Raw genomic sequence first — 72,089 nt, forward strand, 5'->3', positions numbered from 1 at the left:
ATATTGAATGTGAAAGGAACATATATACATTTCTTTACACAGTTTGGTAAAAGCTTTATAAATAAGCCAGGAGGAAAAGTTAAAAGACACGTTTAAATTATTTGGGGGCCTATTTTAGTGCATTCTTTTTGTGGTGGGACAAGAAATGTAAACAGGTATCATTCAGTTTTCTTTTTCTCTTCTCTTTCTAGATTGCCAAAATGCTTTGGAATTTTTAACTAACTTTAAGAAAAGTCTAAAATAGATTTAAGACTCTAAAACAGAAGCTGCAGCAAGGGTGATTCAGTGCCAATGCATCAACAAAAAAGACAGCTAGAGCTAGTGGAAGGAAATCTTCCTGTTTTTGTGTTTCCCACGGAGCTAATATTTTATGCAGATGACCAGTCAACGCATAAGCAAGTGTTGACTCTATATAATCCCTATGAGTTTGCCTTAAAGTTCAAAGGTGAGTCTTCTAGGTCTATTTGATGGATTTTAACTAGTCCCTACTAAATTTTTACTTGTAGAAACTAATTTCTTAAAAAGCACTAATGGTCATTGTGAATTTTTCTTTCAGTTTTGTGTACTACTCCAAATAAGTATGTTGTCGTTGATGCTGCAGGTGCAGTAAAGCCTCAGTGTTGTGTGGATATGTAAGTCTCAATCACTTCCTGGTAAAACATGTTTTAGTGTGTTAATATTTGTGTTTAACTGTTTAACTTGAAAAATGTTTTTTCTTAAAGCTGTTCCCACATAGGCACTTGTTATACTTTTATTTTTGCTGAAAGTTTTAGTCTATCAAAATTCTCGAGGGGTGCAGGTAGTAAAGCATGAAGGGGATCAAATATATGGTGCAGATTTGACTTTGGGCGGTGGGCACACAATACAATATACAGATGATGTATCATAGTTATACACTTGAAGCCTGTATAATTTTCATTGTCACCCCAATAAATGTAATGAAAAACAAAAAATCTTGTTAAGAAGTATCTAAGAGATTCTAAACAGGTCAACCAAATAATACTTCATTATATTGGAACCGATGTGTGTGTTACTGTTTCCATGAACATTTCCTCATTGTTGTGCTTTTAGTCATAATGGACATTTATGAAGGTAAAGTTCTAACTTATTCCTTTCAATTTCTCTAGCTATAATAAAAAATTAGCCTTCTTTGAAACATATTGCTATTATAGTGACATTTGGGAAACTAATACTATACTCTCAGAAAGAAGGTAATATAAGTTCATCTGAAATGATTCAGCTTAATAAGCTTAGAAGTTAATCTATACAAACAGGAAGCAAGTAAAAGGTTATCTGAGCTCTTCCAGACAATTTTTTCTTAAAGTGTCAGATAAATGATTATTTTTTCAAGCTGTTTAAATTTAATTTTCACTTTAGAACTGATGGGAACGAGATGGATCCATTGACCTGCCCTTAATTTAAACCACCAAGTAAACTATATTTGTTTAAATTTTCTGTGAGAATGAGAGCAGAAGTGCTTTCTTCTGTTTTTTTTATTATTTATTTTTTAAACAGTATTTTATTTATTTATTTTTAGAGAGAGGGGGAAGGGAAGGAGAAAGAGTGGGAGAGAAACATCAATGTGTGGTTGCCTCTCATGTGTCCCCTATTGGGGACCTGGCCTGCAACCCAGGCATGTGCCCTGACTGGGAATCGAACCGGTGACCCTTTGCTTCACAGGCCTGTGCTCAATCCACTGAGCTACACCAGCCAGGGCTAAATTATTTCATTGTTGTTCAATTACAATTGTCTTTATTTTCTCCCCACCCCTCCCACCACCCTCTCCAAACCCACCTCCCTCCCTTGCTTCCACCCTCCCCCTTGGTTTTGCCCATGCATACTTTGTAGTAGTTCCTGAAAACCCTTCTCCCCTCTGTCCCTTCCCACCTTTCCTCTGGCTTTTGTTAGATTGTTCTTATTTTCTTTTGAATAGACTTAAGGCCTTAAAATGATGTCTCTTTAAGGATGTGTTTTTGCACATTTCTTTCTTTTTTAAAAAATTATTTTTATTGTTCAAGTACAGTTTTCTGCCCTCCCCCCCCATGCCAGCGCAACCCCCCAGCCCTTCCCATGTTTTTGCACATTTCTTTTGATATTCATTCAATACAAAATAAGTGAGGACTATTCTAAAGAAATGTAGTCTCTAGTCAAATAAATGTGTTTGTTACCTTAGACCTAATTGTTCTGTTTTCTCTATTAAGAATTAAGTAAAATATATGGAATTGCAGATAAGGCATAAAAATGAAAGCGCTTCATACTCTTTTCTCCTCAGAGAGATCTAGATCTGTATTGCTAGCTTTTGATTGGATTGCTCAGAATTGATTACTTATGCAAATGCTTATTTTCACCTTCATTCATGGATTTCGGTTTTAAGTCTAGGGCGAGGTTTGTTACTTGAAAAATAAGAGGCAATAGAGATATATAAGACTTTTGTGGGGGAAGAAACAATTTCATATATTTTATTTAGTAACTGTTCCTGCACACAGATATCCAGAAAAAAACGTCATTGCCAAAGGAATTTTCTTTACCTGTCATTCTTTTACTTGACACTTTTATTCTATGTTTTGGAGTGTGTACTTTTACTAAATATTTCAAAATTACCCATTTCTTTTTGGGTCTTACTGTAATTTTTATCTTCATTAGCAAATTTCTATATTTGAGTATTTGGCTATAGTCAGTTTATATTGTTTTACTGTATAAAATCTCTTGCTGAATTCTGTTTGACAGCCCCACAGAAACCTAAACGGCATTTGTTATTTTTGAATGTTTTCAGTGTGATTCGTCATAGAGATATTCGATCCTGTCACTATGGTGTAATAGACAAATTTCGTCTCCAAGTTTCTGAGCAAAGCCAGAGGAAGGCTTTAGGAAGGAAAGAGGTTGTGGCTACTCTTCTCCCTTCTGCAAAAGAGCAACAAAAGGAAGAAGAGGAAAAAAGGATAAAGGAACCATTGGGTGAAAGTTTATTTTTTGAGCAGTCATTTCAACCAGGTAATTTTGGCTTGTTTTTAAAGCCCCTTTGAGGTCTTACATTTCTAACTTTAATTGGGGAACTAAGAATAATTACTAGATAAATAATCTGTCACTTTAAACCTCATCAACTACTTCAGAACAGAACCTAGAGATCAGGTACCTAAAATCGAGCCTGAGACCTAGAGCTGGACTTTCAGAGAGGACTAGAGATGATGTAAGGAGAGGGCAAATGTTGCCATAACCTTGAACCTATAAAACCTGACAATGTTCTTCATCATGTTAGCACAATTTGGCGATTATATACTTTTGTTTCTGTGACTTTCCTATATCCTTTCTCATTTAATTAGTTCAAAGAAGGAAAGAGAGATTGTGTTTGGCAATAGGCCAAGCTTGGTGAACTGCTCATAATTATTTTGAAAAAAATCTCATTAAAGTTGAAGTTAATTAAACTAAGTAGATTATAATATCCCCTGTGGGCTATTAATTGAATACTTCTCCATTTCTCATTTCCTTCCTGCTTAGATATTCAGAAATGTTATGATATATTCTTTTAACACTGACACTATCCTCATCTTCAACTCTTTGGATATTTTCCCCCTCCCTCTTAACTTCTCATTATCTCTCTCCAACCCTATTATAAAAGGAGGAAGATAAATTTTCCATAAGAAAATATGTAAACCTTTTTTGATAGTGATATATGAATGTGATAGTAACTGTCCTTGACATTGCCACATGAAGTCTACTTATTATATATCAGTTTGTTCATCTTAGCATGTTTATTTCAATAACACAGGGAGTGATGCCTCTTTGATTTACTATAGTCAAGGCTTCTCAGTCCATGTAGAAAGAGCTCAGATTTTCTAGTGATACCAAAACTAGGGACCAGGTAGCAGCTAGTAGATTGTTTTCTTCTTAGCAACTATTATTGACTGACAGGACCAGCTTTTCATCTTTTGAAGCTGAAAGAGACCCTCTGTCAGATGTCACTTTGACTTCAGATCAATAGTAAGTGACATATAAATATTTATGAAATGCAAGATTCCCCCTTTAAAATGCCTTCTCTAGAACAAGAAAGGCCATGTAATGAATATTTGGGTTTTTTAATGTTAAATTCATTGGAGCTCATTTTTCTATTTAACAGACCAGTTTAATAGTCAAGAATAATAAGAGTTAAAAGTTTAGTTGTATTTTCATATATATATATATATATATATATATATATATATATATATATACACACACATATATATATATACTATTTTATTTATTTATTTAGAAGGGAAGGGAAAGAGAAAGACAGGGAGAGACCATCAATGTGTGGTTGTCTCTCAGTTGTCCCCAACTGGGGACCTGGCCTGCAACCCAGGCATGTGCCCGGACTGGGAATCAAACCAGCAACCCTTCGGTTCACAGGCCTGTGCTCAATCCATTGAACTACATCAGCCAGGGCTTTTTCTTTTTCTTTTTTTTTAATGTATTAGAATTTAGTTGGAAAATTATCCTGAAAGGCTAAATAATTACAGTATGTATTAACTGAGCATTTTATTCTTATTTTTATAATGACACTTTGGTATCTGAAGTATATTAAAATACTCCTCTAATTGTAAAATTGGAGTAGGTAGATGAATGAAGATAGGTGATACTGAAATAACACTTGGTGAACTCTGTTTTGGAAAAAAAAATTCTCTAAGCCATCCATGTCAGGAAGCTCAATGAAAATAGGCCCCTTATTTGTCTTGTTCACCATTATGTTCTCTGCACAGAGTACAGTCATCCATCCCTTGGTATCCAAGGGTTATTGGCTCCAGCCCCAAATACTAAAATCTGAAGATGCCCATTTTTCAGCCCTTTTATCCATGGGCTCCACATCCTCCAACTGCAAATCAATGGTTTGTTGAATCTGCAGATATGGAACCCGTGAATATGAAGGGCTGACTGTAGTTACATGGAAAATGTGTATATGGTCTACACTGGGAAGTCTGGACTTCTTATTTTATAGGGTCTCTTAGGTTTGTTTTCTTTGTCTTACAAGGTTTCCGCTGTTATGGACACTCTAGAACAAGGGCAATAACGACAGTAAAGTCCCATATATAGTCTTGGCCAACATGTCCTGTTTGTGGGTTGTTAACCCAATGTTTCTAATCTGGAATTGAGTCAAGTTTTCTTCTTTGATAAAGTGTAATTGTGACTAATCTAGTCTGTGTTGACAAACGATATTTTTAACTTCTCCTATTTATTATTTTAAAACAGTCATGTGCCACTTAATGACTGGAATACATTCTGAGAAATGTGTCATTAGATAATTTTGTTGTTCATACATCACAGAGTACAATTACACAAACCTAGATAATAGAGTCTACTATATACCTAGGCCATATGGTATAGTCTATTGCTCCTAGGCTACAAATCTGTACAGTGTGTTACTGCACAAAACAACACAAGATTAAATAAAGCACAAGAGAAAATGATGCAATCAAGTGATGTGGAAAACATGAGACCTGTTATGGTCTCATTTCAAATCATGTTATGAGGCAGCTGTTGCCTGCATAACACAGCATACTTTTTATAGCAAACTCTATAAGTAGGAAGAGTATAGTGTAAAATAATAATAACTCTATATAGTATAGCAAATACAGAAGCCACTAACATAGTTATTATCATTATCATGTACTATATACTGTATACAAGTGTATGTGCTATACTTTTATTTGACTAATAGCTCAGTAAGTTTCTTTACACCAGATTTACCACAAAAATGTGAGAAATGTGTTGTGCTATGACACTAGGATGGCTAAAATATAATTAGGCAATAGAGTTTTTCAGCTCCATTATAATCTTATGGGACTACAGTTATATATGTCATCTGTAGTTGACCAAAACATAATTATTCTGCATAGGACTATAGTGAATTACTTATCTGTGTTTTCCAGTGTGCATTCTAAGGTTTTTCATTAAGGTTCTCTAAGCTAAAATGTTGAAATAAATTGAGATTATATTTTTGGGGAGACTTTGAAGTGGTATTGTTTTTTTTATGTCTTTAGCTTGAAAGGTGTTTATTAGACATATTACAGGTACAAAAATGTGAGTCTCTTTGAGCTGCTAAAAAATGGTCATAGGCTGTACTCATTAAAGATTTAGATTTTTAAATGTATTGAAGCAGTAAAAATGAGAATTTTTTTCTCAAGTGTATTGTATAAAAACATATAGCAATAAATTTCTTAAAGAATATAGCCTCTATAATCCCATACACTTAACATATTTGGCCCTGGCTGGGTAGCTCAGTTGGGTAGAGCATACACAAAGGTTGTGGGTTCCATCCACGGTCAGGGCACATACAAGAATCAACCAATGAATGCATAAATAAGTGGAATCTCTCTCTCTCTCCCCCTTCCTATTCTCTCTAAAAATCAATAAAATAAAAATTTAACCAAAAATCACCTTGGACAAAAAATCCGCTGATATAAATGTCCCGTGTTACTTTCCAGGCCTTGTCTATGCACATAAATATAATTTTGTATATATATGTTTTTCATTTAATAGTAATGTAAGAGAAACTTCCAAAGCATACTTTTATAAAACACCACAGCCCAAGTTATTTAAACAATGTTTTAAAAAGATGTTGCTTAATCTTAGTGGGTTTGTCTTAATTATGTTACTAATGAACTATGTCATTGCAATGTTTGAATCAGTGCTCTCTGGCTTAAGGAAGTTAGGCTCTTATTGTTTATAATAATAAAAGATTGAAGATGACCTAAAAGACTATCAATTAGGTATTGATTAAATTTTGAATATTTTTGAGATGGGATGACAGGCAGGCATTTACAAGGATTTGATAGAATGATAGGTGGTTATATATTGACATGGAAGGAGGTTCAAATATATTCCTAAGGATTCAAATATACTCCTAAGTGAGAGAAAAAAACAGGTTTAGAACAGTAGGTATAATATAATCTCATATATATGAAAATTTATTTTACATGTGTACATGGTCATTAATAAAATCTGAAAGGTTTTATGCCAAGCAGTGAATAGTGTTATTTTCAGGAAGATGGGATTACATAGGAACCTTTATGATTTCTATATCTCTCTATCAGATTTTACAACAATCAGAAAAAAAGCTATTTCTGTTTTGAAAAAGTTTAAGCATTTATGTAAATGCTTTTGGAATTTCTCTAAATACTAAGGATTCCTTGAAATTATCTTTAGACAAAATCAGAATCCTGGTGACGTGGACAGTAGTATATGTGAAAAAACTTTTGTCAAAGTTGTTTTTAGAAGCAAGTTCAGGGATTTTTGTCTTTTCACAGAAAATAGAACTGTCTCCTCAGGACCTAGTTTACTAACTGTCTTCCTGGGAGTGGTGTGCATTGCAGCTCTAATGCTTCCTACACTGGGGGATGTGGAATCGCTGGTGCCTCTTTACCTCCACTTAAGTGTGAATCAAAAATTAGTGGCTGCTTACATCTTAGGTAAGTCTTTTAAAGATGCATTTAGGGGCATATATCCAGGCAATTTTTGTGGCTTGCAGGTGGTAGTGATGGTCTTTATGTGTATGAGGTGATTGTGGTGGTAGTGGTTTTTATTTTTAGAAAAACATTAAAAGATTGCTTTAAAAGCATGTGGAGGTAAAGTGCATTGTAAGGTTTAATTCTTAGCTCACATTTAGTTCTTTTCAATTTATTTAACTAGTACCTAATACTTTATTTATTCGATTATTTTCTTTTTGATGACTTACAATGGTATAAAATGTGTAAAATGCATATATTCCATAATACAACATTTCTACTTATAAGACTTGATTCTAGGGAAACACTTAGACAAAGTGTACACATGATAAAGATGAACAATATTGTTTATTGCCTTGTTTAATATTGTGAACCTTTGTCTTCAAACCAGTTTCCCTTTTTCCTCTTCACTCATTCTTTCAGTCATCCTGACTTGAAAACTTATAATTAGTACAACTGAATATCTATTCAGTACCTACCTAATGTGTCAAGGATTGGGGTTCTGGTGATGAATGACTCTTTCTTCATAGTCTCTCACAACTTCTAAGATGCCATCTCTTTTTAGTATTTTCTTTCGGTATTCCTTGGTGTGCTAATTTCAAAATTGTTTTCTATTAATAAATTGTCTCCCTACCTTCTGTCTCTGTCTCTTCTCTTCCTATTCCTGCCCTCTTGCATTATTTTTCTCCTCAAACTATCTATGATATTGCTGTTAGACTTTTTTCCATTATGTTTTGGTTTCACCACCACCACTCCCTACTCAAAAACCTTCAGTGCTTCCCTGCAGTCCATAGAATAAAGTATAATCCTGTAGTTTTGCATTTAAGGCTGTCTGTACTCTTTTTGAAACCTCTATGAGCTACTGTTGTCTAGCTATTGCCTTACATAAATCCTTGATTAGAGACATTAGATTATTTGTTGATCCCCAAAAAGCTCATCTAGAGTCCCAGTGTTACCTTCATGCCCTTGCCTTTGCCCTCCCCTCACCTGAATGTCTACCCATCTCATTGTTCTATATCGTTCAGGCTTATTTCAGCTTTAACTTTTGGGGTATCTTTTCTGAATTCCCCATCGCTACATAATTATTATCCTTCTCTGTGCTTCATCACACACTTTTTTAAACCACTCATATAAGACTGAGCATATTATTAAATTTTTATGATTTTAGGTCTGGAGTTTCTTCAAAAGAGACAAGCCAAGCAAGAATACTCTGCTTCTGTCTATTTATGGCCTTAGGACCCTGGGATGCAAATAGGCCCACAGTGTTTTTGTTGATGAAGTCAACTGGCTTTACTGATACTTTAAAATGGCATGTCTGCTATTATTATAGCTGATGAAACTGGATAAGATGGGAGGTATATTTGATGGTTAAAAAATTAGCTATGTTAAGGCACTAATGATTTAATTAAGTCTGTCCAGTAACTTCCCTTTGCTGTCAATTGGATTTCATCTGTATAATATCAACTGAGTTTGAATTGACTTCAAGTTATTGATAGAGTACCTGCTTATGTACTGTATTTTGTTTGCTCATTGCTTATTGAATGGAACATTTTATAAAATGCGTATCTTTAATTCTCCATTTTTTTTTCTTTCAGGTCTTATCACAATGGCTATACTTAGAACATGAGCAAGGAATTCAGTTGACTTCTGAAGTAAATTTATCTTGAAAATATGAATGCGGACTGCCTTTTATCTCTTTCACTCCATTAATATGGTACAAACTATTGAATGATTTACAGTGATTATAAATGTATAATATATATTTTAAATTACTCTATAATTTTATTCAAAGGACTCCAGGACATTATATTACAGACAACAGGATGCTTCTGAGTGACTAGAATATTCTTTTAAGAAATTCTTTTTATAAGCCAGGGTAGCAATACTTATATCAGACAAAATGAATTTCAAAACAAAGGCCATAAAAAGAGACAGAGAAGGACACTTCATAATACTGAAGGGTAGAATCCATCAAGAGTATATAACCATTTTAAACATATATGCACCCAACATAGGGGCACCCAAACATATAAGGAAAATTTTGGAGGGCTTCAAGTAAGGTATAGACAGCAACACACTCATCATAGGGGATTTTAACACTCCACAGTCAACAATGGACAGATCTTCTAAACAAAATATCAACAAGGATAATGTGGCACTGAACGATAAACTAGATCAAATGGACTTAACTGATATATACAAAGAAGCAAAGAAGCTTCTGTGCTTCTACCCCAAAGAAGCAAAATGTGCATTCTTTTCAAATACACATGGAATAATATTTTCAAAGACCACATGATAGGACACAAAACAAGCTTCAACAAATTCAAGAAAAATTAAAACCATATTAAGCATTTTCTCAGATCACAATGGCTTGAAACTAGAAACCAACCTCAAGGAAGAAACTCAGTCAAATCCATGGAGACTGATTAGCATGCTATTAAACAACGAATGGGTTAACAGATCAAGAAAGAAGTCAAAAAGTTTCTGGAAACAAATGAAAATGAACACACAACAGCCTAGAACCTATGGAACACAGTGGAGGCAGTTCTGAGAGGGAAGTTTATAGCAATAGAGGCCTACCTAAAGAAAATAGAAAAATCTCAAACAGCCTAACCCTACATCTACAAGAACTAGAGGAACAACAACAAACAAAGCCCAGAGTGAGCAGAAGGAAAGAAACAACCAAGATCAGAGCAGAATTAAATGACATAGAGACTAAAAGAACAATTCAAAGGATCAATAAATCCAGGAGCTGGTTCTTTGAAAAGATCAACCAAATCAACAAGTATCTAACCAGACTCAAGAAAAAAAGAGTAATCAAATAAATAAAATCAGAAATGAAAGAGGACAGGTTACAGCTAATACCACAAAAATACAAAGGAATGTAAAACTCATGATACACAAAAGACTTGGAAAGGACAGTTTCACAGAAGAATTTTACTAAGTATTTAAGGAAGAGCTAACTCCTATCCTTCTCAAATTATTCCAAGAAATCCAAAAAGAGGAGAGATTCCCAAACTCTTTTTTAAAATTTTTTTCTAGATTTTATTTATTTAGAGGGGAAAGGAAAGAGAGAGAGAGAGAAATATCAATGTATGGTTGCCTCTCGTGAGTCCCCTGCCAGGAACTGGCCCACAACCCAGGCATGTGCCCTGACTGGGAATCGAACCATGATCGTGTGGTTCACAGGCCCATGCTCAATCCACTGAGCTACACCAGCCAGGGCCCAAACTCTTTATATGGAGCTAGTATCACCCTAGTCCAGATAAAGATACAACAAAGAAAGAAAACTACAGGCCAATATCGCTGATGAACGTAGATGCTAAAATCCTCAGCAAAATATTGGCAAACCACAACCAGCAATACATTAGAAAGATCATACACCGTGATCAAGTGGGATTCATCCCAGGGATGCAAGGATGGTACACTATTTACAAACCAGTAAATGTAGTACATCATATAAACAAAATAAAAGACAACACGTGATCTTATCAATAGATGCTGAAAAAGCACTTGACAAAGTACAGAACCCTTTTATGATAAAAACACTTAGCAAAGTGGGAGTAGAGGGAGCATAAGAAACCTACAGCCAACATCATACACAACAGGCAAAAACTAAAGGCTATTCCCTAAGATCAGGAACAAGAAAAGGGTGTCTGCTGTCACCACATTTATTCAACATGGTATTGGAAGTTCTAGCCACAATGATCAGACAAAAAAAAAAAGAAATAAAAGGTGTCTGAACTGGAAAGAAGGAAGTAAAACTGTCATTGATTGCAGATGACATGATAGTGTACATAGAAAACCCTATAGAATCCACTAAAACATTGCTCAACCCAGCAAGTAAATTTGGCAAAGCGGTGGAATACAAAGTCAATATTCAGAAATCAAAGGCATTTTGTACACCAACAATGAAATATCAGAAACAGAAATTAGGAAAAAAATCTCATTTACTGTAGCAACAAGTAAAGTGAAATACCTAGTAATAAACTTAACCAAGGAGGTAAAAGATCTGTACTCAGAAAACTACAGAACACTGAAGAATGAAATGAAGGAAAACACAAATGGGCAAAGAAACTGAACACTTCTCCAAGGAGGACATACAGAGGACCCATAGACATGAAAGAATGCTCAATATCACCAGCCATCAGAGAGATGTAAATTAAAACCACAGTGAGATACCGCTTCACACTGCTCAGAATAACCATCATAAACAAGTCAACAAACAAGTGTTGGAGAGGATGTGGAGAAAAGGGAACCCTAGTACATTATTGGTAGGACTGAAAACTGGTGCAGCCACTGTGGGAAACAGTATGGATTTCCTCAGAAAACTAAACTAAAAATGGGACTGCCTTTTGACTCTGATTCCCCTGCTGGGTTATATTCTGAGAATCCTGAAACACCAACTCAAAAGAACCTATGCACCCCAATGTGCTTAGCAGCGTTATTTACATTAGCTAAGTGCCCATCAGTAAATGAGTGGATCAAAAAAAGCTGTGGTACATTCACAAAATGGGATACTATGCAGCAGAAAGAAAAAAGGAACTCCTCCCCTCTGAGACAGCATAGATGGATCTGGAGAACATTATGCTAAGTGATGTAAGCCAGGCAGTGAAAGACAAATACCATATGATCTCACCTATAAGTAGAACCTAATCAACAAAACAAGTGAGGAAAATAGAACCAAAGACATGGAAATAAAGAACAAAGTGACAGTGACCAGAAAGGAGAAGGGAGGGGATAATGGGGGAAAGAAGTAAAGGGGCAAGTCAAAGAACATCTATGAAGGAACCATGGACAAGGACAATGGGGTGAGGATTCACTGGGGGTTAGGGGTGGGCAGGGATGGGGAGAGCCACGGGAATAAAAGTGAGACAACTATGATTGAACAACAATAAAAAATCTTTTTATATTTAAACCCATTGTGCAAAAGACTTCAATTTAAATGTTTGATATATTTCATCTTTTTTTCTAATTTACATTAAATATACTTTAATTGTTAGTATAATAAACTTAACCAAGGTTAAGTTTATTTTACTCATGTGTACTTCAAAGTTAAAGGCCTAAAACAGCAAACTGACCATCCTAAGTAAAATTGCATTTATTTCCTAGCTATGAACATCAATGTCACTATGTAAATTACACTGTGGCCTTTATCATTATAAACAGTTGCCATGGTGTTTCTAAAATGAGTTTCACAGTTAATGTGTGGAGGCTTTTTAAAACAGAAATACTGAGGAATAATGGCTATCCTAGGACTCACAGAAGACAGGGCATATTTAATTCATCTTCTGAATTACAGAATAGATTGTGGTCTAGACACCAAGCATGTGTGGTTATTTTAAACCTCATAAAAGTAATATGATCTCTCTATTTGGCCTAAGAACTCTAAAGGAAGGTAGACATTTGTTTAGTTAGTTGGTTCACCCTGGCTTTACCTCTGAATAATGCTTTTCATAGGAGAAATAAAATCTCTTTTCTCCCTAGCCTTTTGCCTAAGTGTAAATGTCCAGCCCAGATTGGGAATTATCAGTTGCTGGGTGGTTTATATGGAGATAATTTTTCACCCTTAAACCCTAAGCCAGCTATAGAAATTCTTTGTCTATTTTATATCAGTCAGTGAGACATTTTTTAAGTTTATATTTATTATTAAAACAACTTTATGGAAAAAGTCCCTGAAGCACAACTATTTACATTTCTTTATAGCCTCTTCTGATCTCTTTACATATATATGCAGTTTTAACTGTTATTGTCATACTTAGGATTTTTATCAGCAAGCACAATGCATTAAGAGTGTCTTGAAATTCATTTTTGAGATCTTTTTAAATAATGAAATTATGCACTGCTACTGTGGTATTCTCAAGAAGTATATGTAAACACAAAATGTATGCCTGAGGTTGCTTTTTGCTGGAAACAGTACTTTGCTTCTAAACTAAAAGCTTTTACATATACTTTTTCATAGAAAATCCTTATTGGTTTAACAATTTGGGGAGCATAAATCATTAAATGGATCATGTCTGTACATTGTGTAATGATTGGAAAGTACATAAATGTTGATGTAATCTATTTTGAACTTTGTAAAAAAACCTGTTTGGAGGCTATCCTTGTTTCTCTGTTCATCTCAAGTCCTGTGTGTGTGTGTGCACGTGCAAGTGCACTCCCATGTGCATATGTATGTGATAACATTGTAAAACAATTACTTTAAAAAATAAAAGAAAATGGAAACTCAAGTTTCACATTGATTTACACATTTTGGGGGGTTACTCTGAGGAACTCAGAGTTTTAGCTCTCCTAATTTCTAAAGCTGTCTCTAATTCCTCTGGGTTAAATAGGAAAAATAAGTGAAATATGTGACCTTAAATATCTTAACTTTCTTAGCCCTGGCTGGTATAGCTCAGTGGAATGAGCGCAGGCCTGAGAACCAAAGGATCGCGGTTTGATTCCCAGTCAGGGAACATGCCTGGGTTGCAGGCCAGTTCCCGGCAGGGGACACACAAGAGGCAATCATACATTGATATTTCTCTCCCTCTCTCCTTCCCTTCCCCTCTAAAGATAAATAAATAAAATATTTAAAAAAATATCTTAACTTTCTTAATTCACCAAGGCATATAATTTAAAAAATATTTAATAGTTAATTCATATGCTTTAGAAGTAAAAAACTATAAAAAGGTATATAGTGAAAAATTACTCCTCTCCATGCCTGTCTACACAGTTCCTTCTCCAGTCAGCCCCTTCAAGTGACCACTTTGATTAGTTAAATATGTTTTATTTCTTTATCCAATTACATATATACTGGTATCCCCTGCTTTTAGAAAGTTTGCTTTATACCACTTCTCTTTTACAAAAGTCTTATGCAGTACCTGTTTCCCTTAACTGAAAGAAATCTGAAGAGGATTTTCACTTTCATGAAAATAGGCAAAAAACAAAAATAGTGTTCAGTGTTTGTTTTGCAGGGCACACCCTGAGCAGCAAGAGTAGACCCACCAAGCTCCTTCCCTGGGAATTACACTCAAAGTGCATCAGCATCAAGACACCATAGATCTTGCATCTGTTAGCAAGATGTGTCCTAAGGTAATTGTTTCTTTGCTTGACACCATTTCAGCATACCAAAGTGTTTTTTTAAGAGTCATGTTTTAAAAAGACTTTATTTTTTAGCGACAGGGGAAGAGAAGTGTAGGGAAGGGGAAATAGAAGGAGAGAAACATCAATCAGTTGCCTCTCAGAATGCACCCTGGTGGGGGCTGAACCTCAACCCAGGCATGTATCCTCACTGGGAATCGAACCAGGGAACTTTTGCTTTGCAGGACGACAGCAAACCAACTGAGCCATACTGGTCAGGGTAAAATAGGTTTAATAGGGATGCAATTCCTTAAAAGTATAAAAATAAGAATAGTTTTGAATAGTTGGGGAAACATTTTTATGCTTCTATATAAAAGTGGTACCCGTTATATACAATATTGTACATAGGTTTTCTTGTTCTTGTTTGCTGAACACTGTATCAGTAATTGAACTTTCTTTATCATTAATTGAAGAGTATCTTCATTCTTTTTATTACAGCTGCATAGTATTTTTGTGTATGGTGTGCAGTATAATGAATTTCACCAGTTCATTCCTGACCAGTTCTATCAGCAATGCATGGGTGCCTGTTCTTTCATAGCCTCACCAGCCATGTGTTTTCCAATCTGATAGATGAGAAATGGTATCTCAGTATTCCTTTAATTTTTATTAACTTATAAGTGAGGTTGAGTATATCTTTTCATAGGGCTATTTATTTGCATCCTTCACCCCTCAACCCCTGCTTTCTGGGGGGTGGGTGAGTTTTTTCTTATTGACTTGTAGGAGCTGTTTGCAATGTGAGTTGCAAATATTTCCTTTCACTTAGCATAATGCTCTCCGGTTCCATCCATGCTAAGTGAAATAAGCCAGGCGGTGAAAAACAAATTCCATATGATCTCACCTTTAATGAAAACCTGATCAACAAAATGAACAAGCAAGCAAAATATAACCAAAGACACTGAAATTGAGAACAGGTTGACAGTGACCAGAGGGGAGAGGGGAGGGGATTATAGGGGAAAAAGGTAAAGGGTTTGCAGAAACCATTATACAGGACCTATGGACAATAACAGGAATGGGGGAGGTGGAAACAGGGGAGGGAGGTGGGGAGGACAGGCATGGTGGGGAGGGGTAGGAGGGAAAGGCAGAAAACTGTATTTAAACAACAATAAAAATGTTCAAAATACAAAAAATAGCATTTCCTTTCAGTTTATAATTTTTCTCTTGCCTTGGATTATGGTGTCTTTAGCATGCGAAATTTTTCTGGGATAGTTGAATTTATTAATTTTTTATTACTTCTGTGTTTTGAATCATAGGTAGAAAACCCTACCCCACCCCAAGGTTATAAATCATGGATATATATACATATAGTGGTATATATACATATACCACTTAGAAGAGTTAATAAAACAATAGCAAAAAATTTTAAAAACCTAGACTTAAACTTTAAAAAGTCTCCAAACCTTTAAACTAAAAGACACTCCTGGTAAACACAAACATAGTCTCATTTTAAACAGGTTTTATATTTTATTTTGTATTATACTTCATTGATTTTGCTATTGTAGTTGTCCCAATATTTTCCCCTTTGTCCTGATCTGCCCAGCATCCCCCACTCTCTCAAGCAATACCCACACTTAGTTCATGTCCATGGGTCATTCGTGTAAGTTCTTTGGCTACTCCATTTCCTGTATGGTTCTTAACATCCCCATGGATAGTCTGTAACTACCTATTTGTACTTGTTAATCCCCTAATCTTGTCACCCATTCCTCTACATGCCTCTCCCATCAGGCAACCATATTCATAATTCTCCGCATTCTCCATATTCATAATTCTATCTCTGTTCTTCTTTGTTAGTTCGTTTTTTAGATTCCACTGTTGACAGGTATGTATTTATTGCCATTTTATTCATAGTTTTGATTTTCCTTTCTCTTTAACATTTCATATAATAACAGTTTGGTGATAATGAATTCCTTCAGTTATTTCTTGTCTGGGAAGCTCTTTATCTGCCCTTTGATTCTAAATAATAGCTTTTCTGGGTACAGCAATCCTGGCTGTAGGTCCCTGCTTTTCATGACTTTCAATGTTTCTTGCCAATCCCTTCTAGTCTGCAAAGTTTCTTTTGAGAAATCATCTGATAGTCTTATGGGAACTCCCCTACAGATAACTAACCTACTTTCTCTTGCTGCATTTAAGATTCTCTCTTTATCTTTAACCTTGGGCATTTTAATTATGATGTGTCTTGGAGTTGGCCTCTTTGGGTTCATCCTGTTTAGGATTCCCTGTGCTTCCTGGACTTGCATATCTATTCCTTCACCAGATTAGAAAAGTTTTCTTTTATTATTTTTTCAAATAGATTTCCAGTTTCTTGCTCCTTCTCTTCTTCTTCCCTTCACCTCTGTGAAGCAAATGTTGGAATGCTTGAAGTTATCCCAGAGGCTGCTTATGCTATCCTCCTTTTTTTGTATTCTTTTTTCTTCTTGTTGTTTTGATTGGTTGTTTTTTGCTTCCTTATGTTTCAAATCCCTGATTTGAATCTTGGCTTTATCCACTCTAAAGCCATTTCCCTGTAAATTGTTCTTCATATCCATTAGTGCATCCTTTTTTTGGACCGGGTCTTTTTTATGCTGCTGAGGTCCTCACAAAGTTCCTTGAGCATCCTCATAACCAGTGTTTTTAACTCTGCATCTGAAAGATTGCTTGTCTCCATTTCATTTAGCTCTTTTTCTGGAGATTTGATCTGTTCTTTCATTTGAGCCATGTTTCTTTGTCTGCTCATTTCAGCAGCCTCCCTGTGTTTGTTTATATGTATTAAGTAGAGCTACTTTGACTCTGTCTTGGTAGTGTGGCCCAATGTAGTAAGTGTCCTATAGAGTCCATTGGCACAGCCTCCCCTATCACTCAAGCTGGGTACTTGAGGTCTGCCTTTCATATGGGCTGAGTACATCCTCCTTTTGTAGTTGAGCCTTGATTCCTGTTGGCAGATCAACGGGAGGCATTTACCTAGGCCAGTCACTTGCAAGGACTGGCTGTGACCACTGACCACCAACGTCTGTGTTCTGTGGAGGATCAGCTGTGCAGGGGCAGGATGGTGGTGCTCTGACATAGTCTGTGCTGTCCACTGGGTGCTCTGGCCCTCGGGTTTCCTGGGTGGTGCAGGCCAACATCAGCCCCCACCTGTAACAAAAAACTAGTCTTTAACAAATAGAAGAAATGTGGGATGTTCTTGACTATGTGTATTCTTTTTTTAAAATTTTTTATTTTTATTTGATTCTTGTTCAAGTACAGTTTTCTGTCTTATATTCCCAGACTATGTGTATTCTTGACATAAAAATTTCCATTTTCCTAAGTTATATGAATTTAACATGATTCCTCCAATAAGATATTTTTGTTTTTGTTTTTTACTTAGGTAAGTTGATTCTAGAGTTCATATGGAGAAATATGCATAGCCAGGAAAACTGTTAAAAAGAAGAATAAAGGAAGAAAATTTTCCAGAAATTAAGACATATAACTACAAAATGCCAACTGTGTGGCACTTGCCCATGAACAGACCAATGGCAAAGAATTGGAAGGTACAGAAACAGACCTAAATACACCCAGGAATTAGTATATGATAGAGCTGCCTCTCAAAGCAGTGGTCAATAAACAGTACAAAAACAACTGGATAGCCGTCTAGAAAAAAATGAAGTTTGATTGATGCATTTCACCAAGATAAACTCCAAAAGAATAAAAAATTTAAATGTATAAATAATGAAACCATGAAGGTGCTAGCCAGCAACATGGAACCATTAATTTCTATACAATCTCAGGAGTTAATTCTTGATGACTGAATAGCACTATTTCTTTTTTTTATATTTTATTTATTTATTTTTAGAGAGAGGGGAAGGGAAGGAGAAAGAGTGGGAGAGAAACATCAATGTGTGGTTGCCTCTTGTGTGTCCTCTACTGGGGACCTGGCCTGCAACCCAGGCATGTGCCCTGACTGGGAATTGAACTGAGATAGTCTGGCCCATGCTCAATCCACTGAGCTACACCAGTCAGGGCTGAATAGCATTATTTCATATCAATGACTAAACTTTTTAAAGATTTTACTTATTTACTTTTAGAGAGAGGGGAAGCGAGGGAGAAAGAGAGGGAAACATCAGTGTGTGAGAGTACTTCGATCAGTTGCCTCTCACATGCCCCCGACACGGGACCTGCCCCACAACTCAGGCATGTGTCCTGAGTGGAAATCAAACTGGTGACCTTTCGGTTCACAGGCTAGTGCTCAATTCACTGAGCCACACCACTGAGGGATCACTAAATTTGTAACTAATCTCTTCCCTTAGCAGTTGTTTTCCTTTCCTATTCTGTGTAATTTCCCAGTTTTGTAAAAGATCCTCTGTAAAAATTTCCAAAGTAGATTCCCAGAATCATAGAACAGTTGGATCTTCCTATTAGACCTTCCAACTTGATTCAATTCATTTAAATCTTGCCCTTTAATTCAAAATCTGATGCATTTTGACAGGCTTTAATCAATAAGAACTGAGTGCTTGGCATGTGATCATATACTGTGGTTCTGCACTGTCTTCATTTACAGTCCACAGTTGAGTGTGTGATGGTGTTGGGGAAGGGGCAGAAAAGAAACTGGAACTCAGACAGCCTTTGGTCCAATTCTATGCTGAAGTGTGTGGCATTTCCCATAAATGCTGTGGGTGTTGGGGGTACCTAGGCTGACTGTGAATGGGTGGGCTTGATTCATATACAGAAAGTAGTTGGGTTCACAAGAAGAGGTTACAATGTAAAGACAGTTGTTTTGAAAGAGTTTCTAGGGAGATATTTAAGACTGTGATGTGTGTGCCATTATTATCTGTCCACCATGAAGAAAACTTTTTCCTGCCATGATTAAAGGAGCTAAACATAGGGTAGTGAGGAAAGAACCAAGCTTACTAAGGGGCCACAAGCATTACAAAGTTTAATCAAGGACAAGGTAAAGAGGTAGTTGTCATCATGAAAACAATTATGATTCATCCTAAAAAGGAGCTAGCAAACAGGAAACACACAGCAAGAGCCAGGGCAATAGCTATAATTATCTGTCACTGCAGGTGTTTCTGCCACCTCAAAATTGTTAGGCCTGCACAATTCTGCCACCTGAGTTCACTTCAAAAGGAGTTGTACAAAGTCAGCATATAAAGTTTCAGCCTTCTAAAGGGATACTGGAAATGAGCGTCTATGAGATATTTTCAATTCATCAAACAATTGAGTGAAAAAACTGTATAGCGTCTGCCCAGAGAATACATCCAGGGTTCCAACATGAAAATGGAAACAGAATGCCGAGGCTTCAAAACTTTGTTATTGTGAAAGAAACTGAAGATTTTAAGTAGCACCTAAATCCCCAACATTTTGAGAGAACATGCCTAAAAGAAACAATTTAAAATAGACCTAAAAAATTGGAAGGAGGTGGGACTTGGACCATGTAGCTACACTAGAATATTCCCTACAGAACCTACCTGTATTTTCCCATAGCAGAATGTCAAGTTAGTGATTATTTCATTAGAAAAATATTTGCTGCACCTATAATATGGAGGTGATGATAAACAACATACCAGAGCACAGCATTACTCTTCAGGATTAAATACCAAACAAATGACAAGAGTTGACCCAGACTCGGGGATGAGGCCTTGTCCAGTTACCACATCAAAGGCCCTTTAAGTAAGCCATATGCAGAAAAAAGAGGAATCAATTTAGACACTGCTTTGGAGAGTCTTTATATAACTAAGGGAAAAGAGAAATACAAATCAAACTCAAGCTGGATGTTTTCTTTATTTTATTCATTCAGTTTCTCTCTGATTTGCCCCTCCCACTTGGTTAATAAAAACATGTCCAAAAATTTACACCTACCTTGGGCTATGTAAGCTCAGTACCTACTAAAAACTGGGCCCAGTAGAAAGATAAGGGGAATATACAGATCAAGAAGTGCATTTTTCAGTGAACTAGACAGTTGCTTTGTGAATCACTGACTTTATGAATCTACAAACCGAGAAGTTTAGGATATAATGTACTTTGCAGAAATGCTCTGATTCAGTGAATGAAATGATTCATGTAGATATAGACAGAGTTTAGTCCCCCAAGGTAGAGAAAAACAATGCAAAATCCATCCTGACAAAATGAAGTGTGAACTGTGCTAATGTTAAGGGGAAAAATGTGCTAAGCCCTGGGATGGATGGATAAATTACCTTTGCAGAATCATGTCATGGGAAGCAAGGTTAGGAGTGAATTTATTTAGAGAATTGAAATGAAAGTTCTCTCTCTCTCTCTCTCTCTTTCCCCTAATGAACAGGTTAGGGAGCTGATCACTGTTCTAGGTAATCTGTATCTTCTGCTGTTTTTAGGTTATTAGGAAACAGGTGTTTTCTGTTTGTGGGTTTTCTTAAATCCTCACCTGAGGGTATGCTTATTGACTGTAGAGGGAGGAGGAGGAGAGAGAGAGACATTGATGTGAGAGAGAAACATCAGTCAGTTGTTTCCCACGTGCACCCCAACTGGGGATTGAATCCACAATCTAGGCATGTGCCCTGACTGAAGATTCAACGTGCAACAGTTTGGTATGTGGGGCAATGCTCCATCCAACTAAACAACCTGGCCAAGGCTGTGGGTTTTTTAACTTTATTGCTTAGATCAGTTTGGGGTTCATAGCAAAACTGAGCAGAAACAAAAGAGTTCCCATATACCCTCTGCCCCTTGAAACACATTCATAGCTTCCACCATTATCCACATCCCGAAGTGGTATATTTGTTACAATGGATGAACCTAGATTGACACCTCATATCACCCAAAGTCCATTGTACATTCACTGTTCACTCTTGTTGTATATTTTATGGGTTTGGACAAATGTATAATGACATGCATCCACCATTATAGTAACATATAGAATACTTTCACTGTCCTAAAGATCCTGTTAGGGTTTTCTTTTTTAACTTAAAAAATTATTATAGAAAATATTAAAACGTACAAAAGCAGACAGAAGAGTACGAAACTCTCCCATCACCTACCTTCAGAAATTACCAACTATGGCCAGTGTCAAAGAGACATTTTGCAAAGACTGTAGGAACATAGCTATAAGCAGATGGGTATTACTTTTGTGGGAAAAGGTTCCTTCTCAGTAATTTTTGAGTGATTGAATTATTTTGGGGTGATCGTGTATTAAACAGTAACTGTGCTAGGCACTTTGCAATTGATATGTAGAGCCTTGTAACTCCAAGTGTAGCCTGTGGACCAGCAGCATGGGAGCTAATTGGCAATGAAGACTCTGGCCTCACCCCAGGATGACTGAATTGGGCTCAGCAATTTAACTAGGTCCTCAGGCAATCTGTATATGCATTAAAAGTTAGGAAGCACTGACTGCCTGGTCCAGAGTAGACACAACCTCCTAACAATCCTGCAATAGCACATCAAGGCAGATATTATCATGCCCAATTTATAAATGAGAAAACTAAAGCTCAGATAGTATTGACCTAAGATCTTGTAACTAGTAAACTGAGATCTGTCAAGTTTCAGAGTTTATGATTTTACCATTTGTAGCATACTATCTCTCAGCTAGTTCACTTTTAGGGCAACTCAGTTAAAAAACAAAGGATATAGTGTGTTTTTAGCCAACACAAAAACAACCAGTTATCTTTACAAATAACAACAACAATAACAGAAAAATGGGAAGGAGGTGGGGAGGGCTGGGGGTGGGCTAGGTTGGGGATAAAAGGCAGAAAACTATACTTGAATGACAATGAACAATAAATAAATAAAATAAAAAAAGAAAAACAAACTGCTCTCATGCAAGCAATCACTTGCTCCACTGAAAGACCTCTTTGCTTTCCAAGAAGTTGTTATGGCATCATGTAGATAACTAAACATTTCAGAGCAGTCAGGAAAAAAAACCCCAAACTGGAGTGATGATCAAAGTTACTCCCCCTGACTGTTACTGTTGATCCAAATATGAACCGAACTGCAAACCACAAGCTCTCCCAGAACAAAACATTTTTCTGTAAACCAAAATGACTGGTAAATGCAATAAAAAATCAGACCAGTTTGACAACTGACAGGCAGGGCAGGGAGGGCAGGTAGTTGACTGCTGTTTCACTTTCCAACCAGCTGGGGGTGGTCTAAGCCTATATAGCTCTGTTAGAGTGTGAATTGCTTAAACTGAAAAGGAAGCTTTAAATGCCTGAGCACAGCTGGGCAATGCAATAGGCCCTTTTGTTTTCTGAGTAGCTTTTTGAAAGAGGTATTTACAGGGAAAGGTAGAAAAATAATAGTTCCTGGAGTATGTCCCTACTTTAGCAGGAACTTTTAATTTAGATCTCAGGAACATCTTCCCTCTAATCGTAGAATATTGGACCATTTCCTTCTCTCGGCTGCCCTAATGACACTGGGAACCTACATTAATGGATCAGCATGGCTACTTGGTTTTGCAATGAGCTAATTTGATAATTAATTAGCCTCTAGCAGGAACCCAATGAAATTCTCAACTCGAAACTCCAGAGATCTAGTTCAGGGCAATCCACCTTCACACACACACAAAAGGCCAGGTGAAAAGGCACACAAACTGACCTGTGATAGACTGCCACAGGGGTTATGATTCACTTTCTACTTTATAGTCAGATGGCCTGTTCACAACTTGCTGTTGTGAAGCTGTAATCCTACTTAAAAGTAGTAAACATACTGGCTCAATGAGGCCAAATGTCTTTATGCATAAAATCAAATTGCTAGTGTATCTTCTCTGCCTCATAAAGAACTACTTGGTTCACTTCACATTCTTTTTTTTAATCCCACATTATAAATGGATGACAAGAGAAAAATTCTGAGATGTTCTAAATTACAGCAGCTGGAGAGTAAGAAACAGAAATAGTTAAGTAGTTAATAGCTGTGGGGCAACTAACAAGACTGCTCACATTCCTGAATGTCTGCTGGAGCTTTCAATCAACCTTCAGGCATCTATTAGCTAACTACTAGATGCCACTGCATCATGTATATGCATAAACTTTCAGGACTGTGGCCTCTAACCAATAAAAAGCAGTAAATATTTCTTTCTTAAGGACTATGCACCTACCATAGAGCTGCCGCTGCTTCACCTTTTCCTGTCTTCCTTATCTGTAGCCAATGTAAATTCTTTCAAAACAATTTACATCTTTCTTTCCCAAAACATAATGTATAAAACAGGCTGCAACTCCAAGACAGCGGGCATATTGTCTTTTCCATCTGACAATGCTGCTAGTGGTTTAGACTAAAGGTCCCAGGACCTAGTTCTTTTCTGGATAGCATTTGGCCCCATAAAGCCTTCCTTTTAAAAAGCTTTAAGCTGTAGAAGTTAATTTTTGTTTAACACAGATTTCATGATATTTTATGGCCAACATTGCCCTCATGCTAATAAATACAATAGATACTAAGAATTGACTCAAATAGGCCACAAAAGCCACCTAAGGTAAAATAGATCACATTTTAAGCTACTTTAAGAATGTTTTCCTAAACATTAGAAATTTTAAAAATTTTTAAGTATTTTTTGTTTATATTATAGTTGTCCCACTTTTCCCCCTTTGCTCTCCTCCACCCAGCCCACCCCTCACTTCCATAGTCAGTGCCCCCAAAATTGTCCGTGTCCACGGGTCCTTATGTATGTTCTTTGACTAATCCCTTCACCTTGTTTCAGTTAGTCCCCACCTTCCCCTCCCCTTCCCTCTTACAGCTGTCAGTCTATTCCATGATTCTATGTCTCTGGTTCTATTTTACTCTTTAGTTTATTTTGTTCATTAGTTTCCTGTTAAAAGTGAGATCATATGGTATTTGTCTTTCACCAACTGGCTTATTTCACTTAGCATAATGGTCTTCAGTTCCATCCATGACGTTAGGAACTAAAGTTAGGAGTTCCTTCTTTCTTTCTGCTGCATAGCATTCCATTGTGTAAATGTATTACAGTTTTTTAATCCACTCATCTACTGATGGGCACTTGGGCTGTTTCCAATTCTTGGCTATTGTAAACAGCACTGCTATGAACACAACGATGCAAAATTCCTTTGAGTTGCTGTTTCAGGATTCTTAGGAAATATTCCCAGTAGCGGAATTGATGGGTCAAAAGGCAGTTCCATTTTTAATTTTTTGAGGAAATTCCATATTGTTTTATACAGTGCCTGCACTAGTCTGCATTCCCACCAACAGTGGACTAGGTTTACCTTTTCTCCTCATCCTCACCAGCACTTCTTGTTTGCTGATTTACTGATGATGGCCATTTGGCTGGTGCGAAGTGGTATCTCATTATGGTTTTAATTTGCATCTCTCTTATGGCTAGTGATGCTGAGCATCCTTTCATATGTCTCTGGGCCCTCTGTATGTCCTTCTTAGAGAAGCATCTGTTCAGTTTCCTTGCCCATTTTTTTAACTGGATTGTTTGTCTTCATGGTGTTGAGTCCTATAAGTTCTTTTATAGTTAGGAGATCAAACCCATGTCCAAGGTATCAGTGACAAATATGTTCTCCTAGCCAGTTCCTTATTCATTTTACTTTATTTCATTGACTTTATTTTATTTTTATTTAATTATTTTTCAAGTACAATTTCCTGTCTTTTACTTCCATCCCAACCCAATACCCCATGCTCCCCACCTCCCTCCCATTTCCACCCCCTTAGTTGTTGTCCATGTGTCCTTTACACTAGTTCCTCTTAATCCCTCTGCTTTTTCCCCTGAAATTTCCTCCCCTCTCCTCTCTGGTCGCTGTCCCCCTATTCTCTATTTCAGTGTCTTTGTTTTTATTTTGCTTGCTTGTTTGTTTTGTTGTTTAGCTTCCTGTTAGAGGTGAGATCATATGGTATTTGTCCTTCAACACCTGGCTTATTTCACTCAGCATAATGCTTTCCAGTTCCATCCATGCTGTTGCAAAGGGTAGTAGCTCCTTCTTTCTTTCTGCAGCATAGAATTCCATTGTGTATATGTACCATAATTTTTTGACCCATTCATTTACTGATGGGCACCTAGGTTGCTTCCAACTCTTGGCTATTGGAAATCGTGCTGCTATGAACACTGGGGTGCATAGGTTCTTTGGGATTGGTGTTTTAGGGTACTTAGGATATAATCCCAGCAGTGGAATTGCTGGGTCAAAAGGCAGGTCCATTTTTAGTTTTCTTAGAAAATTTCATACTGTTTTCCATAATGGTTGTACCAGTCTGCAATCCCACCAACAGTGGATCAGAGTCCCCTTTTCCCCACATCCTGTACAACATTTGTTGTTTATTGCTTTGTTTATGATAGCCATTCTCAAGGGTGTAAAGTGGTATCTCACTGAGGTTTTAATTTGCATCTCTCTGATAGCAAGCGATATTGAGCATCTTTTCATGTGTCTCTGGATCCTCTGTATGTCTTCCTTGGAGAAGTGTCTGTTCAAGTCCTTTCCCCATTTTTTAATTGGGTTAGTTGTCTTCTTAGAATGAAGTCATGTGAGTTCTCTGTATATTTTGGAGATTAAACCTTTGTCTGAGGTATCATTGGCAAATATGTTTTCCCATACAGTTGGTTGTCTTTTTATTTTAATACTGTTTTCTTTAGCTGCGCAGAAGCTTTTTATTTGGATGAGATCCCATTTATTTATTCTTTCCTTTATATTCCTTGCTCTAGGGGACATATCAGTAAAAGTGTTGCTATGTGAAATATCTGATATTTCCCTGCCAATGTTCTCCTCTAGGACTTTAATGGTGTCACAGCTTATATTTAAGTCTTTTATCCACCTTGAATTTATTTTGGTGTATGGTGTAAATTGGTGCTCAAGTTTCATTTTCTTCAACATAGCTGTCCAGTTCTCCCAACACCATTTCTTGAAGAGGCTATCTTTACCCCATTTTATGTTACTGCCCCCTTTGTTGAATATTAATTGACTGTAGAGAGTTGGGTTTATTTCTGGGCTCTCTGTTCTGTTCCATTGGTCTATGTGCCTGTTTTTATGCCATTGCCAGGCTGATTTGATGACAGTGGCCTTGGAATACAGTTTGATATCAGGTATTGTGATCCCTCCTACTTTATTCTTCCTTCTCAACATTGCAGCTGCTATTCAGGGTTGTTTAGGGTTCCATATAAATTTTTGAAGTGTTTGTTCTATGTCTGTGAAATATGCCATTGGTACTTTAATAGGTATTGCATTGAATCTGTAAATTGCTTTGGGTAGTATGGACATTTGGATGATGTTAATTCTTCCAATCCATGAACACAGTATATGTTTCCATTTGTTTGTGTCTTCCTTGGTTTCTTTCTTCAGTGTTGTGCAGTTTTCTGCATATAGGTATTTAACCTCCTTGGTTAGGTTTATTCTCAGATATTTTAGTTTTGTTTTTCCTATATTGAATAGGATTTTTTTTCTTGATTTCTGCTTCTGCTGATTCATTGTAAGTATATAAAAAGGCCTTTGATTTCTGGATATTGACTTTGTATCCCGTTGTTTTGCCAAATTCATTTATTAGTAGTAGTTTTTTGGTAGAGTCCATAGTATTTTCCATGTACACTATCATGTCATCTGCAAACAGTGACAATTTTGTTTTCTCCTTTCCGATTTGGATGCCTTTTATTCCCTTTTCTTGTCTGATTGCTGTGGCTAGAACTTCCAATACTATATTAAATAGAAGTGGTGAAAGTGGACAACCTTGTCTTGTTCCTGATCTTAGTGGAAAAGCTTTTAGTTTTTGCCCATTGAGTATGATGTTGGCTGTAGGTCTCTCATATATGGCCTTTATTATATTGAGGAACGCTCCCTCTATTCCCACTTTGCTGAGTACCTTTATCATAAATGGGTGTTATACCTTATCAAAACTTTTTCTGTGTCTATTGATATGATCATGTGGTTTTTGTCTAGGCTTTTGTTTATATGATGTATTACATTTACTGATTTGCAAATATTGAACCATCCTTGCATCCCTGGGATGAATCCCACTTGGTCATGGTGTATGATCTTTTTGATATATTGTTGGATGCAATTTGCCAATATTTTGTTGAGGATTTTAGTGTTTATGTTCATCAGTGATATTGGCTGAAGTTTCTTTTTTTGTTGTGTCTCTATCTGGTTTTGGAATTAGGATGATGCTGGCTTCATAAAAAGAGTTTGGGAGTTTCCCATTATTTTGGATCTTTTGGAATAGTCTATGAAGAATAGGGGTTAGCTCTTCCTTAAATGCTTTGTAGAACTCTCCTGTGAAACCATCTGATCCAGGGCTTTTGTGTGATGGGAATTTTTTGATTATTGCTTCAATTTCATCTGATGTTATTGGTCTGTTCACGTTTTCTGCTTCTTTTTCATTGAGTTTTGGAAGATTATATTTTTCTAGAAATTTGTCCATTTCACCTAGGTTTTCAAATTTCTTGGCATACAATGAAGTAGTAATTACTATGAAGTAGTAATTTCTTACAATCCCTTCTATTTCTGTGGTATCAGTTGTAATCTCTCCTCTTTCATTTATGATTGTGTTTGTGTCCTTTCTCTTCTTTTCTTTTTTTTTTAAGATTGTATTTATTTATGTTTTAAAGGGTAGGGAATGAGAGAAGAAGTATCAATGTATGGTTGCCTCTTGTGAGTCCCCTGCTGGGAACTGGCCTGCAACCCAGGCATGTGCCCTGACTGTGTCTTATCGTGTTGTGTATCTTTGAAAATGTTCCATGTGCATTTGAAAAGAATGTGTATTTAGCTTCTTTGGGATGAAGGGCTCTCTCTATATATATCAGTTAAGTCTATTTCATCTAGGGTGTTGTTTAATGCCACAATATCTATTGATATTTTATTTGGAAGATCTGTCCATTTTTGACAGTGGGTGTTAAAATCCCCTACTATAATTGTGTTGCTGTCAATATCTTTCTTGAAGTCCTCTAGGATTTTCTTTATATATTTGGGTGCTCCTATGTTGGTGCATATTATTTACAATGTTAATGTCTTTTTGGTGGATTCTTCCCTTGAGTATTATGAAGTGACCTTCTGGTTCTCTCTTTATGGCCCTTTTTTTTGAAGTCTATTTTGTGTGATATGAGAATTGCTACCCCGCCTTTTTTTCTTGTCTGTTTGCTTGGAAAATTTGTTTCCATCCTTTATCTTTTAATCTGTGATGGTCTTTTGTCCTGAGGCAGGTCTCTTGTTGGCAGTATATGTGTGGGTCATGCTTTCTTATCCATTCAGCTATTCTATGTCTTTTGATTGGAGCATTTAATCCATTTACATTTAATGTTATTATTATTTCTTTAAATCCTGATATCACAGTTTTTTTTAGACAGAACTTTCCCAGGCGATTGTGCTCACAAGACACACCATCAGATGAATTCTTGAGCCCAAGGAGGGGAACCCAGTGTGACAATTCATAGCCCAACTTTTTAGTCCAACTTAGTTTGACTTGGGGTGACCAACCATCCAGTCTGCTCAGGACTCGGGTTTTCCAGGACAAAGGATAATCCTATTGATGGAACAGCAGGTCCCTCTACTTTGAATCCAGGCTCTGCTGCTTCGTAGTTTTGCAGCCTCGGGCAGGATTCATAGCCTTGTTGGGTTTGGCTTTCTCCTCAGTAATAGGAAAAAATGCCCACCCCGTCAGGTCGCAATTTACATTTAATGTTGTTATTGATAGGTACTTATTCATTGCCATTTCTGTACCTGTGTTCCTCTATGTCTCTCTCTTTTCCTTCCTTTCCTTAAATCAGTCCTTTTATTATCTCTTGAAGAGCTGGTTTTGTGGAAGTGTATTCTTTTAGACTTCTTTTGTCTTGGAAACTCTTTATTTGGCCTTCTATCTTGACTGAGAGCATTGCTGGGTAAAGTAGCCTTGGTTGTAGGCCTCTGGTTCTCATTACTTGAAATATTTCTTGCCATTCTCTTCTTGCTTGGAGTGTTTCCATTGATAAATCAGTAGCTAACCTTCTTGGGGCTCCCTTGTATGTTACTTTCTTTTCCTCCCATGTTGCCTTAAGATTCTATCTTTGTCTTGGAATTTTGCCATTTTAATGATGATGTGTCTTGAAGTGGGCCTCTTTGGGTTCCTCTTGATTGGGACTGTTTGTGATTCCTGGATTTGTGTGACTTTCTCTCATCAAATTAGGGACATTTTTCATCACTACTCTTTCAAATAGGTTTTCTATCCCTTGTTCTTCTTCTTCTCCTTCTGGTATTTCTATTATTCAGATATTATTACATTTCATATTGTCTTGCATTTCTCTTAATCTCTCTTCATTCTTTCTGAGCCTCTTTTCCTTTTCTTGCTCTTTCTGGGAGTTTTTTGTTTACTTTGTCCTCCAACTCACTGATCCGATCTTCTGCTTCATCAATCCTGTTTTTGATTCCTTCTACTGTGTTCTTCAGTTCAGAAACTGTATTCTTCATTTCCTCTTGGCCCTTGTTGATAGTTTCTATTTCCTTTTTCATGTTGATATAGTTTGCGGTGAGTTCATTGTAGCTCCCCTGTGGTTCCTGGTAGTTTGGTTTGAGCTCTTTGAATTTGCTGATAACCAGTGCTTTGAATTCAATATCTGATAGCTGACTTGCCTCTATTTCATCTAATATTCTTTCTGAGGCTTCCACATTTTCTTTCATTTGGGCATTGTTTCTTTGTCTTCCCATTGTTCATGAGACTCTTCTTGTTAGCCTCAGCTTCTTAAATTGATCAGTTCTGACTCCCTAGGTTGGTTGTGTGAACTTCTGTGATAGATAGAATACCTGTGGAATTCAGTGGTGCAGTCTCTTGCAGGTATCTTGATGTTCTCTGCTTCCATTTACTCTTTTTTTGTGTGTGCATGTGTGATTAGTTGGAGGCAGAGGCAAAATGGTTTATGACAGCAGAAGAATATTTTATGATATTTACAGTCACATCAGGTAGAGAAGAGATAGAAGATCTTTAGGCTATATATAGTGTTAACCGTAATCTTCAACTCAACTTGCCACTTTTAAGAAAGAATGGACAAAAGATGAGTCTCTTGTTGGGGAGGGAAGGCTTGTCAGTTGGATCTAGAAAGCAGTGAGGTTTTCAGCAGTCAGATTTTGAGGTAAGGTGAGAGTAAAGAATAGTAAATAGGTGTAGCATGTGAGCAAGTAGAGTTAGTCACTATAGTAGTAGAATTCAGGAAACTGTAAAGTGGGCTAAGATCCAGGAGATGTGTTTTGAAGTATTTACAGTTGTATAGAACAACTATTATTTACGATAATATTAGAGCAATAATCATATGACAGACTCTATGTGATCTGTCTGAATAGGGGGTATAGAACTTTGGGTTGTGTGCTAAAGGAAAACAAGTGGCATGAAGTATAGAAAATCAGCAGTATACTGTGGAGGAAAGAACAGGGGAAACCTGTCAAATAATACAATATAACCAGCCAAAACTAAGAAGCCTATACAGAAAGAGGAGGAATACAAAGATACCATTAAAATATAAAAGAAGTGAGAATAATGAAAAAATACAAATGCAGCGATTTGTGGTTACTCTGCTTTAGCAAAGTAAAATTTGTCTCTCTCTATTGTTGAGATGCCCCCTCTTTGGGACCCACTCTGGTCTTTTCGCAGTTCCCACTTGTTTGTGTCTCTTGCGGGTAAAAGAAAACAAAGCAACAAACAAACAAGAAAGAAAAAAGGCAGGAGAAGGGAGGAAAAAGTGATAAGTTTAGGAAGAAAGGAAGAAGAACTAAAACAGGAAAAAAGAAAGGAGAGGAACAAAGTATTGAAAGGTAAGACAATAATAAAAATTAAAAAATATATAAGATTATTCAAAAAACAAAGAAATAAACACCTTCCCTTGTTGGTTTCAAACTGTCCAAACCGGTTTTTCTGGTTGCAGCAGGACCTCTCTGTGGGTTGGGGTACATGCGTAGGCGCACCCGCGTGCTCACCCGACAGCCAGACTACCAGACTGCGGTGCGGGCGCCCATACACCCGCCAGATGCCTGGGTCCCGTGGGATCTGGCATGGTTTTTCCCAGTCCTGTGGCAGGACTCAAATGCTTCCGCCCCTCCTCTGGATGGCTGCCAGGCTAGGTGGGAAGCAACCCAAGCTGCGATGGCTGCCAGGCTAGGTGGGAAGCAAGCCAAGCTGCTGTCACAGGAGAACACCTCAGTCCACTTTCCAAAAGAAAGTTCTCCAGAAAGCCTGCCTCTCAGCCCAGCCCAATCCCCATCCAGACCAGTGGCAACAATGTGCCTCTCAATTCTCCTGGGCTGGTGACCACAGAGTCAGCAGTTGAACACGGCCCTTTATCCTTGTTACCCTCTCTGTAAACTCAAGCAGACAGGTCTCTGCCTGGTGTTGCCCAGCCTTGCTTAGATAGGGAGGGAGGAAGCTGATGACCGGCGCTGGTCGCCCACCATTGCCACTGGGTGCCCAGGCTCCTGTGGCAGATGCCTCCGCTCTGTGCACTGGGCGCTGGTCCTAGACAGATGCCTCTGGACCCTGACTGTGGCTGCACTGGGGCTGCCGCTGCTCCTGTCTCCACTCAAGTTCCTGAGACCCCACTGACCTGCCGCTGTCTGGTCCCTCAGCATCCATCACAATCTTTGGTCTCCCAATTTCATAAATGCTGGGGAACTGCTGGTTGATTGTGCTGTTCCTCAGTAGATCTGCCAGGATTTTCTCCCATATGTACGGGAGCTGGAATCCTTTCCATCCTACTCTGTTGCCATCTTCCTGGCCTCTGGTTATTGTCCCCTTTTCATTTTGATATGGTTTCTTTAGCTGTGCAGAAGCATTTTAATTTTATGTAGTCCCATTTGTTTATATTTTCCTTTATTTCTTTTGCTCTAGGAGATATACCAATAAAAACATTGTTACATGAGTTATTTAAAATTTTCCTGCACATGTTTTTCTCTAGGATTTTTATGGTATCATGATTTATATTTAAGTTTTTTGTTCAGTTTGATTTTATTCTGGAGTATGGTATAAGAAGGTGGTCTAGATTCTTTTTTTTTTTTTGGCATGGACCAATCTAGTTCTCCCAACACCATTTATTTTTATTTTTAAAATTTATTATTGTTCAGTTATATTTGGCCTACATTTTTCTCTATTACTGACCTCTATCCAGCTCCTCCACCCCCACAGTCAATCCCCCCATTGTTTGTGCCCAGGAGTCCTCTATTTGCATTCCTTTGTTGAGGAGACTGTCTCTACTACATTGTATGCTCTTGCCTCCATTGTCAAATATTAATTGAAAAAATATGGAACACTTCACAGATTTTCATGTCGTCCTTGCACAGAGGCCATGCTAATCTTCTTTGTATCATTCCATTTTAGTTTATGTGCTGCCAAAATAAGCACTGACAAAAAATGTAAATAGTATTTTTAATATTGTATTTGAGGCCCTGGCTGGTGTAGCTCAGTGGATTGAGTGAGGGCTGTGAACCAAAGTGGGTCAGGTTCGATTCCCAGTCAGGGTACATGCCTAGGTTGTGGGCCAAGTCCTCAGTGGGGGCCATGTGAGAGGCAACCACACATTGATATTTTTTGCTCCCTTCCCCTCTCTCTAAAAATAACTAAATAAAATCTTTTAAAAATACTATATTTGAATCTTTTAATCAGTATATTTTCCCTCTGAAACTTTTACAATGACTTTTATAATATTTGTTTAGCTAACCTTTATAAGATGAGGAGGGCAGTTATTATTTATCCCTCTTTTACAAATGAGGAAACTGGGGCTCTGAAAATTGAAGTTACTTGTCATACACAAGAAGGCCTCTCAGTGAGGAAGACACAGGGTGAAATTTGACATCCAGATCATAACCTGACCCTGTTTTCTTTCCACTTACCATAGGTTAAAGAAAAAGACAGCACAAGAGTAGCCATGCAATTATCCCCCAAATAAAATCAAGGCAGCTGAGAATATATCAGGATTATTAAATCACTTGGAAATATCTATTCACTTTGGAAATTACAAATTACACTTGGGTTATTTGGTGAGGGGAAAAATGTTGAGACATGAGTAGCTGCATTCATCATGCATATTAAAGGTCTTTGGGCTGTGATATGGGCCCAGAGCAATGGCACTTGGAGTGAGGCACATAGCTAGCTACATTCTCTCCTTCAGTCCCTCATGGCTCCTCACCCTCTCCTCATATATGGAGATGTGATGAGTGTTCTGGAAGGAGGGACTCTGTATTCAGAAAGTAGGGGGCTGGGGCACTATTGCCCAGGCTTCAAGAAGGAAGAGGGCATTCACTGGAGTGCAGTGTCTCTTGGCCCAAAGTGAGATACACACCTCACCTCTACTTTTGGGTCTGGCTGTAGAGGTAAGCTTTAGTTTGAGGTCATTTCTTCTAAAGGGCACATCCTAATGGGTCTCAGTCTGGATTTGTGTACATGTTGCTATCAAATTGAGAGTACAGTGTTCTTTGTGAGGTGAAGAGCAAGTTAAGTTCATACAAAGTAGAAAGATTTCAGAACAGTCCAGGGGAGAGGAAGATGTGGTTCCAAATTAATCCTTGCCATAGAATCTCCATGGCTTCACTTCTGTTAGCTACCCTTGTCTTGCCATGACTTATAGATGTTACGGGCTAGAATGCCCTGTAAAGCTCTCTTTCCCACAAGGGTGTCCTGAGAGTTGGGCTCCATTTCAGATTATCTCAAGGAATGACCATTGTAGATATGTAGATAACACACTTGCAATCAGCCCAGGAAATAAATTCCATACATGAACTACTTACATTTGAAAGGCTCAATTGCTGAAGGCCAAACTATTTAATCTACAGTTAAGGAAAGAATTTCTGGAATTTTCTGTGAGCTTTCCAGGTTTTGTGCATATCATGTCTCACTAGGTAAGAGGCATAGAAAAGGGAGATGATTTTTTTGGATAGAACAGGGTATGATGGGAAAATCAGTACACAAGAGGACATTTTGTAACATTTAATTTAAAGATAAGAGTTTTGCTAATTATTGAATAAGTATATGGAAGGAAACAATGTCCTCAGTCTAAAATTTTTGTATCAAACAGCTCAGTACTCCCAATATCCTGGATAAGGTTCTAGTTTGTGATAGGGGCTAGATGGACAGTTTGAAGAGATATTGTAGAGGAAATTTGGGCATAGGACAGGAGATTAGGTTGGAGAATTGTCTAATTCAACCCTCAGAGTCTGTGAAAATTAGAGGTGACAATTGACTTTCTTAAGAAAATTGTATTATTTAAAGTGTAAAATTATACAGATAGAGAACAAACTAATAGTTACTAGGGGTTAGAGATTGTGGGGATGGGGTGTGGGGTGGGTGTGACTATAAAGGAGTGAACCAGGGTGAATTTTGTGGTGATGGAATCATTTCATACCTTGATTGTGGTGGTAATTCCACAAATCTATACCTGCAATAAAATAACTATTCACACACATTGTACCTATGTCAACTTTCTGGTCTTTATATGGCACTATAATTATGTACAATATAATCATTGGGGAAGACTGTGAGAAGGTCAACTTATTGTAAATCTATAATTATTTAAAAATAAAAAGTTAAAACAATCTCAAGCACAACTCTGAATTTTTAAAAAGATTTTTATTTATTTATCTTTAGAGAGGAAGGGAAGGAGAGAAGGAGAGGAATATCAATGTATGGTTGCTTTACTTGAGTCCCCTGCTGGGAGTTGGCCTGCAGGGAACCGGCCTGCAACCCAGGCATGTGCCCTGACTGGGAATCGAACTGTGATGGTATGGTTCACAGGCCCGAGCTCAATCCACTGAGCTACACCAGCCAGTGCACAACTCTACATTTTTAAGGTGCCCTACAAAAGCCTTCCTTTTTCCAACTTTTCTCTTGAGAGAGCTCTACCCCCACACATTGTGACTCTCTGATTCTTGAGAATTAGAACTATAGAATTAGGAACAAACTTTTCCTTTTCCATCTTAATTTATTCATTGGGGGAAAAAGTCAAGAGAACACATGTGCCTGTTTATTTTAACATCAAGAGATCTGGTGTTTCAGATGCAGGTATTTGATTGGTAATGCATTGAGCACACTGGAAGGATTCTACATCTGACTAAGCCAGCTCTTCTCCCTGTTGCAGAAAAAGAAAAGCAGAAACAAATTAAATTTCTTTCATGCCTTTGATGTGAATAGAAGCATATGGGTAGGAAGGAGGGAGAGGGGTCTTATAGTTCTGAAATAAGAGGTACTGGCCACCACCCAAAGGAGAGAGGCTCCTTTCAGCTTAGAGGAAACTGTTTCTGGGGTTAAGAAATGTGGAGAAATTGCCCCAGAAGGTCAGGCACTTGCAAGAATAACAATTCGGCTAGCTTCAGAGAGGAGCAGTTTGAGTCAAATGTGGAAATGTGAACCAGATTTCCCTCTCCACATCCCCAAATACAGTGAACCAGAGCCCTTCAGTGTGAACAGGTGGTTGTAAGGGACAGGTTATAAAGGGATATAGCATCTGGCATATGAAACTAAGCACTTGACTATAAGCTGTCTCATATTATTCTCTAATTTTGAGTCACAGGGACCTGGGTTCAAGTCCTATGAATGCCTTGAGAGAGTTCTTTCTGTTTTCCTGCCCCCCCTCCCCACAGTACCTAGCACAGGTATGGGCACACAGTATATTGTAAATGAATCCTTGCTGGCTAGGCTCAATGGAGCTTTCCTGGCTAATTCAGTGTTGTTGATGAAGACCCAGAAATAGGCATAAGGGAACATCAACATTCCATTTCAAAGATATGAAGGTAACATGCTGAATTCTTTACTTCCTTGATACATTGCTCTAATAAAACTGTCCATGTGAGGCCCTGGCTGGTGTAGCTCAGTGGATTGAGCGCAGGTCTGCAAACCAGAGGATCGCGGTTCGATTCCCAGTCAGGGCACATGCCTGGGTTGCAGGCCGGTTCCCTGCAGGCCAACTCCCAGCAGGAGACGCACAAAAAGCAACCATACATTGATGTTTCTCTCCCTCTCCCCTTCCCCTCTAAAGATAAATAAATAAATAAAATCTTAAAAAAAACTGTCCATGTGGTAAGGCCCATTTTTGATACAAATATAATTGTTAACAAATATTATATAGTTCAAGTAAAATTAAAGTCAGTGGCTTAAATACCTTGACAAAATGGCTTCTTGATCAGCTTAGCAGGAGTGGAACAGGGAAAAAAGGAATTATAGACTGATGTGCTTATAACCACAGAATTTAGAGTTGTCAAATACAGCAAAAAATCTAATTTGACCCAGTCACATCTATATTCCACTCACTGTCTTGAGACTATACTTTCATCGACAGTAATTTGTGAGATACAGTGGAAATAGTAACAGATCAGGAAAAGAAGACGACACCTGTAGTCACAGATTTACTTATTCATTCACTCATTCAGTCAACAAATATTTACTGAGTGCCTACCATGGAGCCAGGCTCTATGCTTCAGAGACATGCTTCTGCTCTGCATGGAATTTCCTATCAGTATTTGCATGATCTGTGGGAATTTACTTCACCTTTCTGGGTCTGATGCTCCCCACCTGACAAATGGTGACAAATCTATATCATACTTATGAGAATTCTATGAGGAATGTAGGGGCTAGAGCCCTACAGACTGGATTGTTTTCTATTACTGTCCTTTTTTTAATGGTTACATAGATAGCTTGTGATCATTTGAAAATTATTCCTAAAGTCTATTTCAAGGGGGCTGAGCATGTTCTGTCTGCTCAGTTTCCTTCCTTACATGTTTGGCAAAGCCAACCAAAACCAGAGTTAGCAGAGGGCCCTGTTACACTGGGCTGATGCACTATAGCAAATGGCACTCCATTTTGTATTATCAAATGAGTTGGATTTCAAACATAGTTCCTGTTGTGGGTTAAACTAACTTCCAAAAAAATATGTTCAAGTCCTTGTCCTGGGTACCTGTGAATGTGACCTTATTTGGAAATAGATTAAGACGATGTCATTTGGGTAGACCTTAATCCAACATGACTGATGTCCTTAGAAGAGAGAAATTTGGATACAAACACACACATAGAGAGTACATACAGAGATGCAGAGGAAAGAAGGCCATGTGAAGATAAAGACCACGTGAAAATGGAGGCCAAGACTAAAGTTATGTAACTACAAGCCAAAAAATGCCTGAGGCTACCAGAAGCTAGAAGAGGCAAGGAAGGATCCTCCCCTGCAGGCTTCTGAGGGAACATGGCCCTGCCACACCCTGATTTTAAACTTCTAGATTCTGGAACTGTTAGAGAATAAATTTCTGTTGTCTTAAGCCACCCAGTTGGTAATATTTTTTAAGGAAACTCTAGGAAGCTAATACAGTTCCCAAAAGAAATAGCCTCACCACATATTCTCTCTGCCCTCCATGCAGTCATGGTGCCCCCCCTTTTCTGTACATGAATCCACATAAAAATGATGCCTTGATCCGAATGCTGAAATATGAGGGTCTCCAGAATAGCAAAAGAGCTTGTATAGAAAACTGAAATCTATTTTATGTTAGTCAAATGAGTCAAAATGGAAAGCAACAGTACCCCTCATTCCTTTACCACCTCTGCTGCCAAGTTTTGAATGAAAATAATAAGAGCAGTCAGGCATGGGGCCTACTGAGCAAAAATCATGGAGACCATCTTGGGAAAGCCATGAAATCCATTTGGGGCCCTAATAAAGGCTAGTGGGGCTTGCCAAAGAATGGACCTCATCTAAGGTTTCCAAGCACTATAAAATTTCATTGTGTTTTAGAACCAAGCTGCTAGCTTGTTTCCACCTAGATTCCATTCTTGCACCCAATCAGAGGCTGCTGTCCTAGCTATGAAGGTGTCCCTTCTGTAGGAATTTACTATTTGGCAACCACCATAGTAATAATTGATTCAGGCAAGAGTCATAAATGGATCCTAAAACTAATGAGTGAAAGTTTTATGGGAAGCATATTATTTATGTACTTGCAAAGTATCTTCCCACACATCATTTATTAAGTACAAAATGAAAAATAGTGTCTTTGCAGTGGAATGATATGACAGACATTATCTTAACCAAGTAATCAAAGTTAACATCACCAACAATCATCACCTACCTTTTTGTTTTACTTCTGACATAAATGCATAACCTCTCATCAGGAGGACACATCAGGCAAACCCAAATTAAAGGACATTAAACAAAATACCTGGCATGTCCTCTTCTAAAATGTTGATGTCATGAAAGGTAAAGAAAGGTAAAGGGCTGTTCCAGATTTTAGGAGACTTCAGAGAATTAAGAGATATGACAACTAAATTCAGTGTATGATCCTAGAGTGGATCATGAACCAGAAAAAAATTAGTGGTGGAGGACATTCTTGAAACAATTAACAAAATTTGAATATGACCTGTATATTATATAATAGTATACTGTATTGATGTTGTATTTCTTGAATTTGCTAACTTCACTGCATTTATATAACACAATGTCTTTGTTTTTAGGAAACACGTTGAAGTGTTAAAGGGCAAAGGGAAATAATGCCTGCAACTTACTTTTAATGTTTCAGAAAAAGGGTGTGTGGGAAGGTGGGGAGAGAGAACAAGATGCTAACAACATGAATCTTGGTAAAGGGTATGTCAAAGTACTTTTTCCTATTTTTGTATACAATTTTCTGTAAGTTGAAAGTATTTGAAATTAAAAAAATTTAAATATATTATTTTGAGCATTTAGCCATTTGCTGGATGACATGTTAGGTGTGAGATATTCAAAGGAGAAGACAGTCTCTATCCTTAATCCAGGAGTTCACAGCCTGGGGTAGGAGGAACCAATAAAGAGGTCAGCACAATTCACTGTGATAAAAGATGCCATGAGAGCACAGAGGAGGTATGTTAACCCCAGACTTCCCAGGGGAAGGGGGTCAGAGGAGGCACTTTACAGAGGAAGTTAAGGAGAAGCTTAACGTTGAGGAAACTAATTAAGTGTGGAGTGCTAGTGGGACATGTAAGCAGAGCTGACTGACAGATTATGGGATATAGAGATGATGCCTGCACCTGTTGGCACAAAAAGAAGCCACATGCTTCCTGAGGACACAACAAGGCGTGGATTAGCATGTGTCTGGGGGTCAGGCCAAAGTTACCATAGCCCCTAAATTAACATAATCACAGGCATAACAAAACAAGTTGAGCCCTGGCTGGTGTGGCAGAGTGGACTGAGTGTCGGCTTGTGAACTGAGGGGTCACCAGTTCAATTCCTAGTTGGGGCACATTCCTGGGTTAGGGATGGGGCTCTGGGATGGGGGCATGTGAGAGGCAACCAATTGATGGATGTCTCATGCACTGATGTTTCTCTCCCTCTCCTTCCCCTCTCTCTAATAGTAAATAAATCAAATCTTAAAAAAAAACAACCTTGAGGCTGAAAGGCTGAACACAACTGTGCTTTCTGATGGGTTGACATGAAATTTGTGGTTCTGTATACTGCATATCATAGAGATATCAGCCCCCAAATAAAAAAAATATATATGTAAGTAACTTGGATAAGGATATGACCCCAAATTAGTCAGGATTGCCAATAATATACTGTGAGGTAGGAAGAGAATGTCAAGTGATCATAAGAAACTGAAGGAGTGATTTTTCAAGAACAGGGTGAATGGACTTCTGGTTAAGATGGCAGTGTAGGCAGACAAGGCTCACATCCTCACACAACTGCATAAAAATTACAACTAAAATATAACTCAACCATCACTCAGAGTGTCAGAAATCAAGTTGAATGAAAGTCTGACAACTACAGAATAAAAGAAACCACATCCATCCAGACTTGTAGGAGGGGTGCAGACAAGGAACGAGTTGGTACCACACCCACTTGTTGTGGATAAAAATTTGGGAGGGATATCTCACGAGCAAAGAGTTCCAGCCACACACCGGGCCCTCCACTCTAGGGTTCCAGTGGCAGGAAGATAAGTCCCCACAACTTCTGGCTGCAAAAACCAATGGGGATTGAGTCGGTGGAAGAAACTGTGGAGCCCCAAGCAGTTCCTCTTTAAAAACCCATACATGGACCCACCTACTCAGACTCATTCCTTCTGAGCTCCAGTACTGGGGCAGCAGTGGCATAAAGGGAATAACTGAAGCGTCTGGCATCAAGGTGAGCAGAACCCATTGTCCCTTTTCTGAACCCTCCCCCCACAGAGCTACAGAGCCAGCAAGCTGGTGCTATATTTAAGACTCCATAAACATGGCTAACACTGTTTGACTTGCCTTGGAGATTCCCAGAGACTCTGCCCCATCCGACATATGAACCCACCCAATCTACTACTCCATATGAATGGCTGGCCTTGGTTCATGCCGCACAACTTCCTACATCCTATCAAACATGAAACAGCTGGCCTCAGTGAGCCCCAGGCCCAGCACTAGCAGCAGCCAGACTACATTAACAGCTTGGTTTCACTTGGGAACCTCCAAGCCCAGCACAAATAGCAGCCATCTCAGATTGCCTTAGAGCTCAAGCAGAGTGGCCCAGGGCAAAACACAGGTAGGGACTGTCCTCGGCCTACACTACCTGGGATACCCCAGGGTCAGCGCACCCAATAGACAATTACAGACCATGTCAGAGCACCACCACACTGCCCCTGCACACCTGACCCTCCATGGAGGGCAGCAGTTGGTGGCCATTGGTCACAGCCAGTCCGTGCAGTTGACTGCCCTGGGTAAATCCATCCCATTGATCTGCCAACAGTGACCAACCCTCAACTACAAGAGGAGAGTGTACTCAGTCCACATGAAGGGCATGCCTCGAGTACCCAGGGTGATAGGGGAGGCTGTGCCACTGGACTCTATAGGATACCTACTACATTAGGCCATGCTACCAAGATAGGGAATCAAAGAAGCTCTACCTAATACATAGAAACAAACACAGGGAGGCTGCTGAAATGAGCAGACAAAGAAACATGGCCCAAATGAAGAGCAGATCAAATTTCCAGAAAAAGAGCTAAATGAAATGGATATAGCCAACTTGTCACATGCAGCGTTCAAAACACTGGTCATGAGGAACTTAGTGAAGACCTCAGCAGCATAAAATAACCAATCATAAACCAAAGATACACTAATGGAAATAAAGAACAATTTACAGGAAAACAGCAGTAGAGCAAATAAAGCTGAGAATGAAATCAATGATTTAGAACATAAGGAAGCAAAAAACAACCAATCAGAACAACAAGAAGAAAAAAGAATACCAAAAAAAGGAGGATAGTATAAGCAGCCTCTGGGACAACTTCAAGCACTCCAACATTCTCATCACAGGAGTGCCAAAGAAGAGAAAGTGCAAAAATTTGAAAATCTATTTAAAAAAATAATGAAAGCAAACTTCCCCAATTTGGTGAAGGAAATAGATATGCAAGTCCAGGAAGCACAGAGAGTCCCAAACAAGATGGATGCAAAGAAGTCCACTCCAACACACATCATAATTAAAATATCAAAGGTTAAAGATAAAGAGAGGACCTTAAAAGAAACAAAAGAAAGGAGGTTAGTTACCTACAGGTGAGTTCCCATAACACTGTCAGATGATTTCTCAAAAGAAACTTTGCAGGTTAGAAGGGATTGGCAAGAAATATTCAGACATGAAAAGCACAGACCTACCCAGCAACGCAGCTGGGTTGCTCCACCCAGCAAAGCTATCATTTAAAACTGACATGCAGATAAAGAGCTTCCAAGACAAGAAAAACTAAAGGAGTTCGTCATCACCAAACCATTATTAAATGAAATGTTAAAGGAACTTACTTAAGAATAAGATCAAAACCATAAACAATAAAATGGTAAAAATACATATATACCAACAATTGAATCTCAAAAACAAACTAAGCAAATGAGAAGAACAGATACAGAGTCATGGGTACAAAAAGCATTTTGATGGTTGCCAAATGGGAAGGGGTGTAGGGAAATGGGTGAAGAGATGATGGGATTAATAAGTACAAATTGGTAGCTACAGAATAGCCATGGGGATGTAAAGAACAGTATAGGAAATAGAGTAGCCAAAGAACTTATACGCATGACCCGTGGACATTAACAATGGTAGGGGGATTGTCTGAAGGAGTGGTGGGTGCTGGGTGGAAGGGGGAAAGGGGAAAAATCAGGACAACTTTAATAGCATAGTCAGTAAAATATAATTTAGAAAAAAGAACAGGATGAACTTTAGTAGCAATAAGGATAAGGGAGTAACCAATTAACACAACAAGGTGGGGAGAGATTGTTGTTAATAGGAATAATCCTGAGAACAGTACCATAATAAAGAGAAATCAGTGAGGTAGGATTGCTGTTTGAGAACTTGACTGGGGAATGGGAATTTCCACTCAATTATAAGACACAAGAGCCAGGATGAGTAAGTACATGAATGTTCCTAACAAGGGCCTGGTGGGAGCTCATTTTTTCCCTTTCCTTGAAAACTTATATTATGGAAAATTAACAAAAATAATGAGAATAGCATTAACTTAGACCAAGTTAAATTGCCAAAATGGGTCTATTTTTGACCCATAAAAATGGCAATTTCATGTTTTAGATGAAAATGAACCTCCATATACCCGTCACCCAACCTTCAGCAATTTTTTACACATGGTTATTTTACGTCACCCAAAACCCACCCCATTACCCTGGCAAACTGACTGCTTTGAATCAAATCACAATGGAAGTTGTGTTTACTTAATTTTCTCAGGAGGTAATGTAGTCACAGAACTCAAAATTCAAAAAGCACGTCACTTTTTACACCTTTAGTATATAATTTTTGTTAATTGTACTTTCATAAAGTAAAAAAAAAAGGTACAAAACAAAAGGGCAAGTGAAAAGGCACCTTCCAAACCCTGCCACCTAGCAAACAGCTCTCCTCTGTTGGAGGCAACTGATATTAACAATTCTTTATGTATTCTTCTAAAGATGTTTTATGCATAAGTTAGCAAAGAAATTGCAAACTGACGCTGATCTGCACCTTGCTTCTTTCACTTAACAAAATTCTGGAGATCATTCTATAACAGTGCATGAAAAGCTGTCTCCTTTTTAAAGCCATACTTTATTTAACTAATCAAATCACTGTTGGTGGACTTCTAGGCTGTGTTCAATGTGTTGCCATTACAGACAATGCTGCAACGACGTACCTCACACATTTATCCGGCACAAAAGCAAGCAAGTACCTTTGTAGGAGAAACTCCTGAAATGCCATATTGCTATATGAAAGGGAGTGTGCACTTGTAATTTTAATAGATATTGCCAAATTGCCCTCCATTAGCTAAGAGTTATTTTAATGTTGTCTTCACCATTTTATCACACACAGTTTCCTTACTGCTCCTTTCTACTTACTCCCAGGGCCCCTAGGAGACCACTTCAACATACAAATTCAGAAACACCCCTCCCTCTGACCTCAGCCTCTTTTGGGTCTCCTTTTACCACTCTCTGGCCCTCATAGCCACCAGCCTGATTTTCCTCCCCACTTCTTTTCCTTGCATGGCCTTGCATGGCCTGCTGGTTTCCTTCCTCCTTCCAAGTCAGCCTCAAGATCAGCCACTTTACCACACTAGTGTTGACCCCTGGACTTATTCTCCCCATGACCTCCTCTGCCAATCTTCATCCCTGTGAAAACCTCACTATCCATTCTCTTCAAACCCCACTCCCAGGCTGCTAATTTTTGCTGGAGAAGGTCATGACTGTCTCTGCTACAAAGCCAGGCCAGCTAAGCTCATCAGGGCTCCAAGGTCTGGGAAGCAATCTTTACATATACCTGTACTGAATTTCTCTCAGGGATTGTTTCAAACCCTCTTCCTCTCCTCAGATACCCTGCCCTACCCTCACCCCTGCCCCTCAGTGCCAGGCCTAGTTTTAGATATCAATGACAGATCACAGGTCAACAAACAAACCCCCTGAATTATCCTCTCTTTACCTTGCCCTTCGCTGCTTGTCTGTATTTTGGCTTATGCCTGCTCACCCCTTCACCCCTCAGCTTCATAGGAATGAGGGGACTTCCTCCTCAGGGTTGCTTCTTTCACCTATGCCCTTGAAACCAGATTCTCTCGCCTTATCCTGAAATTGACCCTAGAAACCATCCTCTTTCCAGCTGGGCAAGCTCTACCCACTCATCGGTTGTTTCCTCCCCATGAAAAAACTTTTCCCTCTGTGCCATTTTGAACCATACTACCATCAAACTTTTAAGATTTAGCTATTTTTAAAACTGCAGAAGTAATTCATGCCTGCTAACTTCACTTCCTCCCCAGTCAGGCTCAAGATTTAACAGAAAGCACAGAAAATAATAAGCAAAAAAGAAGGAAATAAAACCACCCATAACCTCAAATCCAATTGTTAATATTTTGATGTATTCCTTTCCAATCTTTTTATATGCACATATAAACACTGGTATATCTATATGTATCTTTTTATTACAAAAGTGAATCATAGTATACACCCTTTTTTATCATAATATATTTCAGACATGTCAACTTTGCTATATGAATTGTCTGACCGTAGGTAAGTAATTTAACTTCCCTGAGTCCATTTCCTTCTATGTAAAATGAGCACTATTTTAAGTAACTACCTCACAGGGCTGTTATGAGGACTAAATGAGATCAAAATACATAAAAACACATCACAGTGCCTGACACATAGCAAGTTGAATTAATGTTAGCTATTATGATCTTCCCACATCAATAAATATAGCTCTACATAATAATTTAATGAGTTCTGTCACTGCTGTGTCTAATATGAGTTACTAAAGCACTGCAGTGACTCACCAACACATACTCATCTGGCACACAAGCAAGTTTATCTGTTAAATAAACTCGTAAAAGCAGAATTGCTGCTTTAAAGGCTGTGTGCATTTGTAATTTTGATAGATATTGCCATATACCCTTCATGATTTCTCTAACCTATCCATTAAGACTGTTCCAAATTTTTCACTGATACAAACCTAGACTGTGGAGAACACTCTTACAAACTAAGTCTTTGAGTAGAGCCATGATTATTTATCAGGGCAGAGATAGAGGAGCAAATGATGTGCATGGGAAACCCCTAGTATCACTGACACTCAGAGGGGAGAATGATGAAAGGTGATGCTGAAAGACAATGGGACCAGATTCTGAAGGACTGTGAATGTCTTGGTCTTTCACTCTGTCAGTCACCAAATATTTAGTGACCACCTACATAATACTAGGCACTATTTAGTTTACTCACTAAACTAAAAACACGAAAAGGTTTCTGTTGGGGGGTGATGCTAGTAAAGAGCAACAAACAATCAAAGTAACCAAACTATTAAAAATGTTAGAAGGTGATAAGCGCTATAGAAAAAAGAAACACCCTGGCTTGTGTAGCTCAGTGGATTGAGCACGGGCCTGCGAACCACACAATCGCGGTTCGATTCCCAGTCAGGGCACATGCCTGGGTTGCAGGGCAGTTCCCAGCAGGGGATTCATGAGAGACAACCACACATTGATATTTCTCTCCCTCTCTCCTTCCCTTCCCCTCTAAAGATAAATGAATAAAATCTTTAAAAAAAAGAAAACAGAAACAATAAATCAGGCAAAAACGGATCAGGAAGGCTGGGAGTGGGGGATATTAATATTAATAACTAATACTAATATTACACCATGCAACATTAAATAAAATGGCCACTCCATTATGGAGTTTGAACTTATTCTAACAATGAGGTATCACTGGAGTGGGAATCCACTTACATCATCATCATCATCTTTGCCATACCTACATACCACTTGATACCTGATATCTAATGATTTTCTTTAAATACTTACATTTATTTTAAAGGAAGCTTTACAACACCAACATAAATGGAAACTTGGTATTGCATGCAACGAAGGTCTAGAAAGGAACACTGGAGGATACCTAGGACCACCCCCTTTCTTTCAGAAACCAGCTCGTAAATAAGCACAATAACAGCAAGCCCTTTTAAAATTCTGTGCTTATTATTTCCAAAGTACCTTAGCATTTTGCATGCAACAGATAATTTTATCTTCACAATAACTGTATTATATAAGTACCATTATTGTCTCTATTTGTTTAGGAGGAAGTTTGACCAAGTGATTAACCCTCCCAAGCCCAAGTTCTCTCTTAAATAAATGGGAACAATAATGGGGATATAGGAAAGAAGTACCCATAGCTTCTGCCCACTCCATGTCATTCTTGGAGGACAAGAAAGGGACAGAAGTTCCCGACTAGTTCATACTCTGACCACTACCTCCCAAATTCCAACAATCGAGATTATAGCTAAATCACTGCTTTAACATGAAATACCTCCCCTAAAGATAAGTTTTTATTTTTCCTCATTAGCTTTATTTTTTGAAAGTTAAACATTTTTATTGTTTATGCTATTATACTTGTTCCAATTTCCCCTCTTTGTCCCCTTCCCACCATCTCACCCACTATTCCCATAGTCAATCATTGTTTCATGTTCAAGTTATTGGTCACTTTAATTTTCCTGTGAACTTTTTAAAAAAATATTTTATTTACTTATTTTTAGAGGGGAAAGGAAGGAAAGAGAGAGAAATATCAATGTATGGTTGCCTCTCGTGAGTCCCCCGCTAGGAACTGGCCTGCAACCTAGGCATGCGCCCCGACTGGGAATCGAACTGCAATTGTGTGGTTCGCAGGCCCGCACTCAATCCACTGAACCACACCAGCCAGGGCTAATTTTCCTGTGAACTTTAATCAGAATGTTCAAATTGATTTCAGACTGGCTAGGAAAGGAATTTTGATTGGAAGAAGGGAAGAAAATATACCTTTGGACCATTGGCCCTGGCATCTTTTAGAAGAGGGAAGACCTGGGCAGATTCTAGTGGGGGTTGGAGGGTTGGCACTTGGGCAGCTGGAGGGAAAGAGGCAGCGGAAAACAAGGAAGGAAGAAATGAAAGACAACCTATATCAACTTCAGTTGTCTCTTATTCAAGATCTTTGGTTGAAAGAAGCAGAATATAAATACAATAAGTAATATATTGGTAGAAAGAGAGTGCCTAGGCTCTGTTAATGTGCTTAGTCTCTCAAAGCACACTACTACTATTCAAATTCCTGAGAAGTGTGCTTTGTTTCTTAAAAAAAAGACATTTTCATTCACAGGGAATAATGTGGGACTTCAACCACTCAACTGAAGAAATCTGAAACAGAAATATATCTTTCCCTGCTTTAAGTTATCATTGAATAATGAGAATTCTACAAGTCACCCACATGAACCCAGATTCCATGAAAGGCTTACAACCAAGAAAAGTTCAATATAATGTAGTAACCCTGGAATGTGAACACTGGTACTGTTCTTCAGTATTTGATTTATAAAAAGAAGACAAACCCCTGTATAGAGTAAATAATATTTTTAAACGACTTAGAGAAAATTTGAGACTAAACTCCAATTAAACTCGTGTAAACTCATGAAAACAAAAAAAATCTAGGAGCAGTAGGAGTTGGAGTCTCTGGTGCAGAGCAAGTATTGCCTAGTGACCCCATGTAGCCCACAATGTAATGTGTTATGTGGATCCTATGTCACAGAGGAAAATGGTATTGAATATGTTTGGTGCAGACCATCAAAGAAGCCCCCCAAAGCAAGCATACAACCCCTGGTTACACAATGAAGGAAATGAGACATAAAAATTCTTCAGTTGATAGCCTAGTTGGTAGCACTACATTTTTCTAGTACACAAATGGCTTCCTTCCCCTGCCCAACATTTGAAAAGTCCCAGACTCAGGCATGCCGGCACTTATTTTGGGGTTCTTCTTTGGTAAAGTGACATTAGCCAAGCTTGTTTCTTGGTAACGACTGCTTCACAAACCCTTATATTTTGGGTATGGTGAAATAGACAAAGTACATCCACTGTTTTGTTTCACTTTTTTAAAAAAAATTCATTCTTGCCACCAAGATCCAAAGGCTGATACCATCCCAAGTACTCACAGTCTCTAACCAACAAAGCACTGACAAAATTGTGTGTAGTCAGACTCTTCTGCCAGTAAGTGAGGGAGTTTGGGGCCTGCATACAGACAGATTCTCTTTATCAGTGTATGATTTATCTTGAAGTCAACTAAAGGAAGTAGAAAATCATATGAAGCTATTCCTAAGACTTTAGGAGCCTCTGGAAAATGGTCAGTTTATTTTCTAAATCAAATGGGATTATCTTTTAAAGGAAGCATGCACTTTAGCCAATAATTTTACTTTTTAAATATTTTATTTATTTTTAGAGAGAGGGGAAGGGAGAGAGAGAAGGAGAGAAACATCAAAGCGTGGTTCTCTATCAGGTGCCCCCCCTACCGGGACCAGGACTGCAACTCAGGCTTGTGCTCTGAGTGGGAATCGACCAGGCAACCATTTGATTTGCAGGCTGGTCCTCAATCCACTGAGCCACACCAACCAGGGCTTATTTTATTTTTTAATTATATTTTATTAATTATGCTATTACAGTGGTCCTGATTTCCCCGCCCTTCCCCCCTCCACCCATCACCTACCACTGCCTCAGGCAATGCCCCTACCATTGTTCATGTCCAGGGTCATGCATATAAGTTCTTTGGCTACTCCATTTCCTATACTGTACTTTACATCCCTATGGCTATTCAGTTACTACTAATTTGTACTTCTAAATCCCTTCACCTCTTTACCCATTTCCTCACCTGCCTCCCATTTGGAAACTATCAAAATGCTCTCCATATCCATGATTCTGTCTCTGTTCTTCTTGATTGCCTAGTTTGAATCTAGGCTGGCTGCTGCTAGTGCTGGGCCTGGGGCTCACTGAGGCCAGCTGTTGCTTGTTTGAGAGGATTTAGGAAGTTGTGCAGTATGAACTAAGACCAACCATTCATATGAAGTCACAGGTTGGATGGGCCCATAAGTTGGCGGGGAAGAATCTCTGGGGATCTGCAAGGCTGGTCAAACAGTATTAGCCAGGTTGATGAGTCTTAGATATGGCAGGAGCTTGCCAGTTCTGTGGCTCTGTGGTGGGGAGGGCTCAGAAAAGGGACAATAGGTTCTGCCCTCCTTGATGCCAGGACCCAGGTTTATCCCAGTATGCCACTGGTGCTTTTCAAATTGCTATCCTGGTGCTGGAGCTCAGAGGGACAAGTCTGAATAGGTGAATCTGTGTTTGAGTTCTTTAAGAAAAACTGCTTGGGGCTCTAGAAGTTTCTACCACCAACTCAGTCCCCACTGGTTTTCGTAACCAGAAGTTTTAAGGACTTATCTTCTTGGCACTCAAACTCTGGGCTGGGGGGCCTGCTGTGGCATTGGGACTCCTTGCTCCCTTGGGAATTTTTTGCCACCACACGTGAGTGTGGGATGAGCTCATTCCATGTCTGTGCCCCCTCTACCGGTCTGGATGGATTTGGTTCCTTTTATTCTGTAGTTGTCAGACTTCCATTCAACTTGATTTCTGACGGTTCTGAATAATGGCTATCTATATTTTAGTTGTAATTTTGATGTGGTTGGGCAGGATGCAAGCCATGGCTGCTTATGTCAACATCTTGACTGGTAGTCCTCTAGCCTATCATTTTAAACAGTAATGAATAAGCTCACCAAATGCCAAAATCCATAAAATATACCATCAATTATTCAAATGGAAATATAATCTGATGCATATTTTTGATAAAATAAACACATTTAAACATGTTTCCTCATTGATGGGTTTCTTATCTCAAGAAATGTTTACTAAAAGAAATAATTTTAAAGTGCAAAAACACAAATTCAAAACATTGCTTAAACAAGCTAGTGTATGTAAACTACATAAATGAACATGTATTGCTGGTGGGAATATAAAATGTTAAAATCACTTTGAGAAGCAGGCTGACTTTAATTTCTTATAAAGTTAAATATGCATTCACCATATAATACAGTAATTCTATTAGGAATTTACTCAAGAAAAATGAAAACACATCAACACAAAAGCTTAAACATAAATATTCATAGCAGGTTTATTCATAATAACCCCCAATTGGAAACACAATGTCCATCAAAAGATGAATGGATAGCCCTGGCTGGTATAGCTCAGTGGATTGGGCACAGGCCTATAAAGCAAAGGGTTGCGGTTTGATTCCCAGTCAGGGCACATGCCTGGGTTGCAGGCCGGGTCCCCGGTGGGGGACACATGAGAGGCAACCACACATTGATGTTTCTCTCCCACTCTGTCTCCTTCCCTTCCCCTCTCTAAAAAATAAATAAATAAAATATTTTTAAAAAGATGAATGGATAAATTTTGCAATATACATACAATGAAATACAACTCAGCAATGAAAAATAATGAACTACTGATACAGGAAGCAACATGGATAAATCTCAAGGACATTCTAAGCAAGAGTGACCAGACACAAAAAAGTATATATTGCATAATTTTTGTAAAAAAGAGACATCTAATCTACAGGTGTGGAAAAATGTAGATTTATAGTTGTGAGTATGTGAAACACAGAGTTTATTCTTGTATCATTAAAAGCATAATCTGCATGCCTTTTTCCATATGAACAATTGTAAACTTACTTGTACCCACCCTGGTACCATGATGAAGAAAAGGAGACCAGTGTAACCTGGAGCCAGCAGTGGGGGTGAAAAAGATTAATTACAAAGGGGCAGTGGACACTTTCTGTGATAATAGAAGTGGCCTATATTTTTATTGCAAGCTTATAAAGGGTACAATTTGTAAGTATGTAAATTATATCTCTGTTTTAATTTTTTTTAATTTTTATTTTATTTTATTTTTAAATTTATTTAATTATTTTTCAAGTACAGTTTTCTATCTATTACTCCCATCCCATCCCACCCCCCATGCTCCCTCTCCCTCCCATTTCCACCCTTCTTAGTTGTTGCCCATGTATCCTTTATATTTGTTCCTCTTAAATTATATCTCAATAAGTTGATTTTGAAAATAGCATAAATGGAAAACTCTTCCAAACTTGAAAAGTTAAAGTTATTTATGCTTAGCAAGTATAAGCATGAAGTATGCTATGTAAGTTTTGTACCAAGATGCAGTCCCTACAATCAGAAAACTACTGTCTTGAAAAATCACACAGGCATATATGCATGCTGGAAAGCATTGGGTTTGATGCTATATGGAACTAGTATACAGGCTCCAGCAGAAGTAAGGCCTGCTTGAGTATGGTTGGTAGTGTAATAATATGGGTTTAATAATTTATAGTTTTAACTTGAACATTTTACCTAAAATGTCATACTTTGAGTGTGCTTGAGTGTGATGTTGTTGTGTTAAAGAATTACATGCTGCCCTGGCTGGTGTAGCTCAGTGGATTGAGTGCGGGCCTGTAAACCAGATGATTGGCGGTTCGATTCCCAGTCAGGGCACATGCCTGGGTTGCAGGCCAGTTCCCGGCAGGGGCCAGTTCCCAGCGGGGGATGCACAGGAGGCAGCCATGCATTGATGTTTCTCTTCCTCTCTCCTTCCCTTCCCCTCTAAAGATAAATAAATAAATAAGAAAAAAAAGAATTACATGCTTATGATTTTGAAATAAAAAGGGGTGTTGTTTGTGGCAGATTCTGTAAACAGGTTACCAGGCTCTTTTAAATAGTGTCTACCATGTTTGAAGAATGGTAAAATGAGTAAAAGCTAAAAGCCTCATTGGGCTGGAAAGAAGACCAATGCATATAACTAGGTTGATCAGAAATGAGATCAGATCAAGTACAAGAAATGTACTCTGTAAGACCATGAACCCTGGCCTGTCACTGTCATCTTGTGGGGTGCCTTGCAATAGACAGGCCAATCAATCTGGAGATGACTTGATTTTGTCTAAGAAGTAATACCAATAACTAGGAAAAAACAGAAAATGTGGAAGAACAAGAGGGACTTCAGATTCTTTGGCCAGACTGCAAGGAATCCCTTGCTATCCCTATCAGAATGGAAGCTCTATCATTCTCCTTTAAGTGTTTGGTAAAAAGTAATACTAAGGTTTTAATAAATGCTGATGTGGAATATTTTATTCACCTATATAGCTTTAGAAATTTAAAGATGAGGGAAATATATAGTTGAGTATCTCTCATATACAACTTCAGGATAAGATTCAGAGTATAGTTACACTGAAGTGGGAAGTATCCTGAAATTACTTTTTTATCGAGAGGTATCTAATAATACCACAATTTTATGAACTGATAAGATGTAAAAAAAGAGAGTGTAGAGTATTGTGGTCATTTATGGGTCTCACACTTGAAGGATATTGACAAACTGGTAAATGATGGAAGGCCAATGGCCAGGATGGTAATATATTCTGGAAACCATCTCAGAGAAAAAGACTAGAATGAAAACCTAGAGGAGTAAAGATTTGTCGGGACATGGTAGCTGTTGCCAAATATCTGAAAGTCTATACCTATGGGAGAGGGGATGTATTTTTCTTTACAGACTTTCTGTTATTTACTCACATAAAATATATATGTATGTATATATGGGTCTGTCCAGAAGGTATCCAGCCATGGAATATGAAAAATAGAGATATTCATTGAAGAAGATACAAAATACAGGAAACATTATACACAGGCCAATGATGCCTAAGTCCCCTTCAAAGTAGGCACCTTGGGACCTCACACAGTTCTCCCAATTGCCATCAGCTGCCCCATTGTATTTTCCTGAATCTTATCGACAGTCTGAAATCTCTTCCCTTTCAAAGATGATTTTAGTTTTGGGAAAAGCCAGAAGTTGCAGGGCACCAAATCTAGGCTTTAGTGGGGCTGAGTCACCTGGGTGATTTGATGTTTTGCCAAAATACTCTTCATGAGACATGATGCATGAATGTGTACATTGTTGTGATGAAGCTGCCAATTACCGGTTGTAGCCTTTTGAATCATCCAAATAGTTTTTGTGGAGGAATGTTCAAGCTTAACCCAAAATTTGATTCATATTCGTTGCTTTACTCACTGAGTTCTTTTGAATCAGATGGGCACACGGTACCTATGCTTACTCAATGGTGTATACTGTTCCTACTGACTAATACAGTAAAGTTGTCATTGTTCACACATGCACATTCCAGTCCATTTTCCTTGGCTGCCAGATTATATGAATATCATGCAAACCATTCTCGATATATTAATAGTGGCTGGACATTTTTCAGATACACCTTTATACATACACATATGTGTGAGTGATTTTTAAAAACAAAAACCAGATCCCATCAATGATATTGCATTTTTACTTTACCTTATAGTGTAAACATCCTTCCATATCAAGTGATATATGTCTGTGTCATCATTCTTAATGGGTGCAGATTCCCATGGAATGAACATACTGAAATTTATTTAACCCAGTGTTTTTCAAAAGATATTCTACACAATGGCAATCCAATAAAATGACCCTCAAAAAAGAGAACTTAGATTAAACAGTTTTAAAATGATCTATACCATATTCCCTTTCTTGGGTTTTCACAATGTTAAAGAAACAAGTCTAACTGAGTTTTACAAATTTAGTTGACCATATATTGCCTGTGGCCTCCCCTTCTTTAATTTTTCAGGACACTTACTTACATTTTATAAAATGCTCTGAGAAATGCTGGCTTACCTGATCCTTTAGTTGTTAGAGACTATGTGGTTTTTTTCCCCACAAAACTTGCATTTTAGCCATTTTTAAGTTTACAGTTCAGTGGCATTAATTATATTCACAATATTATGCAACCATTCCCACTATCTATTTATAAGACCTTTTCATCATCCCAAACAGAAACTCTAACTTCCCTTCTTCTCTCCCACCAGCCCCTAGTAACTTGTAATTTACTTTCTGTTTCTATACATTTGTCTATTCTAAATATCTCATATAACTGGAGTCATGTGGTACATGTCCTTTTGTGTCTGACTTATTTCACTTAGCATATGTTTTCAAGGTTCATCCATATTATATCATGTAACAGAATTTCATTACTTTTATGGCTAAATAATATTTCATTGTATGGCTATACCACATTTTTATCCTCTCACCTGGTGATAGACATTAGATGCAGCAAGGAACATTGACACACCGTTATCTGTTTGAGTCCTTGTTTTCAAGAGTAGAAGTCTTAGATCACATTATAAATCTGTCTAATATTTTGAGGAACTGCCAAACTGTTTTCCAGTCACTGCATGATTTTACATTCCAACCAGCAATGTACAAGGGTGTTAATTTCTCTATATCCTCACCAACACTTGTTATTTTTAATCTTTCTGATTACAGCCATGCTAGTGGGTATAACGTGGTATCTCTCTGGTTTTGATTTTCATTTCTGTAAAGACTAGTGATATTGAATATCTTTTCATGTACTTATTGGGTGTTTGTATATCTTCTTTGGAGAAATGTCTATTCACAAAGTCTTTTGCCTACATTTTAATTGGATTGGTTGTCTTTTTGTTGGTGAGTTATAAGAGTTCTTTATATATTCTGGATTAAACCATTATTAAATATGATTTACATTTTTTATCATTTTATAAGTTGTCATTTCACTCTCTTGTTTTGTGCATCTTTCAGTGCACAAAGGTTGTTAATTTTGATAAAGTCTAATTTATCAATTTTTCCTTTTGTTGCTCATGCTTTTGGTGCTATATCTAAGAATCTATTGCTAAATCAAAGATCATAAAAATCTACCCCTGTATTTTTCCTAAGAGTTTAGTGATTTAAGCTCTTAATATTTAGGTCATTGATCTATTTTGAATTAATTTTTATATAAGGAGTGAGGCTGGAGACCATGTTCATTATTTTCATGTGGATATTCAGTTGTCTCAGCATTTGTTGAAAACATTAGGGTTTTCACAATTATAAATAACATTATAGTAAACATCCTTTTCTACCTGTTCTATATTTTTCACTAAGAAAAATTCCTAGAAGCACTGCTATATCAAAAATGTGCAGCCCTGGCTGGTGTAGCACAGTGGATTGAGCGCGGGCCTGCAAACCAGACGATCGCGGTTCGATTCCCAGTAAGGGCACATGCCTGGGTTGTAGGCCAGTTCCCTGCAGGGGCCAATTCCCAGCAGGGGATGCACAAGAAGCAACCGTACATTGATGTTTCTCTTCCTCTCTCCTTCCCTTCCCCTCTAAAGATAAATAAATAAAATATTTTTAAAAAAATGTGCACATTTTGAAGGCTTTTGATATAAACCACCATACTTCCTTCAGAAAGGACATTAGGAATCCACCACAGTGAATTGAAATACCACTTCTGGACAGCCTTGCATATCAGGAAAACTTTTTAAATCTCTGCTAACCCATGTGACATTGGAATGTATTCCAAATCAAGCTTAAGGGAATTTTAGTGAACTTCCCTCAACAGCCCCAACATCTTAGCCTCTGCACCTTCCTTTCCAAAGACCTCATGCTTATGAAAAGATTGTCCAAGGATAGAACTCAGTGTAAAACACTGCAGAGTTTAATATAAGTTTAGCTAAGGAAGCAATCTAAACACTTCCTCTCTTCTGAGAGAGACTAGAAATGCAAAGTAGAATTAGGTTTCTCTGCTAGATAATGTAATTTCAAAGTGTATTCTTCCTCAGCACAAAATCACAAACCAGCTCTTTGCGACTTTCAAATGTGTCCTTTTTTATTTTGTGTTCAATGGGGAATTACCAAGCACAAGAGCTATTCCAAGAAATCAACTAAACTGCCCTGGCTGGTGTAGCTCAGTGGACTGAGCGTGGGCCTGCGAACCACACGATCGCGGTTCGATTCCCAGTCAGGGCACATGCCTGGGTTGCAGGCCAGTTTCTGGCAGGGGACCCATGAGAGGCAATCATACATTGATGTTTCTCTCCTCTCCTTCCCTTCCTCTCTAAACGATAAATAAATAAAATATTTTTAAAAATTTTTAAAAAAAAGAAATCAACTAAACTGAAGTCAGTGTTTTTGATATAGCCAGTTGCTAGTTACTGAAGAAAAAGAAAAAGAAAAAGCTATTTTGCTGATACTCTGTTTTTCAGTACTAGTCGGGTATTTCCAAATGTGTATTGGGACAGAGTTTTTATAGTTGATGTAGCTTTTGGCCCTCTCTCATTGACTTCTCTGAAAAAAACATACCAAGTATGTCTTTATTTCATTTTGTCTCATGCTGTAGTTACAGTAAAAGAAAAATTATATGGTTAGTCATTTGTCAGTGGGAAGTTGTTATTAATATGGAAATCCTGAGAGGATCATTTATCCATACTAAACAAGAAACCAGGGGGAAATTAGCTTTCCACATTTCATCATAAAGCATGCATAATTCATAGAAGGGAGGAAACAATTGATGAGGCTGAACAAAATGAGTTTCTTGTTGCCAGAGAGAACAAATGTATTAGGTATAAAGCTCTCCAATTTCATAAATATTTTCTTAAACACTTCTGAAGTTTAATGCCACCATGACTTTCACTGTCAAGCTAGCAAAGATTAAGGCAAATGTTTTTACAGAACCAAAAAAAATTTAAATATTTTTATTTATTTTTTTAGAGAGAGGGGAAGGGAAGGAGAAAGAGTGGGAGAGAAACATCAATGTGTGGTTGCCTTTCATGTGTCCCCCACCAGGGACCCGGCCTGCAACCCAGGCACATGCCCTGACTGGATATCAAACCAGCAACCCTTTGCTTCACAGGCCTGTGCTCAATCCACTGAGCTATGCCAGCCATGGCAAGAATCAAAATTTTAAGAGACAGAAGGAAGTTTATAAATATCTAGTCCTATACTTTTAAATATCTAGTAACTATACTTTTACCGGTTGAAAATCTGAAGCCCAGAGAGGTGAAGTGACCTGCCCAAAGTCATACAGAGCTAATGACAGAGCTGGAGCTATGAGTCCAGTCTTCTGACTCCCGTACTCACTATTAGTATAATGTAGCCTGGCCACTCCCCTAAAAGGTTGACATGAAAAATTATGTTATCAATTTACTTTGCTGTCAGTAATACACAGAGATCTCCAATTTCATACATCTATCTTATTGTTCAATGTATAGGACTCAGTTAATAACTGTATTACTTTAATGCATTTCTTTTGAGAAACCATGGTCATTAAGTGTGCTACTGTTAAGAAAGTTGAGCAAGTTTCTAAGATTCCTATGTGATATATGACTCTCTCCACCTATACATTATACACATTTGAAAAATCAATCTTAATTACTCTTGGGATAAGAACCATATTTTGAAACATGGCTCACCTCCTCACACAAATACATCAAAATTACAACTAAAATATAGAACAACCACACTAAAAACCATCAGAAATCGAGTGTAATAGGAGTCTGACAACTATGGAATAAAGGAAACCACATCCACCCAGAGTGGTAGGAAGGGCACAGGCATGGAACAGGCTGGTACCATACCCATGTGTGGTGGATAAAAATTTGGAGGGATATCTCAGGAGCAAGATGTCCCAGCCCATGCCAGGCCCCCTGGCCGAGGGTTCCAGTGCCAAAATTCCCATAAATTCTGGTTGCAAAAACCAGCAGGGATTGAGTTGGTGAAAGATACTTCTGGAGTCTCAAGCAACTCCCCTTAAAGAACCTACAAATGGACTTACTCAGACTTACTCCCTCTGGACTCCAGCACCAGGTTAACAGCTTAAAAGGCCCCAGTGGAATACAGGGAGGAACTGAAGTGTTTGGCATCAAGGTGGTAGCTGGAGGACAGTTTTCTCCTAGACAGAAAGGCGGGCAGAAGCCACTGTCCTTTTTCTAATCCTTCCCCGCACAGAGCCACAGACCTGGCAGGCAGGTGCCACATCTGAGACGTTACCAACCTGGCTAACAGTGTTTGCCCCACCCTGGAGATGCCCTGAGACTCTGTCTGACTCAACTTATGTGCCCATCCAAACTGTTAACCCTCACTTTTCCATATGAAGGCTGGCCTTGGCTCATGCTTCACAACTTCCTAAATCCTATCAAGTAAAAAAGAGCTGGTCTTGGTGAGCCACCAGACCCCATACCACTTGCTAAGTGGCCCCAAGCCCAGCACTAGCAGTAACCAGCCTAGATTCCTTTGCCCAGGGACCTCCAAGTCCAGCACAAGTAGCAGCCATCTCAGATTGCTTTACAGCTCAGGAAGGATGATCCCAGGCAAAACACAGGTGGGGGCTGACCTTGGCCTTCACCACCCAGGAAACCACCAAATCTTCACACCCAGTGGACAGCTACAGACCGTGTTGGAACACTGCTACACTGCCCCCGCACAGCTGATCCTTCATGGAGAGTGGAGGTTGGACATCAGTGGTCACAGACAATTCTTGCAACTGATGGACCTCAGTAAATCCCTTTCATTTATCTTCCAATGGCAATCAAGGCTCAACTATAAGAGGAGGGTGTTTACTCAACTCACACAAAGGGCACACCTCAAGTACCTAGACTGGGTGATAGGGGAGGCTGTGCCACTGGACTCCATAGAACATTAGGCCATGATATAAGACAGGGAGTCATAGCAACTCTACCTAATACATAGAAACAAACACAGGGAGGCTGCCAAAATCAGGAGGCAAAGAAACATGGCCCAAATGAAAGAACATATCAAAACTCCTGAAAAAGAACTAAACAAAATGGAGATAAGAAATCTATCAGACAGAGTTCAAAACACTGTTTGTAAGGATGCTCAAGAAACTTGCTGAGGACCTTAACAACATAAAATATCCAGTCAGAAATGAAGGATACACTAATTGATAAAAGGAACAATTTACAGAAAAACAACAATAGAGTGAATAAAGCTGAGAATGAAATCAATGATTTGGAACAAAAGGAAGCAAGAAATAACCAATCAGAAAGACAAGAAGAAAAAAGAATCCCCAAAAAATAAAGATAGTATAAGCAGCCTCTGGACAACTTCAAGCATTCCAACATTTGCATCATAGAGGTGATAAAGGAGAGGAGAAAGTGTAAGAAATTAGAAATCTATTTGAAAAACTAGACTTCCGGCCAAGATGGAGGCATAGGTGGAAATACTGTACCTCCTTGCACAACCAAATTTAAGGACAACAAAGATTAGAAACAAAAACACAACCAAAACAGACAGAAAAGTGAACTGTACTGAAGTCAGACAACAACGAACCATTCATCCAGACTGGTAAGAGCGGTGGAGTCAGTTGCCAGCAGAGAGGGGTCCCAGCAGGAATAGGCGATGGTTAGCGGACCAGGTGGGCACATGCCAAAAACCCAGTAAGGCTTGCTAGGTGGCTGGCTGACCAAGGACACACATTCATATGTAGATAAACCAGGCAGGTTTAAAAATGGTCAGTGAGACAGACTGTAAAACCCAGGGCCCCAGCAACAGGAAATAAAGCCTAAAAGCACCAATTGGAAAAACTTTGGGGGGTTGAGGTGCTAGAAGAGGATCCCAGCCTCACAGGAGAGTTTGTTGGAGAAACCCACAGGGTCTTAGAATGTACACAAGCCTATACACCTGAAAATCAGCACTAGAAGGGCCCAATTTGCTTGTGGGAAGTGGCAGAGGGGACGGAAATCCCTCTGAGAGGGATTTCCAGAGAGAGCAGAGCAAGCACCATTGTTCCCTCTCTGACCCCACCCTCATATATAGCATCACAACCTAGCAACTGGGTAGACACGCCCTGGTGAACACATACGCCTCCGCCCCACATATGTAAAAGGCACAAATAGACCAAAACGCCATGGCACAAGCAGAAGAACAGCTCAAAGCCCCAGAGCCAATACTTCTAAGCGACCAAGAGATAGCCAACCTATCAGATGCACAGTTCAAGACACTGGTGATCAGGACACTCAGAACTGGTTGATTTTAGTCATAAATTAGATGAAAAAATGAAGGCTACATGAAGTGAAATGAAGGAAAATGCACAGGAAACCAATAGTGATGGAAACAAACTGAGACTCAAATCAGTGGAGTGGACCAGAAGAAAGAAGAAAAATGACCAAACAGAAAATATGAAGAAACAAGAATTTAAAAAAAATGAGGAGAGGCTTAGGAACCTCCAGGACACCTTTAAATGTTCCAACATCTGAATTATAAGGGTACCAGAAGGGGAAGAGGAACAGCAACAAGTGAAACCTTATTTGAACAAATAATAAAGGAGAACTTCCCCAATCTGGCAAAGGAAATAGACTTCCAGGAAGTCCAGGAAACTCAGAGAGTCCCAAAGAAGTTGGACCCAAGAAGGAACACACCAAGGCACATCATAATTACATTAGCCAAGACTAAAATGAAGGAGAGAATTTAAGAAGCAGCAAGAGATAAGGGGACAATCACCTACAAAGGAGTTCCCATCAGACTGTCAGCTGATTTCTCAAAAGAGACCTTCCAGGCAAGAAGGGGCTGAAAAGAAGTATTCCAAGTCATGAAATCCAAAGATGTACATCCAGATTACTCTATCCAGCAAAGCTTTCATTTAGAATGGAAGGGCAGATAAAGTGCTTCTCAGATAAGATCAAATTCAAGGAGTTCATCATGACCAAGCCCTTATTATATGAAATGTTAAAGGGACTTATCTAAGAAAAAGAAGAAAAAAATACAAACAATGAAAGGCCAGCAAACTCACAGTTATTAACAACCACACCTAAAACAAAAGCAAACTAAGAGGACAGCTAGATCGGGAGTGGAAACATAGAAATGGAGATCATATGGAGGGTTAGCAACAGGGGAGTGGGAGGAGGAGAAGGGGGATAAGGTACAGAGAATAAGTAGCATAGACGGTAGGTAGAAAATAAGGAGGAGGGAAGGAATACTATGGGAAATACAGAATCTAAAGAATTTGTGACACATGGACATGAACGAAAGGGGGGGAATGGTGGGGAGGGTTGTGCAGGGTGGAGTGGAGGGGAGGGAAGGGGGGGAATGGGACAACTGTAATGGCATAATCAATAAAATATATATTTTAAAAATAACTCATTTGATTTGCTTGAATTCTGAAGAGCCAATAAAACAGGCTACCTACATACAAATTCTATACCTACTCTCCCTTTTTAATGTAAGAGCTTTTCTAACAGGGATTATCCAACAATAGAATGAACTGTCATGTGAGGGAATTGGTTCATTATTACAAGATTTAAAACTAAGGCTAAAAGATACTCTGTCTGCAATTCTTAAAAGGATTCTTGCATTGAGAGGTAGATTAAAAGACTTCTTAAATTCAAAGATTCTGTGATTCCAATATTGTCTTTCTCTCCAGCTTTTATAGCACAAACAAAACAGAAATAGAGTCATGGATACAGAGAACAAACTGATGTTTGCCAGATAGGGGGCTAGGTGAAAAGGTGAAGGGATTAAGGAGTAAAAATTGTTAGGTACACAATAGTCATGACCATATAAAGTACAGCATAAGGAATATAGTCAATAATATAGTAATAACTATAGTGTCAGATGGGGTACTGCACTTATCCAGGGAATCACTTTGGAAATTATATAAATGTCTAACCACTGTGCTATACACTGGGAATTAATATAATATTGAATGTCAGCTGAATCAAAAAATAAGAGAATAAATTTTCTAAAAAAAGAAGGCCACATGAAAAGACACAGACACAGGGAGAATCCCAGGTGATGATGAAGACAGATATTGGAGTGATAGGTCTGCAAAGCAAGGATTTCCAGCAACCACCAGAAGCTAGGACAGACATATCAACAGGTTCTCTCTCAGAGCTTTTAGCCTCTGCTGATACCTTGCTCTTTGAGTTCTAGCCTTCAGAACTCTGAGATAATCTGTTTCTATTGTTTTAGGCTACTGGTCTGTGGTACTTTGTTATGGAATCCACAGGAAGCTAATATATACCCTTCACTATGGAAAACTTACATGACAATTCCTTGGTATGCTTAGGATGACAAAAGATGTTTTACCATAATTTTGAAACGTCAACCACAAAATATCATGTAAAAGTTAGATTTGCTTTGGTCTGAAAATCATTAAATGGAAATAATTTAAGAAATGGATCCTGCTAATACACACATTCAAAAGGCAACAGAATGGAATATTCTTGATTCTGAGCATATTATAGTGAGTGGTGGCATCCTAGGGTACAACTAAAATTAACTGAATAAAGTGAAAAAAATTGTCAGAGTTGAAAAAAGTACATTGAGATAGTCAGGATTACCAGGCTTTATTGATTAATGTTCCTCATACATCTGAGTAGGAGTTTCACCCCCATTGCTCACTTTCTCCATCCTTAATCTTTGTACCTGAGCATTCCACAAAACTTTTTTTGTTAAAATGTCAATAATGCATGAGGACTTTTTGTCTTTCAATGATCAACATTTCAGCAAGAAATATCACTCTAAGCACATCTAATTCCATGAGGGTCTTGTTATAAGTCTACAATTGGCCCACTAAAGGTTTGACAAGTAAAGATACTGAGTAAAAAAGGCAATATTAATAGTTCATTTGTTCTTAACCAAGTAGAATCCTGTCCCAGTTTCAGGATACCATAGTGATTCTAGTCATCTGATAAATATTCAGTTTAACTTTTTCACGGGTGAATAGAATTGTTCCCTGCATATATATCCATTCTAATCAATTTCATCAGGGCCATTGTCAAAAATTCTCTTTTATTTAGATTTTATTTATTTTTAGAGAGGAGAAGGGAGGGAGAAAGAGAAGGAGAGAAATATCAATGTGTGGTTGAATCTTGTGCACCCCCTACTGGGGACCTAGACTGCAACCCAGGCCTGTGCCCTGACTGGGAATTGAACCAGTGATGCTTTGGTTCACAGGCTTGCACTCAATCCACTGAGCCACACCAGCCAGGGCTCAAAAAAATTCTTGGTGCCACAGTCTTTTTCCCATGTGGGGAATATCTACATCAAATTTTCATGATTATGACAATTTGAAATGACAAAGAAATATCCACAGAAGGAAGAAAATACAAGAGCATGAGGGCTCAGGGGCTCCATGGAAGGGAAAAGAACAAGCTAGAGGGCTACAACAGACAGATGTCACCATTTTGGAGAGGACCAACCTACATGAAATGACAGTCATTGCTCTGCAAACATCCTCACAGACATCACTGTTTCCAAGAAGGAAAGCCTTTGTGTGAGACCCTTTGGAGCTAGCTTCTTCAGGGGAAGTGGTGCTGAAAACCCCGGAGTTGTCTGTTTACCCTGGAATTCCTTGACTTAGCTCTGAAATATTACTCAGCACAAATTCCTCTGATTGTCCGTGGTGTTACTGTGAGACAACCCCTATCTCTAAAGCAAGAGGAAAGGGGCTAAGAAGTGGGAAGGGGGGAGGGGGGAGCAGCTTGTTTTTCCACCCAGCTGAAGTTGAGTGCCATAAAAGAAGTGTTCTTGCCTTGGCTTGGCTCTGCCCTTGATGGCTATATGATCTTGAGCAAGTCATTCTGGCTGCTGTGCTCCTAGCCACTGGACTTTATTTGTCTTCTATATGCTAACGGTTTTAGTATATTCTTATACTAAACCCCCCTGCTGAGATGGAGCTACTGTCCTCAGTAGGCTGAGGTCCCCTCCTGAGAAAACTTACAAAAATAAGCATCTCCTTATTTTATGCATCTCTCTATGATATAAAGTTCCCTGACTTCAAAACTTATGCTCTATGCTACACCGTGTTTTCAATCAACTGCCAGCACTTCAGAGCTTTGAAACCTGATTAATATGCCTGAGCCTCAATTTCCTAGCCTATTGAATGGAGATGTAATTGTACTTTCCTGTCACATATTAAACACTATGCCTGGCACATATTGAAGGCTTCATATGTGTTATTAACAGTAACTAAATGAGCAATGGTCACATTTGATTCCCAAATTTGTTTTCATGTCAATAGAAGATTAGGTCCTTTCTCTATTTTTGAGACATTTAAATCAAGTGAAAGCCAGATCAAGTTTTAGAAACATGGATAAAGCTGTCAGCCTTCTCATCTAGACTATAAGCTACCCCAGGGGCCTGCCCCAAACTTGCAAAGGTACGTGTGGTACTTCATAGACGCTGTCTACCACACTGCCAGGGTGGAGCACACAGATTGGCGTCAGCTGACCAGAGACCCAGTGTGGTCTATTTGGTGGCATTTCTGGGGCATTGGGAAGTACACCACCTGACACATACCCATTTTCCTAATCATTCCCATCTGCTGCCTGACATGCCCACACTGTCTTCTGAGGAGATGCAGTCCAGAAATATCTACTCTATCAGTTCTCAATCTAGTACTGTAGCCTTCATCCATGGAGGCTTTTGGCCTCCTGAATACTCATGCTAATATGCAAGTATGCCTATTATGCCCCAGGGTCTTACTAACTAAGCCGCAGTTAATTGCTTAACCGAGCCTGACAGAGTGGGGTACAGAATGATGATGCGAACTAGAGGGCTGGTTGGACTAGCAGTTAGAAGGCAAGTGATGCTATAGGAGGTGGTGGGCTGGGAGCTTGGGGCCAGACCTTCTGACCCAACCTCACTGTAGGCAGCCCTTGTGTCCCTCCCTCCATCCAGTCTGCCTAAACTTCAGACAGAAATTATTATTTATTTTATTTTTTAACATTTTAATTGTTATTCATGTACATTTTCTGCCTTTCCTCCCCCACCTCCTTCCCCTGTTTCCACTCCCACTTGTTATTGTTCATAAGTCCTTTATAATTGTTCCTGTAAACCCTTCACCCTTTTCCTCCATTATTCCCTCCCCTCTCCCCTCTGGTCCCTGTCAGCTTGTTCTCAATTTCAATGTCTTTCGCTACACTTTGCTCACTTGTTTGTTTTGTTGACTAGGTTCCTGTTAAAGGTGAGATCATATGGTATTTGTCTTTTCACCACCTGGCTTATTTCACTCAGCATAATGCTTTCCAGTTCCATCCATGCTGTTGCAAAGGGTAGGAGATCCTTCTTTCTTTCTGCTGCATAGAATTCCATTGTGTAGGTGTACCATTCTTTTTTGATCCACTCATTTACTGATGGGCACCTAGGTTGCTTTCAGTACTTGGCTATTATAAATTGTCTGCTATGAACATTGGGGTGCATAGGTTCTTTTGGATTGGTGTTTAGGGTTTTAGAATATAATCCTAGTAGTGTAATTAGTGGGTCAAAAGATAATTCCATTTTTAGTTTTCTGAGGAAATTCCATACTGCTTTCCATAGTGGCTGTACCAGTCAGTCTGCAATCCCACCGACAGTGAACTAGGGTCTCCTTTTCTCGACAACCTCTCCAACACTTGTTTTTTGCTTTGTTTATGATGGCCATTCTGACTGGTGTGAAGTGGTATCTCATTGTGGTTTTTAATTTGCATCTCTCTGATGGCTAGTGATACTGAGCATCTTTTCATGTGTCTCTGGACCCTGTGTATGTCCTCCTTAGAGAAGTGTGTAGATAGAAATTAAATCCAGTGTCTGAGCAGCACAAGATTGGACAATCAAGTCATACCAATTTGAGCTAATGAGTGCCGAGGAGGCTGGTATACATTACGGACCCTTTTTCAAAGAGATACAGTTTTATGATTGCCCAGCCGGCACAGTGGCATGAAACTAGTAGCTAACCAAGGGCTGCCAAGACCTAGGCATGCCAGATCTGCTTAAATAACAAGATATGAACCATTTATAATTAGCACATTTGGTCTGTAAATGGGCCTTACTACACTCCTAACCAACAGTTTGTTCCCAGGGTTGTGATGAGCATGTACCCACAATGCTTACTCCATTGTAACAGAATCCCAAAGAAAACCCAAGCCCAGCCCCCAGCAGATGCTCTCAAATTCTGAGACAAGGCCATCCAATGCAGTGACCAATGTTTGGCTCTTGCCAGATCATCAAGAAGCAGTACTGTGAGAGAGGAGAAACCCTGACCTTTGTTAGAATGAAACACAAGAACTCTGAGACCGAAACAACCCTGGACTCCCTTATATACTAAGAATATTCAAAGTCTTCCCAAACATCAGCTGTAATTTTTTTGTGGGCATTGAGTGGGGAGTGGTGCATAGTCAGAAGCTAGAGACGAAACTTTTTGGTTGTGTTAAGACAAACTGTCAGTAAGACATCCCAAGCAAGCTGGGAAGAAAGATGGTGAGGGCCCCCCACCACTGCTCCCTAATAGTGCTGGGAATAGACACCCACTTCTGTTTTTTTTTTCTCAAGAAAAGTCAATGGACAACAAGGACCTTGTGTGCATTCTCCTGCCATGACACACATACTCACATATACACTCCATACACAATTCCTTTGTTGAACTAAAGGGCAGGAAATGGGAAATTCAAAAAGAAGAGTCTGAGAAGCCATTTTATTTCATTTTCAGGGGTCTTCTCGCCATTCTGCAAAGAAGCCTACTCCAAGTGATACAGACCAGAATTCCTCTCATGGAGTTTTATTTCTCATCCTAGATATAAAACAGAGAACTTCCAGGCCCCAGGGCAGGAAAAGCTTCAACTGATGAATAAAATCACAGTAGGCTCTGAAAGTAACCCAGGGTTGGCCTCGTGGGTGTGGTGGATTTGTGTTTTGGTAATGTGAACACATAAAAGAGGTGATCATGTGCAAAAAAATCACATGAAAAGATCCAAAAGCCCACTTGAGCTGGGTCTGAAGAGGCAGCCAAACAGATAAAGGTTTCCCTCTCTCCTTTTAGATATGTTTGTTGAGTTTTCTTTGTCCTCTCAACTGAAGTTTGGAGTTTGTAAGTATGTACATGCAGGCAGTATGTGCCCCAAAGCCTGTGCCAGGCAATAATGGGGGACTCCAGGTACCTGGGGCTCTTTCCTCAGAGATCTGGCCATATGCAAGGACAAAAAAGCTTTGGATTACTAAAGGTGAGAGAATCCTAGTTGGAGCAAAATCATAAAGGCAAACACAAGCATAGTGGGGTGGCAGGGGTGCCAGGGACTGAAATGAGGCCTGGCTTGAACAGAGGGCCCAGACCAAAAGTGTTAAGAGGTGAGGAAGTGTAAAAAAACAACAACAAAAGAGACTGTACTTGTCAGATACTACAGGTCATCGGCATGAGAGTGTTCATGGCCCTTCCCTTGGGAAAAAATATTTGCAGACCGACAAGTGATTATGTGAGCTCTCCAGCACAATGTCTGCCTAGTGGCCTCACCTTTGGAGAATAAATCTTACCTTCAAAAATCTGTATTGGCCCTAGGAAATCTGGCTGAGGTTCTTTCCTGGGTGAAATACAGTAAGCTAGTACAGCTGTGCCTGATATTTTATGAGTAAAGCAAGGAGAGCTGTGCCTAGTTCTGCTTTGTCTGGGAGGGGGACACATTCCCGAGGGAGCCCTCATTCCCAGCCCCTGCTTCCATTCTGCTCCCTCACCGCAGAATTGTGAGCCCTCTCAAATGTGTTGAGTAGAAGGTTGAGAATAAATCCCTGATGTTTTTTTTCCCCAAACTCCATCCAGGGGGGCTTCCCATATTTATTTTATTGTCCCCAGCCCATTGGCAATGATCTAGGTCTGACCTCAAAGGAAAAACCTGGCTGGTTTCTGAAGAAGTGTTAGCCTTAGGGAAGCATGGGAGTCTGGGGTCTCCTCAGAGCCCAGCATGTTCAGTGCTCTCTTTCCCTACTCATGGGGCCTGCAGGAGTTAAAATGCAGACTTAGTCCTCAACTCCACACCTGCAGAGGGACAGCAGGCCTAATCTGCCCCAATGGCTGGCATACAGGGGCCTCATTCACAATTCACTGCATTTCTAGGGGCACTGCCTATCACAGGCCACTTTGCCGTGGGGCCTCCTTCTAACTAGTTGCTGCTGCTCACAGTCACGCCACTCTAATCTTGCAGATAGGCCCAAACCTCCCTTCCTCAGCACATTTTTTAGGAAGGGTGTTTTCTCTCTCTTGCTCTCTCTCTCTCTCTTTTTATCATCATCAAAATATATTCATGAAACACCCACATCTCTGTCCACACTATAAATCAGGGTGGGGAGCCTCTGGCCCACAGCCCAGATCTGGCCCTCAGCTTGATTCATCTGGCATGTGGGGGATACTGTACTGGCTGCCACAGCTGCAACCCAGAGTATAATGCCTGCCTCCCTTCCCGCCTCCCACCCCCTGGACTGCTGGGTCTGGCCCATTCCAAAAGGAGCCTCAAAAATAGCTTGACTCAGATGGGGTGGGTGGCTCCTATGAACTCCTTCAGTTTCTCTTAAACGGGAAATGGGACTACAGAGCCAAGGAAGTGATTTTCATATGAGAAAAGTCAATATTTAACGGCCACTTTGCTCATTTCCAGGACCAACCTAACAAAGGACATCACCTACATTTTACCATTTAATCTGCCCAACCCCTTTGTGTTATGATTTCGTATTTTCATCTGGAATGTAGGAAACAGAGGCTCAGGCACTTGCCTAGCTCCAGAGCTAGGAAGCAGCCCAGCTGGGAATCAAACCTTGCTGGCTTACATCAGTGCCTCTGTAAACATTCTGCATTACTGCGTGCTATACCAGTGCACTGGGCTTGCTCTCATGATTCTAGAATCATATCTTTTCTATGTCTCTGCACTACATTCAGTAATGATGTGTTAGTTTTGGGGTCACTACAAATTCGACTACAGTTACTTAAGTGAGACAGTCTCTACTCTAAAGATTTATAAAACAAATAAACAAATCTGAAGGGTAGAGATTGTATTTAAAAGGCTACTTAGAATAATTAAAGACAGTGAAACTTTTTAAAGTCCACAGTCCAAAGAAATTTAAAAAGGTTAGAGTAGCTTATCACAAAGATTCCCCTTTCCTATTTGCCTAGATAGGTCATGACAAATAGGGGTGGGGAGAGGGGGGTAAGGGGAGGGAGAGGGACAGGGTGAGGGGGAGGGAGAGGGAGAGGGAGAGAGCAAGCCCTCTGGCCTTACTCTCCAAGAAACCCCTCCAAACCTTCTTGTAGTATCTCAGTGCCCCAATGAACCATTGGCACAACTCCTCATCTACTAAAAAATCCATTAATATCTCTGGACAGGAGAGCTGGAGCCCAGAATTTATGGTTCGATAAAATATAGTATGTGTCTGGGCACCAAAAGAAGATGTGGTAAATCTAGAAATACCCAGCAACTGAATGGTCAGAAACAAAAAAGGAACAGGGAGTAAGTTCAGAGTCTCCCAGTGTCAGACCATCTGTCTACCTTTAAAAAAATGAATATAAGCTTTTGCCTCATGTGAAATCTGAAAATACCAATGGACCCACAAATAACCTTTACCGACACTCCAAGGCAGCAGACAACTGCTTGGGTTTAGGAAAAATTGAAGGAACTCTAGACTGATCCAGGAAAGAGGAGACAGCTGCTTGGTGACAGACCCCCAGAGCCCCATGACTCCTGCTTCTTAAGGCCCAAGTGACAAGAGGTATAAAATAAAGGAAAGGTTTGGATGGGCCCCTAACTCCACCAACAGGGTGGTCCCAGAATCCGACAGCTGGTAGAAATGGCTCTGGCAGTGCGATACTCCAAATGAGTACATCTCATCCTCTCGAGATCCTTGGAAAATGGAAGTTTTGCTATGCTCATTCCTCAGACGGCTCTGGTGCCCTACAACCTATTTCTATCTCTTTATCCTCTCTCTAAACATTTGTTATCTGGCAGGCACAGCTGAAGACTCCTAAAAGCTATGGCCTCAGACCTCTGGGAGACCCCACCAAAAGAGGTCAACATGAGGAGTATCAACCTAGAAGCAAGTGGACCCTGCAGGCCAGATCACAGAAAACCCATGCCTCTGTTTTCAGAACCTGTTTGTATCTTTCCCCTGTGGCATTCCAGAAGCCCATACCTCAGAGGAGTTTCCTTCTACTCAGGGAGAAGTGTATAAAAACTATAACAATCTAAGGAAGTAAATCAAAGTCAAAATGCATCTAGCAGCCTGGTGACCTATTTCCTGAATTGAATGTTGGAATTGCCTTCCCACAGAATGGACAATTGTGATGTGTTAGTATTTTCATGCAGTGCAACCCTCTGGCATGGAGGCGCTGCCCCATTCCTTCCCAAGGAAATTCCACTGCAGGCAATGTTATTATTAGTGGACTAATAACACTTGTCGCTGGAACACTCAAGACAAAGCTGCAGTGTGGACTGGCCTCCAAGTCCCTTAATCACCTATTTCATCATCTCAACGCTGGAGCCCTGGCAATGGGGATGGGCTTGTGGATCCCAATAATTAACCAAAGGGACAGCTGCTTGCTTGCATGGGGATCTCCCTTCCCTCCATTCATAATCCGAAGCCTATCTGGGGTGTTAACTGGTGTGGTTAACATGTCTGATACTGGATGGTAACTAGAAAAAGAGCTACTACAGGCTAATTCTGAAGCAAGCCACCTGCTTGTTCATTCCTGACATTAATGCACACACATATTTCTTGTGATTAACTTGCTGGGGTCCTGGGCAGGGACCAGGGGAGAGTCCAGGAAGTGGGTGCATGCTAGTGTGCATGCCACCTGATTGGGAGCACCACGGATCCCCAACACCATAATGGCAAGCTCCTTTAACATTACCCTAACATTGCATAGGGGTGTAGAGGGAGAAGATATGGAAGCCCTAATCACACCATGGCCTCTGAAGAAGCCAATGGGGTTGGTGGGAAGTGATGGAGCCTGAAGAACAGTCTCCTCTACTCCTTCATTTGGGGGCCTTTTGATTGGGCTTTGAAACAAATCAGACCTAATTAGCTGAAGACAGAGGCTTACAGTCTTTGAGTGAACTGATTTAGAAATGAGTATGTATAAAAAGAGAATATTATTACATAAACAAGTAGGAAAGAGTGAGGCTTATACAATCATAGCACAAAGAAAAGAATCTCCCAGGATGTACTGATTTCTCAGAACTGCTGGCTATCCTCACGCCAGTGGACTCAATTTCCTTTCTAACCCTGAGAGCTACTGGGGCTTCTTGGCTACATCTCTGAATAAAGAAATAAACATATAAAGAGAGAACTAAGTTAGGGAGAGTGAGTCGTGAGAGCAAGACAGGGTGAGAAAAAAGGAAATTAAAAAGAAGGTCAGTATGGTTGGAAGATAGACTGACTGCTAACAACAATGTCTGTAGGTCCTTAGCAGGAGCGCCAGAGCTGCGGGATGCCTGGACTGGCTTTAGGAAGAAGTGCTTTCCCAGTGAACATATCTGATTATTTGAAACACATCAGCAGTTCTCTAGATAACAAGACACAAGGCAGACAATCCTTGGCAATTTTCTTCTCACAGATGCTGTACTCATTCTCCAAGGTTTCTGGCATAACTACACTATTCATGGGATGCCCAGGGTGAGATGGCTGCTCCCAAGCAAATTGGGTAAATCCCAGGTGTCCAGCCCCGCACCTCCCTGGACCCAGGTACCAAAAAAGTATGGCTTCTGTTCCCTCTCTCACCCTCCCTGAGAAGTGCAAACTGTCCAGTGGACCACACAACTTTTGGAGCAAAGGCTCAAACATTCTCTGGGAAAGTCCCACCCCAATCCTTTTCCCACTGACCTTTCCAAAATTCATTTGGCTTTGTTTTGGGCTTAGCAAATTATGAAAGTTAGCTTCCAGGGGAGCTAGAGATGAGGCATTCCCAATGTGGGATTCGGAACTCTGTTAGTTTCTACCAAAGTGCCAGAGTGTAGTTTGGGGGTGTTTTTCCCTCATATTTAGACAATGACGCAAAATCTGTTGATTTGTTTAGACACAATTCTCCCTTAGCAGGACAGATGGTATTCAACAGAATGAAATAATTAGGATATTTAAAAGAAATAATTATGTGGGAAAATACAGTTGGAGTCAAACATGCCTGAAAATCTGTATGAAGAATTCATATTTAACATGTCCATAAAAATTGTTATTATAAATTCTGTTGCCTTGTTATCCTGAGGTAAAACAAGCACTTATCAACAAGAGGTGTTTCATAGCATGCTGTTAAAGACAAAAATGATTTTTAAATCCTCATGGGAACAGTGCCATGACACGTTCAGTT

The 72,089-nt window shown here is 39.0% G+C and overlaps 1 protein-coding gene and 1 non-coding gene across 9 annotated transcripts in view; one reads left to right on the forward strand and one right to left on the reverse strand.

Annotated features, from left to right (window-relative positions):
- Positions 1 to 10,063, forward strand: part of MOSPD1 (motile sperm domain containing 1) — a 21,638-nt gene extending 11,575 nt beyond the window's left edge. For 7 of the 8 annotated variants that reach the window (XM_037038984.1, XM_037038983.1, XM_037038987.1 and 4 more), the window contains 5 exons: positions 192 to 445; positions 557 to 632; positions 2,774 to 2,991; positions 7,281 to 7,442; positions 9,074 to 10,063. In XM_037038984.1, the coding sequence (XP_036894879.1) occupies positions 292 to 445; positions 557 to 632; positions 2,774 to 2,991; positions 7,281 to 7,442; positions 9,074 to 9,105 (642 nt within the window). In that variant the 5' untranslated portion in view covers positions 192 to 291 and the 3' untranslated portion in view covers positions 9,106 to 10,063. The remainder of the gene's footprint in view (positions 1 to 191; positions 446 to 556; positions 633 to 2,773; positions 2,992 to 7,280; positions 7,443 to 9,073) is intronic. The other variant, XM_037038989.1, reaches the window with a different exon arrangement.
- Positions 10,064 to 32,692: 22,629 nt separating this feature from the next.
- Positions 32,693 to 32,798, reverse strand: LOC118982105 (U6 spliceosomal RNA). The gene has a single exon (XR_005065484.1). It is a non-coding gene; the product is annotated as a U6 spliceosomal RNA (small nuclear RNA).
- Positions 32,799 to 72,089: the final 39,291 nt, after the last annotated feature.

The sequence above is a fragment of the Sturnira hondurensis genome, unplaced genomic scaffold (assembly GCF_014824575.4).
Source record: "Sturnira hondurensis isolate 20B ecotype Veracruz unplaced genomic scaffold, ASM1482457v3 Scaffold0024912, whole genome shotgun sequence".
Classification (NCBI taxonomy): Eukaryota; Metazoa; Chordata; class Mammalia; order Chiroptera; family Phyllostomidae; genus Sturnira; species Sturnira hondurensis.